Below are 72,089 nucleotides of genomic sequence, written 5' to 3'. Positions count from 1 at the left end.
GTTATTTAATTCACTTCCCGTGGAGGAGAAACACTTTTTAAGGCCTCAGAATGAGTAAATTGGCCATTTTCATTCACTTTTACCCATTTCTCAAATATTGTGTTTAGGGCCCCTGGAAGCTTGAAAATCACTTTAAACATCTAATGTTATCTCTAAAAGTGATTATCCACGTACAAATGTGAATTGTCGTTCAAAGACGCAACATTTGAAAATGGACCATTTTTTCCGTTTCTGAAGCATGTCGTAAGGGGGGTGGTTATCTCTTTCACCAAAAAACAGGCGTTTTTGATTGAACAATAAATGCCTCCAAATGTTATTTTTTTCACTTCCCATTGAGGAGAAACACTTTTTAAGGCCGCAGAGTGAGTAAATTGGCCATTTTCATTCACTTTTACCCATTCCTCAAATCTTGTGTTTAAGGCCCCTGGAAGCATGAAAATCACTTTAAACATCTCATTTTATGTTTAAAAGTGATTTTCCACGTACAAATGTGAATTGTAGTTCAAAGAGGCAACATTTGAAAATGGACCATTTTTTTAGTTTCTGAAGCATGTCGTAAGGGGGGTGGTTATCTCTTTCATCAAAAATCGGGCATTTTTGATTGAACAATAAAGACCTACAAATGTTATTTAATTCACTTTCTTGGGTGGAGAAAAACTTTTTAAGGCCTCGGAGTGAGTAAATTGGCCATTTTCATTCACTTTTATCCATTTCTCAAATCTTGTGTTTAAGGCCCCTGGAAGCTTGAAAATCACTTTAAACATCTAATTTTATCTCTAAAAGTGATTCTCCACGTACAAATGTGAATTGTCGTTCAAAGACGCAACATTTGAAAATGGACCATTTTTTTCGTTTCTGAAGCATGTCGTAAGAGGGGGTGGTTATCTCTTTCACCAAAAAACAGGCGTTTTTGATTGAACAATAAATGCCTCCAAATGTTATTTTTTTCACTTCCCGTGGAGGAGAAACACTTTTTAAGGCCGCAGAGTGAGTAAATTGGCCATTTTCATTCACTTTTACCCATTCCTCAAATCTTGTGTTTAAGGCCCCTGGAAGCATGAAAATCACTTTAAACATCTCATTTTATGTTTAAAAGTGAGTTTCCACGTACAAATGTGAATTGTAGTTCAATGAGGCAACATTTGAAAATGGACCATTTTTTTAGTTTCTGAAGCATGTCGTAAGGGGGGGTGCTTATCCCTTTCATCAAAAATCGGGCGTTTTTGATTGAACAATAAAGGCCTACAAATGTTATTTAATTCACTTTCTTGGGTGGAGAAAAACTTTTTAAGGCCTCAGAGTGAGTAAATTGGCCATTTTCATTCACTTTTACCCATTTCTCAAATCTTGTGTTTAGGGCCCCTGGAAGCTTGAAAATCACTTTAAACATCTAATGTTATCTCTAAAAGTGATTATCCACGTACAAATGTGAATTGTCGTTCAAAGACGCAACATTTGAAAATGGACCATTTTTTTAGTTTCTGAAGCATGTCGTAAGGGGGGGTGGTTATCTCTTTCACCACAAAACAGGCGTTTTTGATTGAACAATAAAGGCCTCCAAATGTTATTTAATTCACTTCCCGTGGAGGAGAAACACTTTTTAAGGCCTCAGAATGAGTAAATTGGCCATTTTCATTCACCTTTACCCATTCCTCAAATCTTGTGTTTAAGGACCCTGGAAGCATGAAAATCACTTTAAACATCTCATTTTATGTTTAAAAGTGATTTTCCACGTACAAATGTGAATTGTAGTTCAAAGAGGCAACATTTGAAAATGGACCATTTTTTTAGTTTCTGACGCATGTCGTAAGGGGGGGTGGTTATCTCTTTCACCAAAAAACGGCGTTTTCGGTTGAACAATAAAGGCCTCCAAATGTTATTTAATTCACTTCCCATGGAGGAGAAATACTTTTTAAGGCCTCAGAGTGAGTAAATTGGCCATTTTCATTCACTTTTACCCATTTCTCAAATCTTGTGTTTAGGGCCCCTGGAAGCTTGAAAATCACTTTAAACATCTAATGTTATCTCTAAAAGAGATTGTCCACGTACAAATGTGAATTGTCGTTCAAAGACGCAACATTTGAAAATGGACCATTTTTTTAGTTTCTGAAGCATGTCGTAAGGGGGGGTGGTTATCTCTTTCACCAAAAAAACAGGCGTTTTTGATTGAACAATAAATGCCTCCAAATGTTATTTAATTCACTTCCCGTGGAGGAGAAACACTTTTTAAGGCCGCAGAGTGAGTAAATTGGCCATTTTCATTCCCTTTTACCCATTCCTCAAATCTTGTGTTTAAGGCCCCTGGAAGCACGAAAATCACTTTCAACATCTCATTTTATGTTTAAAAGTGATTTTCCACGTACAAATGTGAATTGTAGTTCAAAGAGGCAACATTTGAAAAAGGACCATTTTTTTAGTTGCTGAAGCATGTCGTAAGGGGGGTGGTTATCTCTTTCATCAAAAATCAGGCGTTTTTGATTGAACAATAACGGCCTACAAATGTTATTTAATTCACTTTCTGGGGTGGAGAAAAACTTTTTAGGGCCTCAGAGTGAATAAATTGGCCATTTTCATTCACATTTACCCATTCCTCAAATCTTGTGTTTAGGGCCCCTGGAAGCTTGAAAATAACTTTAAACATCTAATTTTATCTCTAAAAGTGAATATCCACGTACAAATGTGAATTGTAGTTCAAAGAAGCAACATTTGAAAATGGACCTTTTTTTTCGTTTCTGAAGCATGTCGTAAGGGGTGGTGGTTATCTCTTTCACCAAAAAACGGCGTTTTTGCTTGAACAAGAAAGGCCTCCAAATGTTATTTAATTCACTACCCGTGGAGGAGAAACACTTTTTAAGGCCTCAGAATGAGTAAATTGGCCATTTTCATTCACTTTTACCCATTTCTCAAATATTGTGTTTAGGGCCCCTGGAAGCTTGAAAATCACTTTAAACATCTAATGTTATCTCTAAAAGTGATTATCCACGTACAAATGTGAATTGTCGTTCAAAGACGCAACATTTGAAAATGGACCATTTTTTCCGTTTCTGAAGCATGTCGTAAGGGGGGTGGTTATCTCTTTCACCAAAAAACAGGCGTTTTTGATTGAACAATAAATGCCTCCAAATGTTATTTTTTTCACTTCCCATGGAGGAGAAACACTTTTTAAGGCCGCAGAGTGAGTAAATTGGCCATTTTCATTCACTTTTACCCATTCCTCAAATCTTGTGTTTAAGGCCCCTGGAAGCATGAAAATCACTTTAAACATCTCATTTTATGTTTAAAAGTGATTTTCCACGTACAAATGTGAATTGTAGTTCAAAGAGGCAACATTTGAAAATGGACCATTTTTTTAGTTTCTGAAGCATGTCGTAAGGGGGGTGGTTATCTCTTTCATCAAAAATCGGGCATTTTTGATTGAACAATAAAGGCCTACAAATGTTATTTAATTCACTTTCTTGGGTGGAGAAAAACTTTTTAAGGCCTCGGAGTGAGTAAATTGGCCATTTTCATTCACTTTTACCCATTTCTCAAATCTTGTGTTTAGGGCCCCTGGAAGCTTGAAAATCACTTTAAACATCTAATTTTATCTCTAAAAGTGATTCTCCACGTACAAATGTGAATTGTCGTTCAAAGACGCAACATTTGAAAATGGACCTTTTTTTTCGTTTCTGAAGCATGTCGTAAGGGGGGGTGGTTATCTCTTTCACCAAAAAACAGGCGTTTTTGATTGAACAATAAATGCCTCCAAATGTTTTTTTTTTCACTTCCCGTGGAGGAGAAACACTTTTTAAGGCCGCAGAGTGAGTAAATTGGCCATTTTCATTCACTTTTTCCCATTCCTCAAATCTTGTGTTTAAGGCCCCTGGAAGCATGAAAATCACTTTAAACATCTCATTTTATGTTTAAAAGTGATTTTCCACGTACAAATGTGAATTGTAGTTCAAAGAGGCAACATTTGAAAATGGACCATTTTTTTAGTTTCTGAAGCATGTCGTAAGGGGGGGTGGTTATCTCTTTCACCAAAAAACAGGCGTTTTTGATTGAACAATAAATGCCTCCAAATGTTATTTAATTCACTTCCCGTGGAGGAGGAACACTATTTAAGGCCGCAGAGTGAGTAAATTGGCCATTTTCATTCCCTTTTACCCATTCCTCAAATCTTGTGTTTAAGGCCCCTGGAAGCACGAAAATCACTTTCAACATCTCATTTTATGTTTAAAAGTGATTTTCCACGTACAAATGTGAATTGTAGTTCAAAGAGGCAACATTTGAAAAAGGACCATTTTTTTAGTTTCTGAAGCATGTCGTAAGGGGGGGTGGTTATCTCTTTCATCAAAAATCAGGCGTTTTTGATTGAATAATAACGGCCTACAAATGTTATTTAATTCACTTTCTGGGGTGGAGAAAAACTTTTTAGGGCCTCAGAGTGAATAAATTGGCCATTTTCATTCACATTTACCCATTCCTCAAATCTTGTGTTTAGGGCCCCTGGAAGCTTGAAAATAACTTTAAACATCTAATTTTATCTCTGAAAGTGATTATCCACGTACAAATGTGAATTGTAGTTCAAAGAAGCAACATTTGAAAATGGACCTTTTTTTCGTTTCTGAAGCATGTCGTAAGGGGTGGTGGTTATCTCTTTCACCAAAAAACGGCGTTTTTGCTTGAACAAGAAAGGCCTCCAAATGTTATTTAATTCACTTCCCGTGGAGGAGAAACACTTTTTAAGGCCTCAGAATGAGTAAATTGGCCATTTTCATTCACTTTTACCCATTTCTCAAATCTTGTGTTTAGGGCCCCTGGAAGCTTGAAAATCACTTTAAACATCTAATGTTATCTCTAAAAGAGATTGTCCACGTACAAATGTGAATTGTCCTTCAAAGACGCAACATTTGAAAATGGACCATTTTTTTAGTTTCTGAAGCATGTCGTAAGGGGGGGTGGTTATCTCTTTCACCAAAAAACAGGCGTTTTTGATTGAACAATAAATGCCTCCAAATGTTATTTAATTCACTTCCCGTGGAGGAGAAACACTTTTTAAGGCCGCAGAGTGAGTAAATTGGCCATTTTCATTCCCTTTTACCCATTCCTCAAATCTTGTGTTTAAGGCCCCTGGAAGCACGAAAATCACTTTCAACATCTCATTTTATGTTTAAAAGTGATTTTCCATGTACAAATGTGAATTGTAGTTCAAAGAGGCAACATTTGAAAAAGGACCATTTTTTTAGTTTCTGAAGCATGTCGTAAGGGGGGTGGTTATCTCTTTCATCAAAAATCAGGCGTTTTTGATTGAACAATAACGGCCTACAAATGTTATTTAATTCACTTTCTGGGTTGGAGAAAAACTTTTTAGGGCCTCAGAGTGAATAAATTGGCCATTTTCATTCACATTTACCCATTCCTCAAATCTTGTGTTTAGGGCCCCTGGAAGCTTGAAAATAACTTTAAACATCTAATTTTATCTCTAAAAGTGAATATCCACGTACAAATGTGAATTGTAGTTCAAAGAAGCAACATTTGAAAATGGACCTTTTTTTTCGTTTCTGAAGCATGTCGTAAGGGGTGGTGGTTATCTCTTTCACCAAAAAACGGCGTTTTTGCTTGAACAAGAAAGGCCTCCAAATGTTATTTAATTCACTACCCGTGGAGGAGAAACACTTTTTAAGGCCTCAGAATGAGTAAATTGGCCATTTTCATTCACTTTTACCCATTTCTCAAATATTGTGTTTAGGGCCCCTGGAAGCTTGAAAATCACTTTAAACATCTAATGTTATCTCTAAAAGTGATTATCCACGTACAAATGTGAATTGTCGTTCAAAGACGCAACATTTGAAAATGGACCATTTTTTCCGTTTCTGAAGCATGTCGTAAGGGGGGTGGTTATCTCTTTCACCAAAAAACAGGCGTTTTTGATTGAACAATAAATGCCTCCAAATGTTATTTTTTTCACTTCCCATGGAGGAGAAACACTTTTTAAGGCCGCAGAGTGAGTAAATTGGCCATTTTCATTCACTTTTACCCATTCCTCAAATCTTGTGTTTAAGGCCCCTGGAAGCATGAAAATCACTTTAAACATCTCATTTTATGTTTAAAAGTGATTTTCCACGTACAAATGTGAATTGTAGTTCAAAGAGGCAACATTTGAAAATGGACCATTTTTTTAGTTTCTGAAGCATGTCGTAAGGGGGGTGGTTATCTCTTTCATCAAAAATCGGGCATTTTTGATTGAACAATAAAGGCCTACAAATGTTATTTAATTCACTTTCTTGGGTGGAGAAAAACTTTTTAAGGCCTCGGAGTGAGTAAATTGGCCATTTTCATTCACTTTTACCCATTTCTCAAATCTTGTGTTTAGGGCCCCTGGAAGCTTGAAAATCACTTTAAACATCTAATTTTATCTCTAAAAGTGATTCTCCACGTACAAATGTGAATTGTCGTTCAAAGACGCAACATTTGAAAATGGACCTTTTTTTCGTTTCTGAAGCATGTCGTAAGGGGGGGTGGTTATCTCTTTCACCAAAAAACAGGCGTTTTTGATTGAACAATAAATGCCTCCAAATGTTTTTTTTTTCACTTCCCGTGGAGGAGAAACACTTTTTAAGGCCGCAGAGTGAGTAAATTGGCCATTTTCATTCACTTTTTCCCATTCCTCAAATCTTGTGTTTAAGGCCCCTGGAAGCATGAAAATCACTTTAAACATCTCATTTTATGTTTAAAAGTGATTTTCCACGTACAAATGTGAATTGTAGTTCAAAGAGGCAACATTTGAAAATGGACCATTTTTTGAGTTTCTGAAGCATGTCGTAAGGGGGGGTGGTTATCTCTTTCACCAAAAAACAGGCGTTTTTGATTGAACAATAAATGCCTCCAAATGTTATTTAATTCACTTCCCGTGGAGGAGAAACACTTTTTAAGGCCGCAGAGTGAGTAAATTGGCCATTTTCATTCCCTTTTACCCATTCCTCAAATCTTGTGTTTAAGGCCCCTGGAAGCACGAAAATCACTTTCAACATCTCATTTTATGTTTAAAAGTGATTTTCCACGTACAAATGTGAATTGTAGTTCAAAGAGGCAACATTTGAAAAAGGACCATTTTTTTAGTTTCTGAAGCATGTCGTAAGGGGGGGTGGTTATCTCTTTCATCAAAAATCAGGGGTTTTTGATTGAATAATAACGGCCTACAAATGTTATTTAATTCACTTTCTGGGGTGGAGAAAAACTTTTTAGGGCCTCAGAGTGAATAAATTGGCCATTTTCATTCACATTTACCCATTCCTCAAATCTTGTGTTTAGGGCCCCTGGAAGCTTGAAAATAACTTTAAACATCTAATTTTATCTCTGAAAGTGATTATCCACGTACAAATGTGAATTGTAGTTCAAAGAAGCAACATTTGAAAATGGACCTTTTTTTCGTTTCTGAAGCATGTCGTAAGGGGTGGTGGTTATCTCTTTCACCAAAAAACGGCGTTTTTGCTTGAACAAGAAAGGCCTCCAAATGTTATTTAATTCACTTCCCGTGGAGGAGAAACACTTTTTAAGGTCTCAGAATGAGTAAATTGGCCATTTTCATTCACTTTTACCCATTTCTCAAATATTGTGTTTAGGGCCCCTGGAAGCTTGAAAATCACTTTAAACATCTAATGTTATCTCTAAAAGTGATTATCCACGTACAAATGTGAATTGTCGTTCAAAGACGCAACATTTGAAAATGGACCATTTTTTCCGTTTCTGAAGCATGTCGTAAGGGGGGTGGTTATCTCTTTCACCAAAAAACAGGCGTTTTTGATTGAACAATAAATGCCTCCAAATGTTTTTTTTTTCACTTCCCGTGGAGGAGAAACACTTTTTAAGGCCGCAGAGTGAGTAAATTGGCCATTTTCATTCACTTTTTCCCATTCCTCAAATCTTGTGTTTAAGGCCCCTGGAAGCATGAAAATCACTTTAAACATCTCATTTTATGTTTAAAAGTGATTTTCCACGTACAAATGTGAATTGTAGTTCAAAGAGGCAACATTTGAAAATGGACCATTTTTTTAGTTTCTGAAGCATGTCGTAAGGGGGGTGGTTATCTCTTTCATCAAAAATCGGGCGTTTTTGATTGAACAATAAAGGCCTACAAATGTTATTTAATTCACTTTCTGGGGAGGAGAAAAACTTTTTAAGGCCTCAGAGTGAATAAATTGGCCATTTTCATTCACATTTACCCATTCCTCAAATCTTGTGTTTAGGGCCCCTAGAAGCTTGAAAATCACTTTAAACATCTAATTTTATCTCTAAAAGTGATAATCCACGTACAAATGTGAATTGTAGTTCAAAGACGCAGCATTTGAAAATGGACCATTTTTTTAGTTTCTGAAGCATGTCGTAAGGGGGGGTGGTTATCTCTTTCACCACAAAACAGGCGTTTTTGATTGAACAATAAAGGCCTCCAAATGTTATTTAATTCACTTCCCGTGGAGGAGAAACACTTCTTAAGGCCTCAGAATGAGTAAATTGGCCATTTTCATTCACTTTTACCCATTCCTCAAATCTTGTGTTTAAGGCCCCTGGAAGCATGAAAATCACTTTAAACATCTCATTTTATATTTAAAAGTGATTTTCCACGTACAAATGTGAATTGTAGTTCAAAGAGGCAACATTTGAAAATGGACCATTTTTTTAGTTTCTGAAGCATGTCGTAAGGGGGGGGTGTTTATCTCTTTCACCAAAAAACGGCGTTTTCAGTTGAACAATAAAGGCCTCCAAATGTTATTTATTCACTTCCCATGGAGGAGAAATACTTTTTAAGGCCTCAGAGTGAGTAAATTGGCCATTTTCATTCACTTTTACCCATTCCTCAAATCTTGTGTTTAAGGCCCCTGGAAGCATGAAAATCACTTTAAACATCTAATTTTATCTCTAAAAGTGATTATCCACGTATAAATGTGAATTGTCGTTCAAAACGCAACATTTAAAAATGGATCATTTTTTTCGTTTCTGAAGCATGTCGTAAGAGGGGGTGGTTATCTCTTTCGCCAAAAAACAGGCGTTTTTGATTGAACAATAAATGCCTCCAAATGTTATTTTTTTCACTTCCCGTGGAGGAGAAACACTTTTTAAGGCCGCAGAGTGAGTACATTGGCCATTTTCATTCACTTTTACCCATTCCTCAAATCTTGTGTTTAAGGCCCCTGGAAGCTTGAAAATCACTTTAAACATCTAATTTTATCTCTAAAAGTGATTCTCCACGTACAAATGTGAATTGTCGTTCAAAGACGCAACATTTGAAAATGGACCATTTTTTTCGTTTCTGAAGCATGTCGTAAGGGGGGGGTGGTTATCTCTTTCACCAAAAAACAGGCGTTTTTGATTGAACAATAAATGCCTCCAATTGTTATTTTTTTCACTTCCTGTGGAGGAGAAACACTTTTTAAGGCCGCAGAGTGAGTAAATTGGCCATTTTCATTCACTTTTACCCATTCCTCAAATCTTGTGTTTAAGGCCCCTGGAAGCATGAAAATCACTTTAAACATCTCATTTTATGTTTAAAAGTGATTTTCCACGTACAAATGTGAATTGTAGTTCAAAGAGGCAACATTTGAAAATGGACCATTTTTTTAGTTTCTGAAGCATGTCGTAAGGGGGGGTGGTTATCTCTTTCACCAAAAAACAGGCGTTTTTGATTGAACAATAAATGCCTCCAAATGTTATTTAATTCACTTCCCGTGGAGGAGAAACACTTTTTAAGGCCGCAGAGTGAGTAAATTGGCCATTTTCATTCCCTTTTACCCATTCCTCAAATCTTGTGTTTAAGGCCCCTGGAAGCACGAAAATCACTTTCAACATCTCATTTTATGTTTAAAAGTGATTTTCCACGTACAAATGTGAATTGTAGTTCAAAGAGGCAACATTTGAAAAAGGACCATTTTTTTAGTTTCTACAGCATGTCGTAAGGGGGGGTGGTTATCTCTTTCATCAAAAATCAGGCGTTTTTGATTGAATAATAACGGCCTACAAATGTTATTTAATTCACTTTCTGGGGTGGAGAAAAACTTTTTAGGGCCTCAGAGTGAATAAATTGGCCATTTTCATTCACATTTACCCATTCCTCAAATCTTGTGTTTAGGGCCCCTGGAAGCTTGAAAATCACTTTAAACATCTAATGTTATCTCTAAAAGTGATTATCCACGTACAAATGTGAATTGTCGTTCAAAGACGCAACATTTGAAAATGGACAATTTTTTCCGTTTCTGAAGCATGTCGTAAGGGGGGTGGTTATCTCTTTCACCAAAAAACAGGCGTTTTTGATTGAACAATAAATGCCTCCAAATGTTATTTTTTTCACTTCCCATGGAGGAGAAACACTTTTTAAGGCCGCAGAGTGAGTAAATTGGCCATTTTCATTCACTTTTACCCATTCCTCAAATCTTGTGTTTAAGGCCCCTGGAAGCATGAAAATCACTTTAAACATCTCATTTTATGTTTAAAAGTGATTTTCCACGTACAAATGTGAATTGTAGTTAAAAGAGGCAACATTTGAAAATGGACCATTTTTTTAGTTTCTGAAGCATGTCGTAAGGGGGGTGGTTATCTCTTTCATCAAAAATCGGGCATTTTGGATTGAACAATAAAGGCCTACAAATGTTATTTAATTCACTTTCTTGGGTGGAGAAAAACTTTTTAAGGCCTCGGAGTGAGTAAATTGGCCATTTTCATTCACTTTTACCCATTTCTCAAATCTTGTGTTTAGGGCCCCTGGAAGCTTGAAAATCACTTTAAACATCTAATTTTATCTCTAAAAGTGATTCTCCACGTACAAATGTGAATTGTCGTTCAAAGACGCAACATTTGAAAATGGACCTTTTTTTTCGTTTCTGAAGCATGTCGTAAGGGGGGGTGGTTATCTCTTTCACCAAAAAACAGGCGTTTTTGATTGAACAATAAATGCCTCCAAATGTTTTTTTTTTCACTTCCCGTGGAGGAGAAACACTTTTTAAGGCCGCAGAGTGAGTAAATTGGCCATTTTCATTCACTTTTTCCCATTCCTCAAATCTTGTGTTTAAGGCCCCTGGAAGCATGAAAATCACTTTAAACATCTCATTTTATGTTTAAAAGTGATTTTCCACGTACAAATGTGAATTGTAGTTCAAAGAGGCAACATTTGAAAATGGACCATTTTTTTAGTTTCTGAAGCATGTCGTAAGGGGGGTGGTTATCTCTTTCATCAAAAATCGGGCGTTTTTGATTGAACAATAAAGGCCTACAAATGTTATTTAATTCACTTTCTGGGGAGGAGAAAAACTTTTTAAGGCCTCAGAGTGAATAAATTGGCCATTTTCATTCACATTTACCCATTCCTCAAATCTTGTGTTTAGGGCCCCTAGAAGCTTGAAAATCACTTTAAACATCTAATTTTATCTCTAAAAGTGATAATCCACGTACAAATGTGAATTGTAGTTCAAAGACGCAGCATTTGAAAATGGACCATTTTTTTAGTTTCTGAAGCATGTCGTAAGGGGGGGTGGTTATCTCTTTCACCACAAAACAGGCGTTTTTGATTGAACAATAAAGGCCTCCAAATGTTATTTAATTCACTTCCCGTGGAGGAGAAACACTTCTTAAGGCCTCAGAATGAGTAAATTGGCCATTTTCATTCACTTTTACCCATTCCTCAAATCTTGTGTTTAAGGCCCCTGGAAGCATGAAAATCACTTTAAACATCTCATTTTATATTTAAAAGTGATTTTCCACGTACAAATGTGAATTGTAGTTCAAAGAGGCAACATTTGAAAATGGACCATTTTTTTAGTTTCTGAAGCATGTCGTAAGGGGGGGGGTGTTTATCTCTGTCACCAAAAAACGGCGTTTTCAGTTGAACAATAAAGGCCTCCAAATGGTATTTAATTCACTTCCCATGGAGGAGAAATACTTTTTAAGGCCTCAGAGTGAGTACATTGGCCATTTTCATTCACTTTTACCCATTCCTCAAATCTTGTGTTTAAGGCCCCTGGAAGCATGAAAATCACTTTAAACATCTAATTTTATCTCTAAAAGTGATTATCCACGTATAAATGTGAATTGTCGTTCAAAACGCAACATTTAAAAATGGATCATTTTTTTCGTTTCTGAAGCATGTCGTAAGAGGGGGTGGTTATCTCTTTCGCCAAAAAACAGGCGTTTTTGATTGAACAATAAATGCCTCCAAATGTTATTTTTTTCACTTCCCGTGGAGGAGAAACACTTTTTAAGGCCGCAGAGTGAGTACATTGGCCATTTTCATTCACTTTTACCCATTCCTCAAATCTTGTGTTTAAGGCCCCTGGAAGCTTGAAAATCACTTTAAACATCTAATGTTATCTCTAAAAGTGATTATCCACGTACAAATGTGAATTGTAGTTCAAAGACGCAACATATTTGAAAATGGACCTTTTTTTTCGTTTCTGAAGCATGTCGTAATGGGGGGTGGTTATCTCTTTCACCAAAAAACAGGCGTTTTTGATTGAACAATAAATGCCTCCAAATGTTATTTTTTTCACTTCCCATGGAGGAGAAACACTTTTTAAGGCCGCAGAGTGAGTAAATTGGCCATTTTCATTCACTTTTACCCATTCCTCAAATCTTGTGTTTAAGGCCCCTGGAAGCATGAAAATCACTTTAAACATCTCATTTTATGTTTAAAAGTGATTTTCAACGTACAAATGTGAATTGTAGTTCAAAGAGGCAACATTTGAAAATGGACCATTTTTTTAGTTTCTGAAGCATGTCGTAAGGGGGGATGGTTATCTCTTTCATCAAAAATCGGGCGTTTTTGATTGAACAATAAAGGCCTACAAATGTTATTTAATTCACTTTCTGGGGTGGAGAAAAACTTTTTAAGGCTTCAGAGTGAATAAATTGGCCATTTTCATTCACATTTATCCATTCCTCAAATCTTGTGTTTAGGGCCCCTGGAAGCTTGAAAATCACTTTAAACATCTAATGTTATCTCTAAAAGTGATTATCCACGTACAAATGTGAATTGTCGTTCAAAGACGCAACATTTGAAAATGGACCATTTTTTTCGTTTCTGAAGCATGTCGTAAGGGCGGGTGGTTATCTCTTTCACCACAAAACAGGCGTTTTTGATTGAACAATAAAGGCCTCCAAATGTTATTTAATTCACTTCCCGTGGAGGAGAAACACTTTTTAAGGCCTCAGAATGAGTAAATTGGCCATTTTCATTCACTTTTACCCATTCCTCAAATCTTGTGTTTAAGGCCCCTGGAAGCATGAAAATCACTTTAACCCCTTCCCTGCTCATGACGGAACCGTTCCGTCATGAGCCACGGTTGCCGTGTGCTCATGACGGAACGGTTCCGTCATGGCAATCCTGTCGGCGGCCGCTCCGCCTGCGCGGCGCTGTTTCCCCGCCTGTGCGGGGCGACAACGCAAATGGGCGGAGTCATGACGGAACCGTTCCGTCATGAGCACAGCTCAACTGTGGCTCATGACGGAGCGGCTCCGTCATGAGCACAGGCCCGCCGCGCTGCCCCCCCGCACCCCCCCGCGCCGCGGCGGAATTCCCGCCGCGGCGAAGGGGTTAAACATCTCATTTTATGTTTAAAAGTGATTTTCCACGTACAAATGTGAATTGTAGTTCAAAGAGGCAACATTTGAAAATGGACCATTTTTTTAGTTTCTGAAGCATGTCGTAAGGGGGGTGGTTATCTCTTTCATCAAAAATCGGGCGTTTTTGATTGAACAATAAAGGCCTACAAATGTTATTTAATTCACTTTCTGGGGAGGAGAAAAACTTTTTAAGGCCTCAGAGTGAATAAATTGGCCATTTTCATTCACATTTACCCATTCCTCAAATCTTGTGTTTAGGGCCCCTAGAAGCTTGAAAATCACTTTAAACATCTAATTTTATCTCTAAAAGTGATAATCCACGTACAAATGTGAATTGTAGTTCAAAGACGCAGCATTTGAAAATGGACCATTTTTTTAGTTTCTGAAGCATGTCGTAAGGGGGGGTGGTTATCTCTTTCACCACAAAACAGGCGTTTTTGATTGAACAATAAAGGCCTCCAAATGTTATTTAATTCACTTCCTGTGGAGGAGAAACACTTCTTAAGGCCTCAGAATGAGTAAATTGGCCATTTTCATTCACTTTTACCCATTCCTCAAATCTTGTGTTTAAGGCCCCTGGAAGCATGAAAATCACTTTAAACATCTCATTTTATATTTAAAAGTGATTTTCCACGTACAAATGTGAATTGTAGTTCAAAGAGGCAACATTTGAAAATGGACCATTTTTTTAGTTTCTGAAGCATGTCGTAAGGGGGGGGTGTTTATCTCTTTCACCAAAAAACGGCGTTTTCAGTTGAACAATAAAGGCCTCCAAATGTTATTTAATTCACTTCCCATGGAGGAGAAATACTTTTTAAGGCCTCAGAGTGAGTAAATTGGCCATTTTCATTCACTTTTACCCATTCCTCAAATCTTGTGTTTAAGGCCCCTGGAAGCATGAAAATCACTTTAAACATCTAATTTTATCTCTAAAAGTGATTATCCACGTATAAATGTGAATTGTCGTTCAAAACGCAACATTTAAAAATGGATCATTTTTTTCGTTTCTGAAGCATGTCGTAAGAGGGGGTGGTTATCTCTTTCGCCAAAAAACAGGCGTTTTTGATTGAACAATAAATGCCTCCAAATGTTATTTTTTTCACTTCCCGTGGAGGAGAAACACTTTTTAAGGCCGCAGAGTGAGTACATTGGCCATTTTCATTCACTTTTACCCATTCCTCAAATCTTGTGTTTAAGGCCCCTGGAAGCTTGAAAATCACTTTAAACATCTAATGTTATCTCTAAAAGTGATTATCCACGTACAAATGTGAATTGTAGTTCAAAGACGCAACATATTTGAAAATGGACCTTTTTTTTCGTTTCTGAAGCATGTCGTAATGGGGGGTGGTTATCTCTTTCACCAAAAAACAGGCGTTTTTGATTGAACAATAAATGCCTCCAAATGTTATTTTTTTCACTTCCCATGGAGGAGAAACACTTTTTAAGGCCGCAGAGTGAGTAAATTGGCCATTTTCATTCACTTTTACCCATTCCTCAAATCTTGTGTTTAAGGCCCCTGGAAGCATGAAAATCACTTTAAACATCTCATTTTATGTTTAAAAGTGATTTTCAACGTACAAATGTGAATTGTAGTTCAAAGAGGCAACATTTGAAAATGGACCATTTTTTTAGTTTCTGAAGCATGTCGTAAGGGGGGATGGTTATCTCTTTCATCAAAAATCGGGCGTTTTTGATTGAACAATAAAGGCCTACAAATGTTATTTAATTCACTTTCTGGGGTGGAGAAAAACTTTTTAAGGCTTCAGAGTGAATAAATTGGCCATTTTCATTCACATTTATCCATTCCTCAAATCTTGTGTTTAGGGCCCCTGGAAGCTTGAAAATCACTTTAAACATCTAATGTTATCTCTAAAAGTGATTATCCACGTACAAATGTGAATTGTCGTTCAAAGACGCAACATTTGAAAATGGACCATTTTTTTCGTTTCTGAAGCATGTCGTAAGGGCGGGTGGTTATCTCTTTCACCACAAAACAGGCGTTTTTGATTGAACAATAAAGGCCTCCAAATGTTATTTAATTCACTTCCCGTGGAGGAGAAACACTTTTTAAGGCCTCAGAATGAGTAAATTGGCCATTTTCATTCACTTTTACCCATTCCTCAAATCTTGTGTTTAAGGCCCCTGGAAGCATGAAAATCACTTTAAACATCTCATTTTATGTTTAAAAGTGATTTTCCACGTACAAATGTGAATTGTAGTTCAAAGAGGCAACATTTGAAAATGGACCATTTTTTTAGTTTCTGAAGCATGTCGTAAGGGGGGTGGTTATCACTTTCATCAAAAATCGGGCATTTTTGATTGAACAATAAATGCCTCCAAATGTTATTTTTTTCACTTCCCATGGAGGAGAAACACTTTTTAAGGCCGCAGCGTGAGTAAATTGGCCATTTTCATTCACTTTTACCCATTCCTCAAATCTTGTGTTTAAGGCCCCTGGAAGCATGAAAATCACTTTAAACATCTCATTTTATGTTTAAAAGTGATTTTCAACGTACAAATGTGAATTGTAGTTCAAAGAGGCAACATTTGAAAATGGACCATTTTTTTAGTTTCTGAAGCATGTCGTAAGGGGGGATGGTTATCTCTTTCATCAAAAATCGGGCGTTTTTGATTGAACAATAAAGGCCTACAAATGTTATTTAATTCACTTTCTGGGGTGGAGAAAAACTTTTTAAGGCTTCAGAGTGAATAAATTGGCCATTTTCATTCACATTTATCCATTCCTCAAATCTTGTGTTTAGGGCCCCTGGAAGCTTGAAAATCACTTTAAACATCTAATGTTATCTCTAAAAGTGATTATCCACGTACAAATGTGAATTGTCGTTCAAAGACGCAACATTTGAAAATGGACCTTTTTTTTCGTTTCTGAAGCATGTCGTAAGGGGGGGTGGTTATCTCTTTCACCACAAAACAGGCGTTTTTGATTGAACAATAAAGGCCTCCAAATGTTATTTAATTCACTTCCCGTGGAGGAGAAACACTTTTTAAGGCCTCAGAATGAGTAAATTGGCCATTTTCATTCACTTTTACCCATTCCTCAAATCTTGTGTTTAAGGCCCCTGGAAGCATGAAAATCACTTTAAACATTTCATTTTATGTTTAAAAGTGATTTTCCACGTACAAATGTGAATTGTAGTTCAAAGAGGCAACATTTGAAAATGGACCATTTTTTTAGTTTCTGAAGCATGTCGTAAGGGGGGGTGGTTATCTCTTTCACCAAAAAACAGGCGTTTTTGATTGAACAATAAATGCCTCCAAATGTTATTTTTTTCACTTCCCGTGGAGGAGAAACACTTTTTAAGGCCGCAGAGTGAGTAAATTGGCCATTTTCATTCACTTTTACCCATTCCTCAAATCGTTTAAGGCCCCTGGAAGCATGAAAATCACTTTAAACATCTCATTTTATGTTTAAAAGTGATTTTCCACGTACAAATGTGAATTGTAGTTCAAAGAGGCAACATTTGAAAATGGACCATTTTTTTAGTTTCTGAAGCATGTCGTAAGGGGGGTGGTTATCACTTTCATGAAAAATCGGGCATTTTTGATTGAACAATAAAGGCCTACAAATGTTATTTAATTCACTTTCTTGGGTAGAGAAAAACTTTTTAGGCCTCGGAGTGAGTAAATTGGCCATTTTCATTCACTTTTACCCATTTCTCAAATCTTGTGTTTAGGGCCCCTGGGAGCTTGAAAATCACTTTAAACATCTAATTTTATCTCTAAAAGTGATTCTCCACGTACAAATGTGAATTGTCGTTCAAAGACGCAACATTTGAAAATGGACCATTTTTTTCGTTTCTGAAGCATGTCGTAAGGGGGGGTGGTTATCTCTTTCACCAAAAAACAGGCGTTTTTGATTGAACAATAAATGCCTCCAAATGTTATTTTTTTCACCTCCCGTGGAGGAGAAACACTTTTTAAGGCCGCAGAGTGAGTAAATTGGCCATTTTCATTCACTTTTACCCATTCCTCAAATCTTGTGTTTAAGTCCCCTGGAAGCATGAAAATCACTTTAAACATCTCATTTTATGTTTAAAAGTGATTTTCCACGTACAAATGTGAATTGTAGTTCAAAGAGGCAACATTTGAAAATGGACCATTTTTTTAGTTTCTGAAGCATGTCGTAAGGGGGGTGGTTATCACTTTCATCAAAAATCGGGCATTTTTGATTGAACAATAAAGGCCTACAAATGTTATTTAATTCACTTTCTTGGGTGGAGAAAAACTTTTTAGGCTTCGGAGTGAGTAAATTGGCCATTTTCATTCACTTTTACCCATTTCTCAAATCTGGTGTTTAGGGCCCCTGGAAGCTTGAAAATCACTTTAAACATCTAATTTTATCTCTAAAAGTGATTCTCCACGTACAAATGTGAATTGTCGTTCAAAGACGCAACATTTGAAAATGGACCATTTTTTTCGTTTCTGAAGCATGTCGTAAGGGGGGGTGGTTATCTCTTTCACCAAAAAACAGGTGTTTTTGATTGAACAATAAATGCCTCCAAATGTTATTTTTTTCACTTCCCGTGGAGGAGAAACACTTTTTAAGGCCGCAGAGTGAGTAAATTGGCCATTTTCATTCACTTTTACCCATTCCTCAAATCTTGTGTTTAAGGCCTCTGGAAGCATGATAATCACTTTAAACATCTAATGTCATCTCTAAAAGTGATTATCCACGTACAAATGTGAATTGTAGTTCAAAGACGCAACATTTGAAAATGGACCTTTTTTTTCGTTTCTGAAGCATGTCGTAAGGGGGGGTGGTTATCTCTTTCACCAAAAAACAGGCGTTTTTGATTGAACAATAAATTTCTCCAAATGTTATTTTTTTCACTTCCCATGGAGGAGAAACACTTTTTAAGGCCACAGAGTGAGTAAATTGGCCATTTTCATTCACTTTTACCCATTCCTCAAATCTCGTGTTTAAGGCCCCTGGAAGCTTGAAAATCACTTTAAACATCTAATGTTATCTCTAAAAGTGATTATCCACGTACAAATGTGAATTGTAGTTCAAAGACGCAACATTTGAAAATGGACCTTTTTTTCGTTTCTGAAGCATGTCGTAAGGGGGGGTGGTTATCTCTTTCACCAAAAAACAGGCGTTTTTGATTGAACAATAAATGCATCCAAATGTTATTTTTTTCACTTCCCATGGAGGAGAAACACTTTTTAAGGCCGCAGAGTGAGTAAATTGGCCATTTTCATTCACTTTTACCCATTCCTCAAATCTTGTGTTTAAGGCCCCTGGAAGCATGAAAATCACTTTAAACATCTCATTTTATGTTTAAAAGTGATTTTCAACGTACAAATGTGAATTGTAGTTCAAAGAGGCAACATTTGAAAATGGACCATTTTTTTAGTTTCTGAAGCATGTCGTAAGGGGGGATGGTTATCTCTTTCATCAAAAATCGGGCGTTTTTGATTGAACAATAAAGGCCTACAAATGTTATTTAATTCACTTTCTGGGGTGGAGAAAAACTTTTTAAGGCTTCAGAGTGAATATATTGGCCATTTTCATTCACATTTATCCATTCCTCAAATCTTGTGTTTAGGGCCCCTGGAAGCTTGAAAATCACTTTAAACATCTAATGTTATCTCTAAAAGTGATTATCCACGTACAAATGTGAATTGTCGTTCAAAGACGCAACATTTGAAAATGGACCATTTTTTTCGTTTCTGAAGCATGTCGTAAGGGGGGGTGGTTATCTCTTTCACCACAAAACAGGCGTTTTTGATTGAACAATAAAGGCCTCCAAATGTTATTTTTTTCACTTCCCGTGGAGAAGAAACACTTTTTAAGGCCGCAGAGTGAGTAAATTGGCCATTTTCATTCACTTTTACCCATTCCTCAAATCTTGTGTTTAAGGCCCCTGGAAGCATGAAAATCACTTTAAACATCTCATTTTATGTTTAAAAGTGATTTTCCACGTACAAATGTGAATTGTAGTTCAAAGAGGCAACATTTGAAAATGGACCATTTTTTTAGTTTCTGAAGCATGTCGTAAGGGGGGTGGTTATCACTTTCATGAAAAATCGGGCATTTCTGATTGAACAATAAAGGCCTACAAATGTTATTTAATTCACTTTCTTGGGTGGAGAAAAACTTTTTAGGCCTCGGAGTGAGTAAATTGGCCATTTTCATTCACTTTTACCCATTTCTCAAATCTTGTGTTTAGGGCCCCTGGAAGCTTGAAAATCACTTTAAACATCTAATTTTATCTCTAAAAGTGATAATCCACGTACAAATGTGAATTGTAGTTCAAAGACGCAGCATTTGAAAATGGACCATTTTTTTAGTTTCTGAAGCATGTCGTAAGGGGGGGTGGTTATCTCTTTCACCACAAAACAGGCGTTTTTGATTGAACAATAAAGGCCTCCAAATGTTATTTAATTCACTTCCCGTGGAGGAGAAACACTTCTTAAGGCCTCAGAATGAGTAAATTGGCCATTTTCATTCACTTTTACCCATTCCTCAAATCTTGTGTTTAAGGCCCCTGGAAGCATGAAAATCACTTTAAACATCTCATTTTATATTTAAAAGTGATTTTCCACGTACAAATGTGAATTGTAGTTCAAAGAGGCAACATTTGAAAATGGACCATTTTTTTAGTTTCTGAAGCATGTCGTAAGGGGGGGGTGTTTATCTCTTTCACCAAAAAACGGCGTTTTCAGTTGAACAATAAAGGCCTCCAAATGTTATTTAATTCAGTTCCCATGGAGGAGAAATACTTTTTAAGGCCTCAGAGTGAGTAAATTGGCCATTTTCATTCACTTTTACCCATTCCTCAAATCTTGTGTTTAAGGCCCCTGGAAGCATGAAAATCACTTTAAACATCTAATTTTATCTCTAAAAGTGATTATCCACGTATAAATGTGAATTGTCGTTCAAAACGCAACATTTAAAAATGGATCATTTTTTTCGTTTCTGAAGCATGTCGTAAGAGGGGGTGGTTATCTCTTTCGCCAAAAAACAGGCGTTTTTGATTGAACAATAAATGCCTCCAAATGTTATTTTTTTCACTTCCCGTGGAGGAGAAACACTTTTTAAGGCCGCAGAGTGAGTACATTGGCCATTTTCATTCACTTTTACCCATTCCTCAAATCTTGTGTTTAAGGCCCCTGGAAGCTTGAAAATCACTTTAAACATCTAATGTTATCTCTAAAAGTGATTATCCACGTACAAATGTGAATTGTAGTTCAAAGACGCAACATATTTGAAAATGGACCTTTTTTTTCGTTTCTGAAGCATGTCGTAATGGGGGGTGGTTATCTCTTTCACCAAAAAACAGGCGTTTTTGATTGAACAATAAATGCCTCCAAATGTTATTTTTTTCACTTCCCATGGAGGAGAAACACTTTTTAAGGCCGCAGAGTGAGTAAATTGGCCATTTTCATTCACTTTTACCCATTCCTCAAATCTTGTGTTTAAGGCCCCTGGAAGCATGAAAATCACTTTAAACATCTCATTTTATGTTTAAAAGTGATTTTCAACGTACAAATGTGAATTGTAGTTCAAAGAGGCAACATTTGAAAATGGACCATTTTTTTAGTTTCTGAAGCATGTCGTAAGGGGGGATGGTTATCTCTTTCATCAAAAATCGGGCGTTTTTGATTGAACAATAAAGGCCTACAAATGTTATTTAATTCACTTTCTGGGGTGGAGAAAAACTTTTTAAGGCTTCAGAGTGAATAAATTGGCCATTTTCATTCACATTTATCCATTCCTCAAATCTTGTGTTTAGGGCCCCTGGAAGCTTGAAAATCACTTTAAACATCTAATGTTATCTCTAAAAGTGATTATCCACGTACAAATGTGAATTGTCGTTCAAAGACGCAACATTTGAAAATGGACCATTTTTTTCGTTTCTGAAGCATGTCGTAAGGGCGGGTGGTTATCTCTTTCACCACAAAACAGGCGTTTTTGATTGAACAATAAAGGCCTCCAAATGTTATTTAATTCACTTCCCGTGGAGGAGAAACACTTTTTAAGGCCTCAGAATGAGTAAATTGGCCATTTTCATTCACTTTTACCCATTCCTCAAATCTTGTGTTTAAGGCCCCTGGAAGCATGAAAATCACTTTAAACATCTCATTTTATGTTTAAAAGTGATTTTCCACGTACAAATGTGAATTGTAGTTCAAAGAGGCAACATTTGAAAATGGACCATTTTTTTAGTTTCTGAAGCATGTCGTAAGGGGGGTGGTTATCACTTTCATCAAAAATCGGGCATTTTTGATTGAACAATAAATGCCTCCAAATGTTATTTTTTTCACTTCCCATGGAGGAGAAACACTTTTTAAGGCCGCAGCGTGAGTAAATTGGCCATTTTCATTCACTTTTACCCATTCCTCAAATCTTGTGTTTAAGGCCCCTGGAAGCATGAAAATCACTTTAAACATCTCATTTTATGTTTAAAAGTGATTTTCAACGTACAAATGTGAATTGTAGTTCAAAGAGGCAACATTTGAAAATGGACCATTTTTTTAGTTTCTGAAGCATGTCGTAAGGGGGGATGGTTATCTCTTTCATCAAAAATCGGGCGTTTTTGATTGAACAATAAAGGCCTACAAATGTTATTTAATTCACTTTCTGGGGTGGAGAAAAACTTTTTAAGGCTTCAGAGTGAATAAATTGGCCATTTTCATTCACATTTATCCATTCCTCAAATCTTGTGTTTAGGGCCCCTGGAAGCTTGAAAATCACTTTAAACATCTAATGTTATCTCTAAAAGTGATTATCCACGTACAAATGTGAATTGTCGTTCAAAGACGCAACATTTGAAAATGGACCTTTTTTTTCGTTTCTGAAGCATGTCGTAAGGGGGGGTGGTTATCTCTTTCACCACAAAACAGGCGTTTTTGATTGAACAATAAAGGCCTCCAAATGTTATTTAATTCACTTCCCGTGGAGGAGAAACACTTTTTAAGGCCTCAGAATGAGTAAATTGGCCATTTTCATTCACTTTTACCCATTCCTCAAATCTTGTGTTTAAGGCCCCTGGAAGCATGAAAATCACTTTAAACATTTCATTTTATGTTTAAAAGTGATTTTCCACGTACAAATGTGAATTGTAGTTCAAAGAGGCAACATTTGAAAATGGACCATTTTTTTAGTTTCTGAAGCATGTCGTAAGGGGGGGTGGTTATCTCTTTCACCAAAAAACAGGCGTTTTTGATTGAACAATAAATGCCTCCAAATGTTATTTTTTTCACTTCCCGTGGAGGAGAAACACTTTTTAAGGCCGCAGAGTGAGTAAATTGGCCATTTTCATTCACTTTTACCCATTCCTCAAATCGTTTAAGGCCCCTGGAAGCATGAAAATCACTTTAAACATCTCATTTTATGTTTAAAAGTGATTTTCCACGTACAAATGTGAATTGTAGTTCAAAGAGGCAACATTTGAAAATGGACCATTTTTTTAGTTTCTGAAGCATGTCGTAAGGGGGGTGGTTATCACTTTCATGAAAAATCGGGCATTTTTGATTGAACAATAAAGGCCTACAAATGTTATTTAATTCACTTTCTTGGGTAGAGAAAAACTTTTTAGGCCTCGGAGTGAGTAAATTGGCCATTTTCATTCACTTTTACCCATTTCTCAAATCTTGTGTTTAGGGCCCCTGGGAGCTTGAAAATCACTTTAAACATCTAATTTTATCTCTAAAAGTGATTCTCCACGTACAAATGTGAATTGTCGTTCAAAGACGCAACATTTGAAAATGGACCATTTTTTTCGTTTCTGAAGCATGTCGTAAGGGGGGGTGGTTATCTCTTTCACCAAAAAACAGGCGTTTTTGATTGAACAATAAATGCCTCCAAATGTTATTTTTTTCACCTCCCGTGGAGGAGAAACACTTTTTAAGGCCGCAGAGTGAGTAAATTGGCCATTTTCATTCACTTTTACCCATTCCTCAAATCTTGTGTTTAAGTCCCCTGGAAGCATGAAAATCACTTTAAACATCTCATTTTATGTTTAAAAGTGATTTTCCACGTACAAATGTGAATTGTAGTTCAAAGAGGCAACATTTGAAAATGGACCATTTTTTTAGTTTCTGAAGCATGTCGTAAGGGGGGTGGTTATCACTTTCATCAAAAATCGGGCATTTTTGATTGAACAATAAAGGCCTACAAATGTTATTTAATTCACTTTCTTGGGTGGAGAAAAACTTTTTAGGCTTCGGAGTGAGTAAATTGGCCATTTTCATTCACTTTTACCCATTTCTCAAATCTGGTGTTTAGGGCCCCTGGAAGCTTGAAAATCACTTTAAACATCTAATTTTATCTCTAAAAGTGATTCTCCACGTACAAATGTGAATTGTCGTTCAAAGACGCAATATTTGAAAATGGACCATTTTTTTCGTTTCTGAAGCATGTCGTAAGGGGGGGTGGTTATCTCTTTCACCAAAAAACAGGTGTTTTTGATTGAACAATAAATGCCTCCAAATGTTATTTTTTTCACTTCCCGTGGAGGAGAAACACTTTTTAAGGCCGCAGAGTGAGTAAATTGGCCATTTTCATTCACTTTTACCCATTCCTCAAATCTTGTGTTTAAGGCCTCTGGAAGCATGATAATCACTTTAAACATCTAATGTCATCTCTAAAAGTGATTATCCACGTACAAATGTGAATTGTAGTTCAAAGACGCAACATTTGAAAATGGACCTTTTTTTTCGTTTCTGAAGCATGTCGTAAGGGGGGGTGGTTATCTCTTTCACCAAAAAACAGGCGTTTTTGATTGAACAATAAATGCCTCCAAATGTTATTTTTTTCACTTCCCATGGAGGAGAAACACTTTTTAAGGCCACAGAGTGAGTAAATTGGCCATTTTCATTCACTTTTACCCATTCCTCAAATCTCGTGTTTAAGGCCCCTGGAAGCTTGAAAATCACTTTAAACATCTAATGTTATCTCTAAAAGTGATTATCCACGTACAAATGTGAATTGTAGTTCAAAGACGCAACATTTGAAAATGGACCTTTTTTTCGTTTCTGAAGCATGTCGTAAGGGGGGGTGGTTATCTCTTTCACCAAAAAACAGGCGTTTTTGATTGAACAATAAATGCATCCAAATGTTATTTTTTTCACTTCCCATGGAGGAGAAACACTTTTTAAGGCCGCAGAGTGAGTAAATTGGCCATTTTCATTCACTTTTACCCATTCCTCAAATCTTGTGTTTAAGGCCCCTGGAAGCATGAAAATCACTTTAAACATCTCATTTTATGTTTAAAAGTGATTTTCAACGTACAAATGTGAATTGTAGTTCAAAGAGGCAACATTTGAAAATGGACCATTTTTTTAGTTTCTGAAGCATGTCGTAAGGGGGGATGGTTATCTCTTTCATCAAAAATCGGGCGTTTTTGATTGAACAATAAAGGCCTACAAATGTTATTTAATTCACTTTCTGGGGTGGAGAAAAAATTTTTAAGGCTTCAGAGTGAATAAATTGGCCATTTTCATTCACATTTATCCATTCCTCAAATCTTGTGTTTAGGGCCCCTGGAAGCTTGAAAATCACTTTAAACATCTAATGTTATCTCTAAAAGTGATTATCCACGTACAAATGTGAATTGTCGTTCAAAGACGCAACATTTGAAAATGGACCATTTTTTTCGTTTCTGAAGCATGTCGTAAGGGGGGGTGGTTATCTCTTTCACCACAAAACAGGCGTTTTTGATTGAACAATAAAGGCCTCCAAATGTTATTTTTTTCACTTCCCGTGGAGAAGAAACACTTTTTAAGGCCGCAGAGTGAGTAAATTGGCCATTTTCATTCACTTTTACCCATTCCTCAAATCTTGTGTTTAAGGCCCCTGGAAGCATGAAAATCACTTTAAACATCTCATTTTATGTTTAAAAGTGATTTTCCACGTACAAATGTGAATTGTAGTTCAAAGAGGCAACATTTGAAAATGGACCATTTTTTTAGTTTCTGAAGCATGTCGTAAGGGGGGTGGTTATCACTTTCATGAAAAATCGGGCATTTCTGATTGAACAATAAAGGCCTACAAATGTTATTTAATTCACTTTCTTGGGTGGAGAAAAACTTTTTAGGCCTCGGAGTGAGTAAATTGGCCATTTTCATTCACTTTTACCCATTTCTCAAATCTTGTGTTTAGGGCCCCTGGAAGCTTGAAAATCACTTTAAACATCTAATTTTATCTCTAAAAGTGATTCTCCACGTACAAATGTGAATTGTCGTTCAAAGACGCAACATTTCAAAATGGACCATTTTTTTCGTTTCTGAAGCATGTCGTAAGGGGGGGTGGTTATCTCTTTCACCAAAAAACAGGCGCTTTTGATTGAACAATAAATGCCTCCAAATGTTATTTTTTTCACTTCCCGTGGAGGAGAAACACTTTTTAAGGCCGCAGAGAGAGTAAATTGGCCATTTTCATTCACTTTTACCCATTCCTCAAATCTTGTGTTTAAGGCCCCTGGAAGCATGAAAATCACTTTAAACATCTCATTTTATGTTTAAAAGTGATTTTCCACGTACAAATGTGAATTGTAGTTCAAAGAGGCAACATTTGAAAATGGACCATTTTTTTAGTTTCTGAAGCATGTCGTAAGGGGGGTGGTTATCACTTTCATGAAAAATCTGGCATTTTTGATTGAACAATAAAGGCCTACAAATGTTATTTAATTCACTTTCTTGGGTGGAGAAACACTTTTTAAGGCCGCAGAGTGAGTAAATTGGCCATTTTCATTCACTTTTACCCATTCCTCAAATCTTGTGTTTAAGGCCCCTGGAAGCATGAAAATCACTTTAAACATCTCATTTTATGTTTAAAAGTGATTTTCCACGTACAAATGTGAATTGTAGTTCAAAGAGGCAACATTTGAAAATGGACCATTTTTTTAGTTTCTGAAGCATGTCGTAAGGGGGGTGGTTATCTCTTTCACCAAAAAACAGGTGTTTTTGATTGAACAATAAATGCCTCCAAATGTTATTTTTTTCACTTCCCGTGGAGGAGAAACACTTTTTAAGGCCGCAGAGTGAGTAAATTGGCCATTTTCATTCACTTTTACCCATTCCTCAAATCTTGTGTTTAAGGCCCCTGGAAGCATGAAAATCACTTTAAACATCTAATGTCATCTCTAAAAGTGATTATCCACGTACAAATGTGAATTGTAGTTCAAAGACGCAACATTTGAAAATGGACCTTTTTTTTCGTTTCTGAAGCATGTCGTAAGGGGGGGTTGTTATCTCTTTCACCAAAAAACAGGCGTTTTTGATTGAACAATAAATGCCTCCAAATGTTATTTTTTTCACTTCCCATGGAGGAGAAACACTTTTTAAGGCCACAGAGTGAGTAAATTGGCCATTTTCATTCACTTTTACCCATTCCTCAAATCTCGTGTTTAAGGCCCCTGGAAGCTTGAAAATCACTTTAAACATCTAATGTTATCTCTAAAAGTGATTATCCACGTACAAATGTGAATTGTAGTTCAAAGACGCAACATTTGAAAATGGACCTTTTTTTTCGTTTCTGAAGCATGTCGTAAGGGGGGGTGGTTATCTCTTTCACCAAAAAACAGGCGTTTTTGATTGAACAATAAATGCCTCCAAATGTTATTTTTTTCACTTCCCATGGAGGAGAAACACTTTTTAAGGCCGCAGAGTGAGTAAATTGGCCATTTTCATTCACTTTTACCCATTCCTCAAATCTTGTGTTTAAGGCCCCTGGAAGCCTGAAAATCACTTTAAACATCTCATTTTATGTTTAAAAGTGATTTTCAACGTACAAATGTGAATTGTAGTTCAAAGAGGCAACATTTGAAAATGGACCATTTTTTTAGTTTCTGAAGCATGTCGTAAGGGGGGATGGTTATCTCTTTCATCAAAAATCTGGCGTTTTTGATTGAACAATAAAGGCCTACAAATGTTATTTAATTCACTTTCTGGGGTGGAGAAAAACTTTTTAAGGCTTCAGAGTGAATAAATTGGCCATTTTCATTCACATTTATCCATTCCTCAAATCTTGTGTTTAGGGCCCCTGGAAGCTTGAAAATCACTTTAAACATCTAATGTTATCTCTAAAAGTGATTATCCACGTACAAATGTGAATTGTCGTTCAAAGACGCAACATTTGAAAATGGACCATTTTTTTCGTTTCTGAAGCATGTCGTAAGGGGGGGTGGTTATCTCTTTCACCACAAAACAGGCGTTTTTGATTGAACAATAAAGGCCTCCAAATGTTATTTGTTTCACTTCCCGTGGAGGAGAAACACTTTTTAAGGCCGCAGAGTGAGTAAATTGGCCATTTTCATTCACTTTTACCCATTCCTCAAATCTTGTGTTTAAGGCCCCTGGAAGCATGAAAATCACTTTAAACATCTCATTTTATGTTTAAAAGTGATTTTCCACGTACAAATGTGAATTGTAGTTCAAAGAGGCAACATTTGAAAATGGACCATTTTTTTAGTTTCTGAAGCATGTCGTAAGGGGGGTGGTTATCACTTTCATGAAAAATCTGGCATTTTTGATTGAACAATAAAGGCCTACAAATGTTATTTAATTCACTTTCTTGGGTGGAGAAACACTTTTTAAGGCCGCAGAGTGAGTAAATTGGCCATTTTCATTCACTTTTACCCATTCCTCAAATCTTGTGTTTAAGGCCCCTGGAAGCATGAAAATCACTTTAAACATCTCATTTTATGTTTAAAAGTGATTTTCCACGTACAAATGTGAATTGTAGTTCAAAGAGGCAACATTTGAAAATGGACCATTTTTTTAGTTTCTGAAGCATGTCGTAAGGGGGGTGGTTATCTCTTTCACCAAAAAACAGGTGTTTTTGATTGAACAATAAATGCCTCCAAATGTTATTTTTTTCACTTCCCGTGGAGGAGAAACACTTTTTAAGGCCGCAGAGTGAGTAAATTGGCCATTTTCATTCACTTTTACCCATTCCTCAAATCTTGTGTTTAAGGCCCCTGGAAGCTTGAAAATCACTTTAAACATCTAATGTTATCTCTAAAAGTGATTATCCACGTACAAATGTGAATTGTCGTTCAAAGACGCAACATTTGAAAATGGACCATTTTTTTCGTTTCTGAAGCATGTCGTAAGGGGGGGTGGTTATCTCTTTCACCACAAAACAGGCGTTTTTGATTGAACAATAAAGGCCTCCAAATGTTATTTTTTTCACTTCCCGTGGAGGAGAAACACTTTTTAAGGCCGCAGAGTGAGTAAATTGGCCATTTTCATTCACTTTTACCCATTCCTCAAATCTTGTGTTTAAGGCCCCTGGAAGCATGAAAATCACTTTAAACATCTCATTTTATGTTTAAAAGTGATTTTCCATGTACAAATGTGAATTGTAGTTCAAAGAGGCAACATTTGAAAATGGACCATTTTTTTAGTTTCTGAAGCATGTCGTAAGGGGGGTGGTTATCACTTTCATGAAAAATCTGGCATTTTTGATTGAACAATAAAGGCCTACAAATGTTATTTAATTCACTTTCTTGGGTGGAGAAACACTTTTTAAGGCCGCAGAGTGAGTAAATTGGCCATTTTCATTCACTTTTACCCATTCCTCAAATCTTGTGTTTAAGGCCCCTGGAAGCATGAAAATCACTTTAAACATCTCATTTTATGTTTAAAAGTGATTTTCCACGTACAAATGTGAATTGTAGTTCAAAGAGGCAACATTTGAAAATGGACCATTTTTTTAGTTTCTGAAGCATGTCGTAAGGGGGGTGGTTATCTCTTTCACCAAAAAACAGGTGTTTTTGATTGAACAATAAATGCCTCCAAATGTTATTTTTTTCACTTCCCGTGGAGGAGAAACACTTTTTAAGGCCGCAGAGTGAGTAAATTGGCCATTTTCATTCACTTTTACCCATTCCTCAAATCTTGTGTTTAAGGCCCCTGGAAGCATGAAAATCACTTTAAACATCTAATGTCATCTCTAAAAGTGATTATCCACGTACAAATGTGAATTGTAGTTCAAAGACGCAACATTTGAAAATGGACCATTTTTTTCGTTTCTGAAGCATGTCGTAAGGGGGGGTGGTTATCTCTTTCACCACAAAACAGGCGTTTTTGATTGAACAATAAAGGCCTCCAAATGTTATTTGTTTCACTTCCCGTGGAGGAGAAACACTTTTTAAGGCCGCAGAGTGAGTAAATTGGCCATTTTCATTCACTTTTACCCATTCCTCAAATCTTGTGTTTAAGGCCCCTGGAAGCATGAAAATCACTTTAAACATCTCATTTTATGTTTAAAAGTGATTTTCCACGTACAAATGTGAATTGTAGTTCAAAGAGGCAACATTTGAAAATGGACCATTTTTTTAGTTTCTGAAGCATGTCGTAAGGGGGGTGGTTATCACTTTCATGAAAAATCTGGCATTTTTGATTGAACAATAAAGGCCTACAAATGTTATTTAATTCACTTTCTTGGGTGGAGAAACACTTTTTAAGGCCGCAGAGTGAGTAAATTGGCCATTTTCATTCACTTTTACCCATTCCTCAAATCTTGTGTTTAAGGCCCCTGGAAGCATGAAAATCACTTTAAACATCTCATTTTATGTTTAAAAGTGATTTTCCACGTACAAATGTGAATTGTAGTTCAAAGAGGCAACATTTGAAAATGGACCATTTTTTTAGTTTCTGAAGCATGTCGTAAGGGGGGTGGTTATCTCTTTCACCAAAAAACAGGTGTTTTTGATTGAACAATAAATGCGTCCAAATGTTATTTTTTTCACTTCCCGTGGAGGAGAAACACTTTTTAAGGCCGCAGAGTGAGTAAATTGGCCATTTTCATTCACTTTTACCCATTCCTCAAATCTTGTGTTTAAGGCCCCTGGAAGCTTGAAAATCACTTTAAACATCTAATGTTATCTCTAAAAGTGATTATCCACGTACAAATGTGAATTGTCGTTCAAAGACGCAACATTTGAAAATGGACCATTTTTTTCGTTTCTGAAGCATGTCGTAAGGGGGGGTGGTTATCTCTTTCACCACAAAACAGGCGTTTTTGATTGAACAATAAAGGCCTCCAAATGTTATTTTTTTCACTTCCCGTGGAGGAGAAACACTTTTTAAGGCCGCAGAGTGAGTAAATTGGCCATTTTCATTCACTTTTACCCATTCCTCAAATCTTGTGTTTAAGGCCCCTGGAAGCATGAAAATCACTTTAAACATCTCATTTTATGTTTAAAAGTGATTTTCCATGTACAAATGTGAATTGTAGTTCAAAGAGGCAACATTTGAAAATGGACCATTTTTTTAGTTTCTGAAGCATGTCGTAAGGGGGGTGGTTATCACTTTCATGAAAAATCTGGCATTTTTGATTGAACAATAAAGGCCTACAAATGTTATTTAATTCACTTTCTTGGGTGGAGAAACACTTTTTAAGGCCGCAGAGTGAGTAAATTGGCCATTTTCATTCACTTTTACCCATTCCTCAAATCTTGTGTTTAAGGCCCCTGGAAGCATGAAAATCACTTTAAACATCTCATTTTATGTTTAAAAGTGATTTTCCACGTACAAATGTGAATTGTAGTTCAAAGAGGCAACATTTGAAAATGGACCATTTTTTTAGTTTCTGAAGCATGTCGTAAGGGGGGTGGTTATCTCTTTCACCAAAAAACAGGTGTTTTTGATTGAACAATAAATGCCTCCAAATGTTATTTTTTTCACTTCCCGTGGAGGAGAAACACTTTTTAAGGCCGCAGAGTGAGTAAATTGGCCATTTTCATTCACTTTTACCCATTCCTCAAATCTTGTGTTTAAGGCCCCTGGAAGCATGAAAATCACTTTAAACATCTAATGTCATCTCTAAAAGTGATTATCCACGTACAAATGTGAATTGTAGTTCAAAGACGCAACATTTGAAAATGGACCTTTTTTTTCGTTTCTGAAGCATGTCGTAAGGGGGGGTTGTTATCTCTTTCACCAAAAAACAGGCGTTTTTGATTGAACAATAAATGCCTCCAAATGTTATTTTTTTCACTTCCCATGGAGGAGAAACACTTTTTAAGGCCACAGAGTGAGTAAATTGGCCATTTTCATTCACTTTTACCCATTCCTCAAATCTCGTGTTTAAGGCCCCTGGAAGCTTGAAAATCACTTTAAACATCTAATGTTATCTCTAAAAGTGATTATCCACGTACAAATGTGAATTGTAGTTCAAAGACGCAACATTTGAAAATGGACCTTTTTTTTCGTTTCTGAAGCATGTCGTAAGGGGGGGTGGTTATCTCTTTCACCAAAAAACAGGCGTTTTTGATTGAACAATAAATGCCTCCAAATGTTATTTTTTTCACTTCCCATGGAGGAGAAACACTTTTTAAGGCCGCAGAGTGAGTAAATTGGCCATTTTCATTCACTTTTACCCATTCCTCAAATCTTGTGTTTAAGGCCCCTGGAAGCCTGAAAATCACTTTAAACATCTCATTTTATGTTTAAAAGTGATTTTCAACGTACAAATGTGAATTGTAGTTCAAAGAGGCAACATTTGAAAATGGACCATTTTTTTAGTTTCTGAAGCATGTCGTAAGGGGGGATGGTTATCTCTTTCATCAAAAATCGGGCGTTTTTGATTGAACAATAAAGGCCTACAAATGTTATTTAATTCACTTTCCGGGGTGGAGAAAAACTTTTTAAGGCTTCAGAGTGAATAAATTGGCCATTTTCATTCACATTTATCCATTCCTCAAATCTTGTGTTTAGGGCCCCTGGAAGCTTGAAAATCACTTTAAACATCTAATGTTATCTCTAAAAGTGATTATCCACGTACAAATGTGAATTGTCGTTCAAAGACGCAACATTTGAAAATGGACCATTTTTTTCGTTTCTGAAGCATGTCGTAAGGGGGGGTGGTTATCTCTTTCACCACAAAACAGGCGTTTTTGATTGAACAATAAAGGCCTCCAAATGTTATTTTTTTCACTTCCCGTGGAGGAGAAACACTTTTTAAGGCCGCAGAGTGAGTAAATTGGCCATTTTCATTCACTTTTACCCATTCCTCAAATCTTGTGTTTAAGGCCCCTGGAAGCATGAAAATCACTTTAAACATCTCATTTTATGTTTAAAAGTGATTTTCCACGTACAAATGTGAATTGTAGTTCAAAGAGGCAACATTTGAAAATGGACCATTTTTTTAGTTTCTGAAGCATGTCGTAAGGGGGGATGGTTATCTCTTTCATCAAAAATCGGGCGTTTTTGATTGAACAATAAAGGCCTACAAATGTTATTGAATTCACTTTCTGGGGTGGAGAAAAACTTTTTAAGGCTTCAGAGTGAATAAATTGGCCATTTTCATTCACATTTATCCATTCCTCAAATCTTGTGTTTAGGGCCCCTGGAAGCTTGAAAATCACTTTAAACATCTAATGTTATCTCTAAAAGTGATTATCCACGTACAAATGTGAATTGTCGTTCAAAGACGCAACATTTGAAAATGGACCATTTTTTTCGTTTCTGAAGCATGTCGTAAGGGCGGGTGGTTATCTCTTTCACCACAAAACAGGCGTTTTTGATTGAACAATAAAGGCCTCCAAATGTTATTTAATTCACTTCCCGTGGAGGAGAAACACTTTTTAAGGCCTCAGAATGAGTAAATTGGCCATTTTCATTCACTTTTACCCATTCCTCAAATCTTGTGTTTAAGGCCCCTGGAAGCATGAAAATCACTTTAAACATCTCATTTTATGTTTAAAAGTGATTTTCCACGTACAAATGTGAATTGTAGTTCAAAGAGGCAACATTTGAAAATGGACCATTTTTTTAGTTTCTGAAGCATGTCGTAAGGGGGTTGGTTATCTCTTTCATCAAAAATCGGGCATTTTTGATTGAACAATAAAGGCCTACAAATGTTATTTAATTCACTTTCTTGGGTGGAGAAAAACTTTTTAAGGCCTCGGAGTAAGTAAATTGGCCATTTTCATTCACTTTTACCCATTTCTCAAATCTTGTGTTTAGGGCCCCTGGAAGCTTGAAAATCACTTTAAACATCTAATTTTATCTCTAAAAGTGATTCTACACGTACAAATGTGAATTGTCGTTCAAAGACGCAACATTTGAAAATGGACCTTTTTTTTCGTTTCTGAAGCATGTCGTAAGGGGGGATGGTTATCTCTTTCATCAAAAATCGGGCGTTTTTGATTGAACAATAAAGGCCTACAAATGTTATTTAATTCACTTTCTGGGGTGGAGAAAAACTTTTTAAGGCTTCAGAGTGAATAAATTGGCCCTTTTCATTCACATTTATCCATTCCTCAAATCTTGTGTTTAGGGCCCCTGGAAGCTTGAAAATCACTTTAAACATCTAATGTTATCTCTAAAAGTGATTATCCACGTACAAATGTGAATTGTCGTTCAAAGACGCAATATTTGAAAATGGACCTTTTTTTTTGTTTCTGAAGCATGTCGTAAGGGGGGGTGGTTATCTCTTTCACCACAAAACAGGCGTTTTTGATTGAACAATAAAGGCCTCCAAATGTTATTTAATTCACTTCCCGTGGAGGAGAAACACTTTTTAAGGCCTCAGAATGAGTAAATTGGCCATTTTCATTCACTTTTACCCATTCCTCAAATCTTGTGTTTAAGGCCCCTGGAAGCATGAAAATCACTTTAAACATCTCATTTTATGTTTAAAAGTGATTTTCCACGTACAAATGTGAATTGTAGTTCAAAGAGGCAACATTTGAAAATGGACCATTTTTTTAGTTTCTGAAGCATGTCATAAGGGGGGGTGGTTATCTCTTTCACCAAAAAACGGCGTTTTCGGTTGAACAATAAAGGCCTCCAAATGTTATTTAATTCACTTCCCATGGAGGAGAAATACTTTTTAAGGCCTCAGAGGGAGTAAATTGGCCATTTTCATTCACTTTTACCCATTTCTCAAATCTTGTGTTTAGGGCCCCTGGAAGCTTGAAAATAGCTTTAAACATCTAATGTTATCTCTAAAAGTGATTATCCACGTACAAATGTGAATTGTCGTTCAAAGACGCAACATTTGAAAATGGACAATGTTTTTCGTTTCTGAAGCATGTTGTAAGGGGGGGTGGTTATCTCTTTCACCAAAAAACAGGCGTTTTTGATTGAACAATAAATGCCTCCAAATGTTATTTTTTTCACTTCCCGTGGAGGAGAAACACTTTTTAAGGCCGCAGAGTGAGTAAATTGGCCATTTTCATTCACTTTTACCCATTCCTCAAATCTTGTGTTTAAGGCCCCTGGAAGCATGAAAATCACTTTAAACATCTCATTTTATGTTTAAAAGTGATTTTCCACGTACAAATGTGAATTGTAGTTCAAAGAGGCAACATTTGAAAATGGACCATTTTTTTAGTTTCTGAAGCATGTCGTAAGGGGGGTGGTTATCACTTTCATCAAAAAACAGGCGTTTTTGATTGAACAATAAATGCCTCCAAATGTTATTTTTTTCACTTCCCATGGAGGAGAAACACTTTTTAAGGCCACAGAGTGAGTAAATTGGCCATTTTCATTCACTTTTACCCATTCCTCAAATCTCGTGTTTAAGGCCCCTGGAAGCTTGAAAATCACTTTAAACATCTAATGTTATCTCTAAAAGTGATTATCCACGTACAAATGTGAATTGTAGTTCAAAGACGCAACATTTGAAAATGGACCTTTTTTTTCGTTTCTGAAGCATGTCGTAAGGGGGGGTGGTTATCTCTTTCACCAAAAAACAGGCGTTTTTGATTGAACAATAAATGCCTCCAAATGTTATTTTTTTCACTTCCCATGGAGGAGAAACACTTTTTAAGGCCGCAGAGTGAGTAAATTGGCCATTTTCATTCACTTTTACCCATTCCTCAAATCTTGTGTTTAAGGCCCCTGGAAGCCTGAAAATCACTTTAAACATCTCATTTTATGTTTAAAAGTGATTTTCAACGTACAAATGTGAATTGTAGTTCAAAGAGGCAACATTTGAAAATGGACCATTTTTTTAGTTTCTGAAGCATGTCGTAAGGGGGGATGGTTATCTCTTTCATCAAAAATCTGGCATTTTTGATTGAACAATAAAGGCCTACAAATGTTATTTAATTCACTTTCTGGGGTGGAGAAAAACTTTTTAAGGCTTCAGAGTGAATAAATTGGCCATTTTCATTCACATTTATCCATTCCTCAAATCTTGTGTTTAGGGCCCCTGGAAGCTTGAAAATCACTTTAAACATCTAATGTTATCTCTAAAAGTGATTATCCACGTACAAATGTGAATTGTCGTTCAAAGACGCAACATTTGAAAATGGACCATTTTTTTCGTTTCTGAAGCATGTCGTAAGGGGGGGTGGTTATCTCTTTCACCAAAAAACAGGCGTTTTTGATTGAACAATAAATGCCTCCAAATGTTATTTTTTTCACTTCCCGTGGAGGAGAAACACTTTTTAAGGCCGCAGAGTGAGTAAATTGGCCATTTTCATTCACTTTTACCCATTCCTCAAATCGTTTAAGGCCCCTGGAAGCATGAAAATCACTTTAAACATCTCATTTTATGTTTAAAAGTGATTTTCCACGTACAAATGTGAATTGTAGTTCAAAGAGGCAACATTTGAAAATGGACCATTTTTTTAGTTTCTGAAGCATGTCGTAAGGGGGGTGGTTATCACTTTCATGAAAAATCTGGCATTTTTGATTGAACAATAAAGGCCTACAAATGTTATTTAATTCACTTTCTTGGGTGGAGAAACACTTTTTAAGGCCGCAGAGTGAGTAAATTGGCCATTTTCATTCACTTTTACCCATTCCTCAAATCTTGTGTTTAAGGCCCCTGGAAGCATGAAAATCACTTTAAACATCTCATTTTATGTTTAAAAGTGATTTTCCACGTACAAATGTGAATTGTAGTTCAAAGAGGCAACATTTGAAAATGGACCATTTTTTTAGTTTCTGAAGCATGTCGTAAGGGGGGTGGTTATCTCTTTCACCAAAAAACAGGTGTTTTTGATTGAACAATAAATGCCTCCAAATGTTATTTTTTTCACTTCCCGTGGAGGAGAAACACTTTTTAAGGCCGCAGAGTGAGTAAATTGGCCATTTTCATTCACTTTTACCCATTCCTCAAATCTTGTGTTTAAGGCCCCTGGAAGCTTGAAAATCACTTTAAACATCTAATGTTATCTCTAAAAGTGATTATCCACGTACAAATGTGAATTGTCGTTCAAAGACGCAACATTTGAAAATGGACCATTTTTTTCGTTTCTGAAGCATGTCGTAAGGGGGGGTGGTTATCTCTTTCACCACAAAACAGGCGTTTTTGATTGAACAATAAAGGCCTCCAAATGTTATTTTTTTCACTTCCCGTGGAGGAGAAACACTTTTTAAGGCCGCAGAGTGAGTAAATTGGCCATTTTCATTCACTTTTACCCATTCCTCAAATCTTGTGTTTAAGGCCCCTGGAAGCATGAAAATCACTTTAAACATCTCATTTTATGTTTAAAAGTGATTTTCCATGTACAAATGTGAATTGTAGTTCAAAGAGGCAACATTTGAAAATGGACCATTTTTTTAGTTTCTGAAGCATGTCGTAAGGGGGGTGGTTATCACTTTCATGAAAAATCTGGCATTTTTGATTGAACAATAAAGGCCTACAAATGTTATTTAATTCACTTTCTTGGGTGGAGAAACACTTTTTAAGGCCGCAGAGTGAGTAAATTGGCCATTTTCATTCACTTTTACCCATTCCTCAAATCTTGTGTTTAAGGCCCCTGGAAGCATGAAAATCACTTTAAACATCTCATTTTATGTTTAAAAGTGATTTTCCACGTACAAATGTGAATTGTAGTTCAAAGAGGCAACATTTGAAAATGGACCATTTTTTTAGTTTCTGAAGCATGTCGTAAGGGGGGTGGTTATCTCTTTCACCAAAAAACAGGTGTTTTTGATTGAACAATAAATGCCTCCAAATGTTATTTTTTTCACTTCCCGTGGAGGAGAAACACTTTTTAAGGCCGCAGAGTGAGTAAATTGGCCATTTTCATTCACTTTTACCCATTCCTCAAATCTTGTGTTTAAGGCCCCTGGAAGCATGAAAATCACTTTAAACATCTAATGTCATCTCTAAAAGTGATTATCCACGTACAAATGTGAATTGTAGTTCAAAGACGCAACATTTGAAAATGGACCTTTTTTTTCGTTTCTGAAGCATGTCGTAAGGGGGGGTTGTTATCTCTTTCACCAAAAAACAGGCGTTTTTGATTGAACAATAAATGCCTCCAAATGTTATTTTTTTCACTTCCCATGGAGGAGAAACACTTTTTAAGGCCACAGAGTGAGTAAATTGGCCATTTTCATTCACTTTTACCCATTCCTCAAATCTCGTGTTTAAGGCCCCTGGAAGCTTGAAAATCACTTTAAACATCTAATGTTATCTCTAAAAGTGATTATCCACGTACAAATGTGAATTGTAGTTCAAAGACGCAACATTTGAAAATGGACCTTTTTTTTCGTTTCTGAAGCATGTCGTAAGGGGGGGTGGTTATCTCTTTCACCAAAAAACAGGCGTTTTTGATTGAACAATAAATGCCTCCAAATGTTATTTTTTTCACTTCCCATGGAGGAGAAACACTTTTTAAGGCCGCAGAGTGAGTAAATTGGCCATTTTCATTCACTTTTACCCATTCCTCAAATCTTGTGTTTAAGGCCCCTGGAAGCCTGAAAATCACTTTAAACATCTCATTTTATGTTTAAAAGTGATTTTCAACGTACAAATGTGAATTGTAGTTCAAAGAGGCAACATTTGAAAATGGACCATTTTTTTAGTTTCTGAAGCATGTCGTAAGGGGGGATGGTTATCTCTTTCATCAAAAATCGGGCGTTTTTGATTGAACAATAAAGGCCTACAAATGTTATTTAATTCACTTTCCGGGGTGGAGAAAAACTTTTTAAGGCTTCAGAGTGAATAAATTGGCCATTTTCATTCACATTTATCCATTCCTCAAATCTTGTGTTTAGGGCCCCTGGAAGCTTGAAAATCACTTTAAACATCTAATGTTATCTCTAAAAGTGATTATCCACGTACAAATGTGAATTGTCGTTCAAAGACGCAACATTTGAAAATGGACCATTTTTTTCGTTTCTGAAGCATGTCGTAAGGGGGGGTGGTTATCTCTTTCACCACAAAACAGGCGTTTTTGATTGAACAATAAAGGCCTCCAAATGTTATTTTTTTCACTTCCCGTGGAGGAGAAACACTTTTTAAGGCCGCAGAGTGAGTAAATTGGCCATTTTCATTCACTTTTACCCATTCCTCAAATCTTGTGTTTAAGGCCCCTGGAAGCATGAAAATCACTTTAAACATCTCATTTTATGTTTAAAAGTGATTTTCCACGTACAAATGTGAATTGTAGTTCAAAGAGGCAACATTTGAAAATGGACCATTTTTTTAGTTTCTGAAGCATGTCGTAAGGGGGGTGGTTATCACTTTCATGAAAAATCGGGCATTTCTGATTGAACAATAAAGGCCTACAAATGTTATTTAATTCACTTTCTTGGGTGGAGAAAAACTTTTTAGGCCTCGGAGTGAGTAAATTGGCCATTTTCATTCACTTTTACCCATTTCTCAAATCTTGTGTTTAGGGCCCCTGGAAGCTTGAAAGTCACTTTAAACATCTAATTTTATCTCTAAAAGTGATTCTCCACGTACAAATGTGAATTGTCGTTCAAAGACGCAACATTTGAAAATGGACCATTTTTTTCGTTTCTGAAGCATGTCGTAAGGGGGGGTGGTTATCTCTTTCACCAAAAAACAGGCGTTTTTGATTGAACAATAAATGCCTCCAAATGTTATTTTTTTCACTTCCCGTGGAGGAGAAACACTTTTTAAGGCCGCAGAGTGAGTAAATTGGCCATTTTCATTCACTTTTACCCATTCCTCAAATCTTGTGTTTAAGGCCCCTGGAAGCATGAAAATCACTTTAAACATCTAATGTTATCTCTAAAAGTGATTATCCACGTACAAATGTGAATTGTAGTTCAAAGACGCAACATTTGAAAATGGACCTTTTTTTTAGTTTCTGAAGCATGTCGTAAGGGGGGATGGTTATCTCTTTCATCAAAAATCGGGCGTTTTTGATTGAACAATAAAGGCCTACAAATGTTATTGAATTCACTTTCTGGGGTGGAGAAAAACTTTTTAAGGCTTCAGAGTGAATAAATTGGCCATTTTCATTCACATTTATCCATTCCTCAAATCTTGTGTTTAGGGCCCCTGGAAGCTTGAAAATCACTTTAAACATCTAATGTTATCTCTAAAAGTGATTATCCACGTACAAATGTGAATTGTCGTTCAAAGACGCAACATTTGAAAATGGACCATTTTTTTCGTTTCTGAAGCATGTCGTAAGGGCGGGTGGTTATCTCTTTCACCACAAAACAGGCGTTTTTGATTGAACAATAAAGGCCTCCAAATGTTATTTAATTCACTTCCCGTGGAGGAGAAACACTTTTTAAGGCCTCAGAATGAGTAAATTGGCCATTTTCATTCACTTTTACCCATTCCTCAAATCTTGTGTTTAAGGCCCCTGGAAGCATGAAAATCACTTTAAACATCTCATTTTATGTTTAAAAGTGATTTTCCACGTACAAATGTGAATTGTAGTTCAAAGAGGCAACATTTGAAAATGGACCATTTTTTTAGTTTCTGAAGCATGTCGTAAGGGGGTTGGTTATCTCTTTCATCAAAAATCGGGCATTTTTGATTGAACAATAAAGGCCTACAAATGTTATTTAATTCACTTTCTTGGGTGGAGAAAAACTTTTTAAGGCCTCGGAGTAAGTAAATTGGCCATTTTCATTCACTTTTACCCATTTCTCAAATCTTGTGTTTAGGGCCCCTGGAAGCTTGAAAATCACTTTAAACATCTAATTTTATCTCTAAAAGTGATTCTACACGTACAAATGTGAATTGTCGTTCAAAGACGCAACATTTGAAAATGGACCTTTTTTTTCGTTTCTGAAGCATGTCGTAAGGGGGGATGGTTATCTCTTTCATCAAAAATCGGGCGTTTTTGATTGAACAATAAAGGCCTACAAATGTTATTTAATTCACTTTCTGGGGTGGAGAAAAACTTTTTAAGGCTTCAGAGTGAATAAATTGGCCCTTTTCATTCACATTTATCCATTCCTCAAATCTTGTGTTTAGGGCCCCTGGAAGCTTGAAAATCACTTTAAACATCTAATGTTATCTCTAAAAGTGATTATCCACGTACAAATGTGAATTGTCGTTCAAAGACGCAATATTTGAAAATGGACCTTTTTTTTCGTTTCTGAAGCATGTCGTAAGGGGGGGTGGTTATCTCTTTCACCACAAAACAGGCGTTTTTGATTGAACAATAAAGGCCTCCAAATGTTATTTAATTCACTTCCCGTGGAGGAGAAACACTTTTTAAGGCCTCAGAATGAGTAAATTGGCCATTTTCATTCACTTTTACCCATTCCTCAAATCTTGTGTTTAAGGCCCCTGGAAGCATGAAAATCACTTTAAACATCTCATTTTATGTTTAAAAGTGATTTTCCACGTACAAATGTGAATTGTAGTTCAAAGAGGCAACATTTGAAAATGGACCATTTTTTTAGTTTCTGAAGCATGTCATAAGGGGGGGTGGTTATCTCTTTCACCAAAAAACGGCGTTTTCGGTTGAACAATAAAGGCCTCCAAATGTTATTTAATTCACTTCCCATGGAGGAGAAATACTTTTTAAGGCCTCAGAGGGAGTAAATTGGCCATTTTCATTCACTTTTACCCATTTCTCAAATCTTGTGTTTAGGGCCCCTGGAAGCTTGAAAATAGCTTTAAACATCTAATGTTATCTCTAAAAGTGATTATCCACGTACAAATGTGAATTGTCGTTCAAAGACGCAACATTTGAAAATGGACAATGTTTTTCGTTTCTGAAGCATGTTGTAAGGGGGGGTGGTTATCTCTTTCACCAAAAAACAGGCGTTTTTGATTGAACAATAAATGCCTCCAAATGTTATTTTTTTCACTTCCCGTGGAGGAGAAACACTTTTTAAGGCCGCAGAGTGAGTAAATTGGCCATTTTCATTCACTTTTACCCATTCCTCAAATCTTGTGTTTAAGGCCCGTGGAAGCATGAAAATCACTTTAAACATCTCATTTTATGTTTAAAAGTGATTTTCAACGTACAAATGTGAATTGTAGTTCAAAGAGGCAACATTTGAAAATGGACCATTTTTTTAGTTTCTGAAGCATGTCGTAAGGGGGGTGGTTATCACTTTCATCAAAAATCGGGCATTTTTGATTGAACAATAAATGCCTCCAAATGTTATTTTTTTCACTTCCCATGGAGGAGAAACACTTTTTAAGGCCGCAGAGTGAGTAAATTGGCCATTTTCATTCACTTTTACCCATTCCTCAAATCTTGTGTTTAAGGCCCCTGGAAGCATGAAAATCACTTTAAACATCTCATTTTATGTTTAAAAGTGATTTTCAACGTACAAATGTGAATTGTAGTTCAAAGAGGCAACATTTGAAAATGGACCATTTTTTTAGTTTCTGAAGCATGTCATAAGGGGGGATGGTTATCTCTTTCATCAAAAATCGGGCGTTTTTGATTGAACAATAAAGGCCTACAAATGTTATTTAATTCACTTTCTTGGGTGGAGAAAAACTTTTTAAGGCCTCGGAGTGAGTAAATTGGCCATTTTCATTCACTTTTACCCATTTCTCAAATCTTGTGTTTAGGGCCCCTAGAAGCTTGAAAATCACTTTAAACATCTAATTTTATCTCTAAAAGTGATAATCCACGTACAAATGTGAATTGTAGTTCAAAGACGCAACATTTGAAAATGGACCATTTTTTTCGTTTCTGAAGCATGTCGTAAGGGGGGGTGGTTATCTCTTTCATCAAAAATCGAGCGTTTTTGATTGAACAATAAAGGCCTACAAATGTTATTTAATTCACTTTCTTGGGTGGAGAAAAACTTTTTAAGGCCTCAGAGTGAGTAAATTGGCCATTTTCATTCACTTTTACCCATGCCTCAAATCTTGTGTTTAAGGCCCCTGGAAGCATGAAAATCACTTTAAACATCTAATGTTATCTCTAAAAGTGATTATCCACGTACAAATGTGAATTGTCGTTCAAAGACGCAACATTTGAAAATGGACCATTTTTTTCGTTTCTGAAGCATGTCGTAAGGGGGGGTGGTTATCTCTTTCACCACAAAACAGGCGTTTTTGATTGAACAATAAAGGCCTCCAAATGTTATTTTTTTCACTTCCCGTGGAGGAGAAACACTTTTTAAGGCTGCAGAGTGAGTAAATTGGCCATTTTCATTCACTTTTACCCATTCCTCAAATCTTGTGTTTAAGGCCCCTGGAAGCATGAAAATCACTTTAAACATCTCATTTTATGTTTAAAAGTGATTTTCCACGTACAAATGTGAATTGTAGTTCAAAGAGGCAACATTTGAAAATGGACCATTTTTTTAGTTTCTGAAGCATGTCGTAAGGGGGGTGGTTATCACTTTCATGAAAAATCGGGCATTTCTGATTGAACAATAAAGGCCTACAAATGTTATTTAATTCACTTTCTTGGGTGGAGAAAAACTTTTTAGGCCTCGGAGTGAGTAAATTGGCCATTTTCATTCACTTTTACCCATTTCTCAAATCTTGTGTTTAGGGCCCCTGGAAGCTTGAAAATCACTTTAAACATCTAATTTTATCTCTAAAAGTGATTCTCCACGTACAAATGTGAATTGTCGTTCAAAGACGCAACATTTCAAAATGGACCATTTTTTTCGTTTCTGAAGCATGTCGTAAGGGGGGGTGGTTATCTCTTTCACCAAAAAACAGGCGCTTTTGATTGAACAATAAATGCCTCCAAATGTTATTTTTTTCACTTCCCGTGGAGGAGAAACACTTTTTAAGGCCGCAGAGTGAGTAAATTGGCCATTTTCATTCACTTTTACCCATTCCTAAAATCTTGTGTTTAAGGCCCCTGGAAGCATGAAAATCACTTTAAACATCTCATTTTATGTTTAAAAGTGATTTTCCATGTACAAATGTGAATTGTAGTTCAAAGAGGCAACATTTGAAAATGGACCATTTTTTTAGTTTCTGAAGCATGTCGTAAGGGGGGTGGTTATCACTTTCATGAAAAATCGGGCATTTTTGATTGAACAATAAAGGCCTACAAATGTTATTTAATTCCCTTTCTTGGGTGGAGAAAAACTTTTTAGGCCTCGGAGTGAGTAAATTGGCCATTTTCATTCACTTTTACCCATTTCTCAAATCTTGTGTTTAGGGCCCCTGGAAGCTTGAAAATCACTTTAAACATCTAATTTTATATCTAAAAGTGATTCTCCACGTACAAATGTGAATTGTCGTTCAAAGACGCAACATTTCAAAATGGACCATTTTTTTCGTTTCTGAAGCATGTCGTAAGGGGGGGTGGTTATCTCTTTCACCAAAAAACAGGCGTTTTTGATTGAACAATAAATGCCTCCAAATGTTATTTTTTTCACTTCCCGTGGAGGAGAAACACTTTTTAAGGCCGCAGAGTGAGTAAATTGGCCATTTTCATTCACTTTTACCCATTCCTCAAATCTTGTGTTTAAGGCCCCTGGAAGCATGAAAATCACTTTAAACATCTCATTTTATGTTTAAAAGTGATTTTCAACGTACAAATGTGAATTGTAGTTCAAAGAGGCAACATTTGAAAATGGACCATTTTTTTAGTTTCTGAAGCATGTCGTAAGGGGGGATGGTTATCTCTTTCATCAAAAATCGGGCGTTTTTGATTGAACAATAAAGGCCTACAAATGTTATTTAATTCACTTTCTGGGGTGGAGAAAAACTTTTTAAGGCTTCAGAGTGAATAAATTGGCCATTTTCATTCACATTTATCCATTCCTCAAATCTTGTGTTTAGGGCCCCTGGAAGCTTGAAAATCACTTTAAACATCTAATGTTATCTCTAAAAGTGATTATCCACGTACAAATGTGAATTGTCGTTCAAAGACGCAACATTTGAAAATGGACCTTTTTTTTCGTTTCTGAAGCATGTCGTAAGGGGGGGTGGTTATCTCTTTCACCACAAAACAGGCGTTTTTGATTGAACAATAAAGGCCTCCAAATGTTATTTAATTCACTTCCCGTGGAGGAAAAACACTTTTTAAGGCCTCAGAATGAGTAAATTGGCCATTTTCATTCACTTTTACCCATTCCTCAAATCTTGTGTTTAAGGCCCCTGGAAGCATGAAAATCACTTTAAACATCTCATTTTATGTTTAAAAGTGATTTTCCACGAACAAATGTGAATTGTAGTTCAAAGAGGCAACATTTGAAAATGGACCATTTTTTTAGTTTCTGAAGCATGTCGTAAGGGGGGGTGGTTATCTCTTTCACCAAAAAACGGCGTTTTCGGTTGAACAATAAAGGCCTCCAAATGTTATTTAATTCACTTCCCATGGAGGAGAAATACTTTTTAAGGCCTCAGAGGGAGTAAATTGGCCATTTTCATTCACTTTTACCCATTTCTCAAATCTTGTGTTTAGGGCCCCTGGAAGCTTGAAAATAGCTTTAAACATCTAATGTTATCTCTAAAAGTGATTATCCACGTACAAATGTGAATTGTCGTTCAAAGACGCAACATTTGAAAATGGACAATGTTTTTCGTTTCTGAAGCATGTTGTAAGGGGGGGTGGTTATCTCTTTCACCAAAAAACAGGCGTTTTTGATTGAACAATAAATGCCTCCAAATGTTATTTTTTTCACTTCCCGTGGAGGAGAAACACTTTTTAAGGCCGCAGAGTGAGTAAATTGGCCATTTTCATTCACTTTTACCCATTCCTCAAATCTTGTGTTTAAGGCCCGTGGAAGCATGAAAATCACTTTAAACATCTCATTTTATGTTTAAAAGTGATTTTCAACGTACAAATGTGAATTGTAGTTCAAAGAGGCAACATTTGAAAATGGACCATTTTTTTAGTTTCTGAAGCATGTCGTAAGGGGGGTGGTTATCACTTTCATCAAAAATCGGGCATTTTTGATTGAACAATAAATGCCTCCAAATGTTATTTTTTTCACTTCCCATGGAGGAGAAACACTTTTTAAGGCCGCAGAGTGAGTAAATTGGCCATTTTCATTCACTTTTACCCATTCCTCAAATCTTGTGTTTAAGGCCCCTGGAAGCATGAAAATCACTTTAAACATCTCATTTTATGTTTAAAAGTGATTTTCAACGTACAAATGTGAATTGTAGTTCAAAGAGGCAACATTTGAAAATGGACCATTTTTTTAGTTTCTGAAGCATGTCGTAAGGGGGGATGGTTATCTCTTTCATCAAAAATCGGGCGTTTTTGATTGAACAATAAAGGCCTACAAATGTTATTTTATTCACTTTCTGGGGTGGAGAAAAACTTTTTAAGGCTTCAGAGTGAATAAATTGGCCATTTTCATTCACATTTATCCATTCCTCAAATCTTGTGTTTAGGGCCCCTGGAAGCTTGAAAATCACTTTAAACATCTAATGTTATCTCTAAAAGTGATTATCCACGTACAAATGTGAATTGTCGTTCAAAGACGCAACATTTGAAAATGGACCTTTTTTTTCGTTTCTGAAGCATGTCGTAAGGGGGGGTGGTTATCTCTTTCACCACAAAACAGGCGTTTTTGATTGAACAATAAAGGCCTCCAAATGTTATTTAATTCACTTACTGTGGAGGAGAAACACTTTTTAAGGCCTCAGAATGAGTAAATTGGCCATTTTCATTCACTTTTACCCATTCCTCAAATCTTGTGTTTAAGGCCCCTGGAAGCATGAAAATCACTTTAAACATCTCATTTTATGTTTAAAAGTGATTTTCCACGTACAAATGTGAATTGTAGTTCAAAGAGGCAACATTTGAAAATGGACCATTTTTTTAGTTTCTGAAGCATGTCGTAAGGGGGGGTGGTTATCTCTTTCACCAAAAAACGGCGTTTTCGGTTGAACAATAAAGGCCTCCAAATGTTATTTAATTCACTTCCCATGGAGGAGAAATACTTTTTAAGGCCTCAGAGGGAGTAAATTGGCCATTTTCATTCACTTTTACCCATTTCTCAAATCTTGTGTTTAGGGCCCCTGGAAGCTTGAAAATAGCTTTAAACATCTAATGTTATCTCTAAAAGTGATTATCGACGTACAAATGTGAATTGTCGTTCAAAGACGCAACATTTGAAAATGGACAATGTTTTTCGTTTCTGAAGCATGTTGTAAGGGGGGGTGGTTATCTCTTTCACCAAAAAACAGGCGTTTTTGATTGAACAATAAATGCCTCCAAATGTTATTTTTTTCACTTCCCGTGGAGGAGAAACACTTTTTAAGGCCGCAGAGTGAGTAAATTGGCCATTTTCATTCACTTTTACCCATTCCTCAAATCTTGTGTTTAAGGCCCGTGGAAGCATGAAAATCACTTTAAACATCTCATTTTATGTTTAAAAGTGATTTTCCACGTACAAATGTGAATTGTAGTTCAAAGAGGCAACATTTGAAAATGGACCATTTTTTTAGTTTCTGAAGCATGTCGTAAGGGGGTTGGTTATCTCTTTCATCAAAAATCGGGCATTTTTGATTGAACAATAAAGGCCTACAAATGTTATTTAATTCACTTTCTTGGGTGGAGAAAAACTTTTTAAGGCCTCGGAGTAAGTAAATTGGCCATTTTCATTCACTTTTACCCATTTCTCAAATCTTGTGTTTAGGGCCCCTGGAAGCTTGAAAATCACTTTAAACATCTAATTTTATCTCTAAAAGTGATTCTACACGTACAAATGTGAATTGTCGTTCAAAGACGCAACATTTGAAAATGGACCTTTTTTTTCGTTTCTGAAGCATGTCGTAAGGGGGGGTGGTTATCTCTTTCACCAAAAAACAGGCGTTTTTGATTGAACAATAAATGCCTCCAAATGTTATTTTTTTCACTTCCCGTGGAGGAGAAACACTTTTTAAGGCCGCAGAGTGAGTAAATTGGCCATTTTCATTCACTTTTACCCATTCCTCAAATCGTTTAAGGCCCCTGGAAGCATGAAAATCACTTTAAACATCTCATTTTATGTTTAAAAGTGATTTTCCACGTACAAATGTGAATTGTAGTTCAAAGAGGCAACATTTGAAAATGGACCATTTTTTTAGTTTCTGAAGCATGTCGTAAGGGGGGTGGTTATCACTTTCATGAAAAATCGGGCATTTTTGATTGAACAATAAAGGCCTACAAATGTTATTTAATTCACTTTCTTGGGTGGAGAAAAACTTTTTAGGCCTTGGAGTGAGTAAATTGGCCATTTTCATTCACTTTTACCCATTTCTCAAATCTTGTGTTTAGGGCCCCTGGAAGCTTGAAAATCACTTTAAACATCTAATGTTATCTCTAAAAGTGATTCTCCACATACAAATGTGAATTGTCGTTCAAAGACGCAACATTTGAAAATGGACCATTTTTTTCGTTTCTGAAGCATGTCGTAAGGGGGGGTGGTTATCTCTTTCACCAAAAAACAGGCGTTTTTGATTGAACAATAAATGCCTCCAAATGTTATTTTTTTCACTTCCCGTGGAGGAGAAACACTTTTTAAGGCCGCAGAGTGAGTAAATTGGCCATTTTCATTCACTTTTACCCATTCCTCAAATCTTGTGTTTAAGGCCCCTGGAAGCATGAAAATCACTTTAAACATCTCATTTTATGTTTAAAAGTGATTTTCCACGTACAAATGTGAATTGTAGTTCAAAGAGGCAACATTTGAAAATGGACCATTTTTTTAGTTTCTGAAGCATGTCGTAAGGGGGGTGGTTATCACTTTCATCAAAAATCGGGCATTTTTGATTGAACAATAAAGGCCTACAAATGTTATTTAATTCACTTTCTTGGGTGGAGAAAAACTTTTTAGGCTTCGGAGTGAGTAAATTGGCCATTTTCATTCACTTTTACCCATTTCTCAAATCTGGTGTTTAGGGCCCCTGGAAGCTTGAAAATCACTTTAAACATCTAATTTTATCTCTAAAAGTGATTCTCCACGTACAAATGTGAATTGTCGTTCAAAGACGCAACATTTGAAAATGGACCATTTTTTTCGTTTCTGAAGCATGTCGTAAGGGGGGGTGGTTATCTCTTTCACCAAAAAACAGGTGTTTTTGATTGAACAATAAATGCCTCCAAATGTTATTTTTTTCACTTCCCGTGGAGGAGAAACACTTTTTAAGGCCGCAGAGTGAGTAAATTGGCCATTTTCATTCACTTTTACCCATTCCTCAAATCTTGTGTTTAAGGCCCCTGGAAGCATGAAAATCACTTTAAACATCTAATGTCATCTCTGAAAGTGATTATCCACGTACAAATGTGAATTGTAGTTCAAAGACGCAACATTTGAAAATGGACCTTTTTTTTCGTTTCTGAAGCATGTCGTAAGGGGGGGTGGTTATCTCTTTCACCAAAAAACAGGCGTTTTTGATTGAACAATAAATGCCTCCAAATGTTATTTTTTTCACTTCCCATGGAGGAGAAACACTTTTTAAGGCCGCAGAGTGAGTAAATTGGCCATTTTCATTCACTTTTACCCATTCCTCAAATCTTGTGTTTAAGGCCCCTGGAAGCATGAAAATCACTTTAAACATCTCATTTTATGTTTAAAAGTGATTTTCAACGTACAAATGTGAATTGTAGTTCAAAGAGGCAACATTTGAAAATGGACCATTTTTTTAGTTTCTGAAGCATGTCGTAAGGGGGGATGGTTATCTCTTTCATCAAAAATCGGGCGTTTTTGATTGAACAATAAAGGCCTACAAATGTTATTTAATTCACTTTCTGGGGTGGAGAAAAACTTTTTAAGGCTTCAGAGTGAATAAATTGGCCATTTTCATTCACATTTATCCATTCCTCAAATCTTGTGTTTAGGGCCCCTGGAAGCTTGAAAATCACTTTAAACATCTAATGTTATCTCTAAAAGTGATTATCCACGTACAAATGTGAATTGTCGTTCAAAGACGCAACATTTGAAAATGGACCATTTTTTTCGTTTCTGAAGCATGTCGTAAGGGGGGGTGGTTATCTCTTTCACCACAAAACAGGCGTTTTTGATTGAACAATAAAGGCCTCCAAATGTTATTTTTTTCACTTCCCGTGGAGGAGAAACACTTTTTAAGGCCGCAGAGTGAGTAAATTGGCCATTTTCATTCACTTTTACCCATTCTTCAAATCTTGTGTTTAAGGCCCCTGGAAGCATGAAAATCACTTTAAACATCTCATTTTATGTTTAAAAGTGATTTTCCACGTACAAATGTGAATTGTAGTTCAAAGAGGCAACATTTGAAAATGGACCATTTTTTTAGTTTCTGAAGCATGTCGTAAGGGGGGTGGTTATCACTTTCATGAAAAATCGGGCATTTCTGATTGAACAATAAAGGCCTACAAATGTTATTTAATTCACTTTCTTGGGTGGAGAAAAACTTTTTAGGCCTCGGAGTGAGTAAATTGGCCATTTTCATTCACTTTTACCCATTTCTCAAATCTTGTGTTTAGGGCCCCTGGAAGCTTGAAAATCACTTTAAACATCTAATTTTATCTCTAAAAGTGATTCTCCACGTACAAATGTGAATTGTCGTTCAAAGACGCAACATTTCAAAATGGACCATTTTTTTCGTTTCTGAAGCATGTCGTAAGGGGGGGTGGTTATCTCTTTCACCAAAAAACAGGCGTTTTTGATTGAACAATAAATGCCTCCAAATGTTATTTTTTTCACTTCCCGTGGAGGAGAAACACTTTTTAAGGCCGCAGAGTGAGTAAATTGGCCATTTTCATTCACTTTTACCCATTCCTCAAATCTTGTGTTTAAGGCCCCTGGAAGCATGAAAATCACTTTAAACATCTCATTTTATGTTTAAAAGTGATTTTCAACGTACAAATGTGAATTGTAGTTCAAAGAGGCAACATTTGAAAATGGACCATTTTTTTAGTTTCTGAAGCATGTCGTAAGGGGGGATGGTTATCTCTTTCATCAAAAATCGGGTGTTTTTGATTGAACAATAAAGGCCTACAAATGTTATTTAATTCACTTTCTGGGGTGGAGAAAAACTTTTTAAGGCTTCAGAGTGAATAAATTGGCCATTTTCATTCACATTTATCCATTCCTCAAATCTTGTGTTTAGGGCCCCTGGAAGCTTGAAAATCACTTTAAACATCTAATGTTATCTCTAAAAGTGATTATCCACGTACAAATGTGAATTGTCGTTCAAAGACGCAACATTTGAAAATGGACCATTTTTTTCGTTTCTGAAGCATGTCGTAAGGGGGGGTGGTTATCTCTTTCACCAAAAAACAGGCGTTTTTGATTGAACAATAAATGCCTCCAAATGTTATTTTTTTCACTTCCCGTGGAGGAGAAACACTTTTTAAGGCAGCAGAGTGAGTAAATTGGCCATTTTCATTCACTTTTACCCATTCCTCAAATCTTGTGTTTAAGGCCCCTGGAAGCATGAAAATCACTTTAAACATCTCATTTTATGTTTAAAAGTGATTTTCCACGTACAAATGTGAATTGTAGTTCAAAGAGGCAACATTTGAAAATGGACCATTTTTTTAGTTTCTGAAGCATGTCGTAAGGGGGGTGGTTATCACTTTCATCAAAAATCGGGCATTTTTGATTGAACAATAAAGGCCTACAAATGTTATTTAATTCACTTTCTTGGGTGGAGAAAAACTTTTTAGGCTTCGGAGTGAGTAAATTGGCCATTTTCATTCACTTTTACCCATATCTCAAATCTGGTGTTTAGGGCCCCTGGAAGCTTGAAAATCACTTTAAACATCTAATTTTATCTCTAAAAGTGATTCTCCACGTACAAATGTGAATTGTCGTTCAAAGACGCAACATTTGAAAATGGACCATTTTTTTCGTTTCTGAAGCATGTCGTAAGGGGGGGTGGTTATCTCTTTCACCAAAAAACAGGTGTTTTTGATTGAACAATAAATGCCTCCAAATGTTATTTTTTTCACTTCCCGTGGAGGAGAAACACTTTTTAAGGCCGCAGAGTGAGTAAATTGGCCATTTTCATTCACTTTTACCCATTCCTCAAATCTTGTGTTTAAGGCCCCTGGAAGCATGAAAATCACTTTAAACATCTAATGTCATCTCTGAAAGTGATTATCCACGTACAAATGTGAATTGTAGTTCAAAGACGCAACATTTGAAAATGGACCTTTTTTTTCGTTTCTGAAGCATGTCGTAAGGGGGGGTGGTTATCTCTTTCACCAAAAAACAGGCGTTTTTGATTGAACAATAAATGCCTCCAAATGTTATTTTTTTCACTTCCCATGGAGGAGAAACACTTTTTAAGGCCACAGAGTGAGTAAATTGGCCATTTTCATTCACTTTTACCCATTCCTCAAATCTCGTGTTTAAGGCCCCTGGAAGCTTGAAAATCACTTTAAACATCTAATGTTATCTCTAAAAGTGATTATCCACGTACAAATGTGAATTGTAGTTCAAAGACGCAACATTTGAAAATGGACCTTTTTTTTCGTTTCTGAAGCATGTCGTAAGGGGGGGTGGTTATCTCTTTCACCAAAAAACAGGCGTTTTTGATTGAACAATAAATGCCTCCAAATGTTATTTTTTTCACTTCCCATGGAGGAGAAACACTTTTTAAGGCCGCAGAGTGAGTAAATTGGCCATTTTCATTCACTTTTACCCATTCCTCAAATCTTGTGTTTAAGGCCCCTGGAAGCATGAAAATCACTTTAAACATCTCATTTTATGTTTAAAAGTGATTTTCAACGTACAAATGTGAATTGTAGTTCAAAGAGGCAACATTTGAAAATGGACCATTTTTTTAGTTTCTGAAGCATGTCGTAAGGGGGGATGGTTATCTCTTTCATCAAAAATCGGGCGTTTTTGATTGAACAATAAAGGCCTACAAATGTTATTTAATTCACTTTCTGGGGTGGAGAAAAACTTTTTAAGGCTTCAGAGTGAATAAATTGGCCATTTTCATTCACATTTATCCATTCCTCAAATCTTGTGTTTAGGGCCCCTGGAAGCTTGAAAATCACTTTAAACATCTAATGTTATCTCTAAAAGTGATTATCCACGTACAAATGTGAATTGTCGTTCAAAGACGCAACATTTGAAAATGGACCATTTTTTTCGTTTCTGAAGCATGTCGTAAGGGGGGGTGGTTATCTCTTTCACCACAAAACAGGCGTTTTTGATTGAACAATAAAGGCCTCCAAATGTTATTTTTTTCACTTCCCGTGGAGGAGAAACACTTTTTAAGGCCGCAGAGTGAGTAAATTGGCCATTTTCATTCACTTTTACCCATTCTTCAAATCTTGTGTTTAAGGCCCCTGGAAGCATGAAAATCACTTTAAACATCTCATTTTATGTTTAAAAGTGATTTTCCACGTACAAATGTGAATTGTAGTTCAAAGAGGCAACATTTGAAAATGGACCATTTTTTTAGTTTCTGAAGCATGTCGTAAGGGGGGTGGTTATCACTTTCATGAAAAATCGGGCATTTCTGATTGAACAATAAAGGCCTACAAATGTTATTTAATTCACTTTCTTGGGTGGAGAAAAACTTTTTAGGCCTCGGAGTGAGTAAATTGGCCATTTTCATTCACTTTTACCCATTTCTCAAATCTTGTGTTTAGGGCCCCTGGAAGCTTGAAAATCACTTTAAACATCTAATTTTATCTCTAAAAGTGATTCTCCACGTACAAATGTGAATTGTCGTTCAAAGACGCAACATTTCAAAATGGACCATTTTTTTCGTTTCTGAAGCATGTCGTAAGAGGGGGTGGTTATCTCTTTCACCAAAAAACAGGCGTTTTTGATTGAACAATAAATGCCTCCAAATGTTATTTTTTTCACTTCCCGTGGAGGAGAAACACTTTTTAAGGCCGCAGAGTGAGTAAATTGGCCATTTTCATTCACTTTTACCCATACCTCAAATCTTGTGTTTAAGGCCCCTGGAAGCATGAAAATCACTTTAAACATCTCATTTTATGTTTAAAAGTGATTTTCAACGTACAAATGTGAATTGTAGTTCAAAGAGGCAACATTTGAAAATGGACCATTTTTTTAGTTTCTGAAGCATGTCGTAAGGGGGGATGGTTATCTCTTTCATCAAAAATCGGGTGTTTTTGATTGAACAATAAAGGCCTACAAATGTTATTTAATTCACTTTCTGGGGTGGAGAAAAACTTTTTAAGGCTTCAGAGTGAATAAATTGGCCATTTTCATTCACATTTATCCATTCCTCAAATCTTGTGTTTAGGGCCCCTGGAAGCTTGAAAATCACTTTAAACATCTAATGTTATCTCTAAAAGTGATTATCCACGTACAAATGTGAATTGTCGTTCAAAGACGCAACATTTGAAAATGGACCATTTTTTTCGTTTCTGAAGCATGTCGTAAGGGCGGGTGGTTATCTCTTTCACCACAAAACAGGCGTTTTTGATTGAACAATAAAGGCCTCCAAATGTTATTTAATTCACTTCCCGTGGAGGAGAAACACTTTTTAAGGCCTCAGAATGAGTAAATTGGCCATTTTCATTCACTTTTACCCATTCCTCAAATCTTGTGTTTAAGGCCCCTGGAAGCATGAAAATCACTTTAAACATCTCATTTTATGTTTAAAAGTGATTTTCCACGTACAAATGTGAATTGTAGTTCAAAGAGGCAACATTTGAAAATGGACCATTTTTTTAGTTTCTGAAGCATGTCGTAAGGGGGGTGGTTATCACTTTCATCAAAAATCGGGCATTTTTGATTGAACAATAAATGCCTCCAAATGTTATTTTTTTCACTTCCCATGGAGGAGAAACACTTTTTAAGGCCGCAGAGTGAGTAAATTGGCCATTTTCATTCACTTTTACCCATTCCTCAAATCTTGTGTTTAAGGCCCCTGGAAGCATGAAAATCACTTTAAACATCTCATTTTATGTTTAAAAGTGATTTTCAACGTACAAATGTGAATTGTAGTTCAAAGAGGCAACATTTGAAAATGGACCATTTTTTTAGTTTCTGAAGCATGTCGTAAGGGGGCATGGTTATCTCTTTCATCAAAAATCGGGCGTTTTTGATTGAACAATAAAGGCCTACAAATGTTATTTAATTCACTTTCTGGGGTGGAGAAAAACTTTTTAAGGCTTCAGAGTGAATAAATTGGCCATTTTCATTCACATTTATCCATTCCTCAAATCTTGTGTTTAGGGCCCCTGGAAGCTTGAAAATCACTTTAAACATCTAATGTTATCTCTAAAAGTGATTATCCACGTACAAATGTGAATTGTCGTTCAAAGACGCAACATTTGAAAATGGACCTTTTTTTTCGTTTCTGAAGCATGTCGTAAGGGGGGGTGGTTATCTCTTTCACCACAAAACAGGCGTTTTTGATTGAACAATAAAGGCCTCCAAATGTTATTTAATTCACTTCACGTGGAGGAGAAACACTTTTTAAGGCCTCAGAATGAGTAAATTGGCCATTTTCATTCACTTTTACCCATTCCTCAAATCTTGTGTTTAAGGCCCCTGGAAGCATGAAAATCACTTTAAACATCTCATTTTATGTTTAAAAGTGATTTTCCACGTACAAATGTGAATTGTAGTTCAAAGAGGCAACATTTGAAAATGGACCATTTTTTTAGTTTCTGAAGCATGTCGTAAGGGGGGTGGTTATCACTTTCATGAAAAATCGGGCATTTCTGATTGAACAATAAAGGCCTACAAATGTTATTTAATTCACTTTCTTGGGTGGAGAAAAACTTTTTAGGCCTCGGAGTGAGTAAATTGGCCATTTTCATTCACTTTTACCCATTTCTCAAATCTTGTGTTTAGGGCCCCTGGAAGCTTGAAAATCACTTTAAACATCTAATTTTATCTCTAAAAGTGATTCTCCACGTACAAATGTGAATTGTCGTTCAAAGACGCAACATTTCAAAATGGACCATTTTTTTCGTTTCTGAAGCATGTCGTAAGGGGGGGTGGTTATCTCTTTCACCAAAAAACAGGCGCTTTTGATTGAACAATAAATGCCTCCAAATGTTATTTTTTTCACTTCCCGTGGAGGAGAAACACTTTTTAAGGCCGCAGAGTGAGTAAATTGGCCATTTTCATTCACTTTTACCCATTCCTCAAATCTTGTGTTTAAGGCCCCTGGAAGTATGAAAATCACTTTAAACATCTCATTTTATGTTTAAAAGTGATTTTCCACGTACAAATGTGAATTGTAGTTCAAAGAGGCAACATTTGAAAATGGACCATTTTTTTAGTTTCTGAAGCATGTCGTAAGGGGGGTGGTTATCACTTTCATGAAAAATCGGGCATTTTTGATTGAACAATAAAGGCCTACAAATGTTATTTAATTCACTTTCTTGGGTGGAGAAAAACTTTTTAGGCCTCGGAGTGAGTAAATTGGCCATTTTCATTCACTTTTACCCATTTCTCAAATCTTGTGTTTAGGGCCCCTGGAAGCTTGAAAATCACTTTAAACATCTAATTTTATCTCTAAAAGTGATTCTCCACGTACAAATGTGAATTGTCGTTCAAAGACGCAACATTTGAAAATGGACCATTTTTTTCGTTTCTGAAGCATGTCGTAAGGGGGGGTGGTTATCTCTTTCACCAAAAAACAGGCGTTTTTGATTGAACAATAAATGCCTCCAAATGTTATTTTTTTCACTTCCCGTGGAGGAGAAACACTTTTTAAGGCCGCAGAGTGAGTAAATTGGCCATTTTCATTCACTTTTACCCATTCCTCAAATCTTGTGTTTAAGGCCCCTGGAAGCATGAAAATCACTTTAAACATCTCATTTTATGTTTAAAAGTGATTTTCCACGTACAAATGTGAATTGTAGTTCAAAGAGGCAACATTTGAAAATGGACCATTTTTTTAGTTTCTGAAGCATGTCGTAAGGGGGGTGGTTATCTCTTTCACCAAAAAACAGGTGTTTTTGATTGAACAATAAATGCCTCCAAATGTTATTTTTTTCACTTCCCGTGGAGGAGAAACACTTTTTAAGGCCGCAGAGTGAGTAAATTGGCCATTTTCATTCACTTTTACCCATTCCTCAAATCTTGTGTTTAAGGCCCCTGGAAGCATGAAAATCACTTTAAACATCTAATGTCATCTCTAAAAGTGATTATCCACGTACAAATGTGAATTGTAGTTCAAAGACGCAACATTTGAAAATGGACCTTTTTTTTCGTTTCTGAAGCATGTCGTAAGGGGGGGTGGTTATCTCTTTCACCAAAAAACAGGCGTTTTTGATTGAACAATAAATGCCTCCAAATGTTATTTTTTTCACTTCCCATGGAGGAGAAACACTTTTTAAGGCCACAGAGTGAGTAAATTGGCCATTTTCATTCACTTTTACCCATTCCTCAAATCTCGTGTTTAAGGCCCCTGGAAGCTTGAAAATCACTTTAAACATCTAATGTTATCTCTAAAAGTGATTATCCACGTACAAATGTGAATTGTAGTTCAAAGACGCAACATTTGAAAATGGACCTTTTTTTTCGTTTCTGAAGCATGTCGTAAGGGGGGGTGGTTATCTCTTTCACCAAAAAACAGGCGTTTTTGATTGAACAATAAATGCCTCCAAATGTTATTTTTTTCACTTCCCATGGAGGAGAAACACTTTTTAAGGCCGCAGAGTGAGTAAATTGGCCATTTTCATTCACTTTTACCCATTCCTCAAATCTTGTGTTTAAGGCCCCTGGAAGCATGAAAATCACTTTAAACATCTCCTTTTATGTTTAAAAGTGATTTTCAACGTACAAATGTGAATTGTAGTTCAAAGAGGCAACATTTGAAAATGGACCATTTTTTTAGTTTCTGAAGCATGTCGTAAGGGGGGATGGTTATCTCTTTCATCAAAAATCGGGCGTTTTTGATTGAACAATAAAGGCCTACAAATGTTATTTAATTCACTTTCTTGGGTGGAGAAAAACTTTTTAGGCCTCGGAGTGAGTAAATTGGCCATTTTCATTCACTTTTACCCATTTCTCAAATCTTGTGTTTAGGGCCCCTGGAAGCTTGAAAATCACTTTAAACATCTAATTTTATCTCTAAAAGTGATTCTCCACGTACAAATGTGAATTGTCGTTCAAAGACGCAACATTTCAAAATGGACCATTTTTTTCGTTTCTGAAGCATGTCGTAAGGGGGGGTGGTTATCTCTTTCACCAAAAAACAGGCGCTTTTGATTGAACAATAAATGCCTCCAAATGTTATTTTTTTCACTTCCCGTGGAGGAGAAACACTTTTTAAGGCCGCAGAGTGAGTAAATTGGCCATTTTCATTCACTTTTACCCATTCCTAAAATCTTGTGTTTAAGGCCCCTGGAAGCATGAAAATCACTTTAAACATCTCATTTTATGTTTAAAAGTGATTTTCCATGTACAAATGTGAATTGTAGTTCAAAGAGGCAACATTTGAAAATGGACCATTTTTTTAGTTTCTGAAGCATGTCGTAAGGGGGGTGGTTATCACTTTCATGAAAAATCGGGCATTTTTGATTGAACAATAAAGGCCTACAAATGTTATTTAATTCACTTTCTTGGGTGGAGAAAAACTTTTTAGGCCTCGGAGTGAGTAAATTGGCCATTTTCATTCACTTTTACCCATTTCTCAAATCTTGTGTTTAGGGCCCCTGGAAGCTTGAAAATCACTTTAAACATCTAATTTTATCTCTAAAAGTGATTCTCCACGTACAAATGTGAATTGTCGTTCAAAGACGCAACATTTGAAAATGGACCATTTTTTTCGTTTCTGAAGCATGTCGTAAGGGGGGGTGGTTATCTCTTTCACCAAAAAACAGGTGTTTTTGATTGAACAATAAATGCCTCCAAATGTTATTTTTTTCACTTCCCGTGGAGGAGAAACACTTTTTAAGGCCGCAGAGTGAGTAAATTGGCCATTTTCATTCACTTTTACCCATTCTTCAAATCTTGTGTTTAAGGCCCCTGGAAGCATGAAAATCACTTTAAACATCTAATGTCATCTCTAAAAGTGATTATCCACGTACAAATGTGAATTGTAGTTCAAAGACGCAACATTTGAAAATGGACCTTTTTTTTCGTTTCTGAAGCATGTCGTAAGGGGGGGTGGTTATCTCTTTCACCAAAAAACAGGCGTTTTTGATTGAACAATAAATGCCTCCAAATGTTATTTTTTTCACTTCCCATGGAGGAGAAACACTTTTTAAGGCCACAGAGTGAGTAAATTGGCCATTTTCATTCACTTTTACCCATTCCTCAAATCTCGTGTTTAAGGCCCCTGGAAGCTTGAAAATCACTTTAAACATCTAATGTTATCTCTAAAAGTGATTATCCACGTACAAATGTGAATTGTAGTTCAAAGACGCAACATTTGAAAATGGACCTTTTTTTTCGTTTCTGAAGCATGTCGTAAGGGGGGGTGGTTATCTCTTTCACCAAAAAACAGGCGTTTTTGATTGAACAATAAATGCCTCCAAATGTTATTTTTTTCACTTCCCATGGAGGAGAAACACTTTTTAAGGCCGCAGAGTGAGTAAATTGGCCATTTTCATTCACTTTTACCCATTCCTCAAATCTTGTGTTTAAGGCCCCTGGAAGCATGAAAATCACTTTAAACATCTCATTTTATGTTTAAAAGGGATTTTCAACGTACAAATGTGAATTGTAGTTCAAAGAGGCAACATTTGAAAATGGACCATTTTTTTAGTTTCTGAAGCATGTCGTAAGGGGGGATGGTTATCTCTTTCATCAAAAATCGGGCGTTTTTGATTGAACAATAAAGGCCTACAAATGTTATTTAATTCACTTTCTGGGGTGGAGAAAAACTTTTTAAGGCTTCAGAGTGAATAAATTGGCCATTTTCATTCACATTTATCCATTCCTCAAATCTTGTGTTTAGGGCCCCTGGAAGCTTGAAAATCACTTTAAACATCTAATGTTATCTCTAAAAGTGATTATCCACGTACAAATGTGAATTGTCGTTCAAAGACGCAACATTTGAAAATGGACCATTTTTTTCGTTTCTGAAGCATGTCGTAAGGGGGGGTGGTTATCTCTTTCACCACAAAACAGGCGTTTTTGATTGAACAATAAAGGCCTCCAAATGTTATTTTTTTCACTTCCCGTGGAGGAGAAACACTTTTTAAGGCCGCAGAGTGAGTAAATTGGCCATTTTCATTCACTTTTACCCATTCTTCAAATCTTGTGTTTAAGGCCCCTGGAAGCATGAAAATCACTTTAAACATCTCATTTTATGTTTAAAAGTGATTTTCCACGTACAAATGTGAATTGTAGTTCAAAGAGGCAACATTTGAAAATGGACCATTTTTTTAGTTTCTGAAGCATGTCGTAAGGGGGGTGGTTATCACTTTCATGAAAAATCGGGCATTTCTGATTGAACAATAAAGGCCTACAAATGTTATTTAATTCACTTTCTTGGGTGGAGAAAAACTTTTTAGGCCTCGGAGTGAGTAAATTGGCCATTTTCATTCACTTTTACCCATTTCTCAAATCTTGTGTTTAGGGCCCCTGGAAGCTTGAAAATCACTTTAAACATCTAATTTTATCTCTAAAAGTGATTCTCCACGTACAAATGTGAATTGTCGTTCAAAGACGCAACATTTCAAAATGGACCATTTTTTTCGTTTCTGAAGCATGTCGTAAGGGGGGGTGGTTATCTCTTTCACCAAAAAACAGGCGCTTTTGATTGAACAATAAATGCCTCCAAATGTTATTTTTTTCACTTCCCGTGGAGGAGAAACACTTTTTAAGGCCGCAGAGTGAGTAAATTGGCCATTTTCATTCACTTTTACCCATTCCTCAAATCTTGTGTTTAAGGCCCCTGGAAGTATGAAAATCACTTTAAACATCTCATTTTATGTTTAAAAGTGATTTTCCACGTACAAATGTGAATTGTAGTTCAAAGAGGCAACATTTGAAAATGGACCATTTTTTTAGTTTCTGAAGCATGTCGTAAGGGGGGTGGTTATCACTTTCATGAAAAATCGGGCATTTTTGATTGAACAATAAAGGCCTACAAATGTTATTTAATTCACTTTCTTGGGTGGAGAAAAACTTTTTAGGCCTCGGAGTGAGTAAATTGGCCATTTTCATTCACTTTTACCCATTTCTCAAATCTTGTGTTTAGGGCCCCTGGAAGCTTGAAAATCACTTTAAACATCTAATTTTATCTCTAAAAGTGATTCTCCACGTACAAATGTGAATTGTCGTTCAAAGACGCAACATTTGAAAATGGACCATTTTTTTCGTTTCTGAAGCATGTCGTAAGGGGGGGTGGTTATCTCTTTCACCAAAAAACAGGCGTTTTTGATTGAACAATAAATGCCTCCAAATGTTATTTTTTTCACTTCCCGTGGAGGAGAAACACTTTTTAAGGCCGCAGAGTGAGTAAATTGGCCATTTTCATTCACTTTTACCCATTCCTCAAATCTTGTGTTTAAGGCCCCTGGAAGCATGAAAATCACTTTAAACATCTCATTTTATGTTTAAAAGTGATTTTCCACGTACAAATGTGAATTGTAGTTCAAAGAGGCAACATTTGAAAATGGACCATTTTTTTAGTTTCTGAAGCATGTCGTAAGGGGGGTGTTATCTCTTTCACCAAAAAACAGGTGTTTTTGATTGAACAATAAATGCCTCCAAATGTTATTTTTTTCACTTCCCGTGGAGGAGAAACACTTTTTAAGGCCGCAGAGTGAGTAAATTGGCCATTTTCATTCACTTTTACCCATTCCTCAAATCTTGTGTTTAAGGCCCCTGGAAGCATGAAAATCACTTTAAACATCTAATGTCATCTCTAAAAGTGATTATCCACGTACAAATGTGAATTGTAGTTCAAAGACGCAACATTTGAAAATGGACCTTTTTTTTCGTTTCTGAAGCATGTCGTAAGGGGGGGTGGTTATCTCTTTCACCAAAAAACAGGCGTTTTTGATTGAACAATAAATGCCTCCAAATGTTATTTTTTTCACTTCCCATGGAGGAGAAACACTTTTTAAGGCCACAGAGTGAGTAAATTGGCCATTTTCATTCACTTTTACCCATTCCTCAAATCTCGTGTTTAAGGCCCCTGGAAGCTTGAAAATCACTTTAAACATCTAATGTTATCTCTAAAAGTGATTATCCACGTACAAATGTGAATTGTAGTTCAAAGACGCAACATTTGAAAATGGACCTTTTTTTTCGTTTCTGAAGCATGTCGTAAGGGGGGGTGGTTATCTCTTTCACCAAAAAACAGGCGTTTTTGATTGAACAATAAATGCCTCCAAATGTTATTTTTTTCACTTCCCATGGAGGAGAAACACTTTTTAAGGCCGCAGAGTGAGTAAATTGGCCATTTTCATTCACTTTTACCCATTCCTCAAATCTTGTGTTTAAGGCCCCTGGAAGCATGAAAATCACTTTAAACATCTCATTTTATGTTTAAAAGTGATTTTCCATGTACAAATGTGAATTGTAGTTCAAAGAGGCAACATTTGAAAATGGACCATTTTTTTAGTTTCTGAAGCATGTCGTAAGGGGGGATGGTTATCTCTTTCATCAAAAATCGGGCGTTTTTGATTGAACAATAAAGGCCTACAAATGTTATTTAATTCACTTTCTTGGGTGGAGAAAAACTTTTTAGGCCTCGGAGTGAGTAAATTGGCCATTTTCATTCACTTTTACCCATTTCTCAAATCTTGTGTTTAGGGCCCCTGGAAGCTTGAAAATCACTTTAAACATCTAATTTTATCTCTAAAAGTGATTCTCCACGTACAAATGTGAATTGTCGTTCAAAGACGCAACATTTCAAAATGGACAATTTTTTTCGTTTCTGAAGCATGTCGTAAGGGGGGGTGGTTATCTCTTTCACCAAAAAACAGGCGCTTTTGATTGAACAATAAATGCCTCCAAATGTTATTTTTTTCACTTCCCGTGGAGGAGAAACACTTTTTAAGGCCGCAGAGTGAGTAAATTGGCCATTTTCATTCACTTTTACCCATTCCTAAAATCTTGTGTTTAAGGCCCCTGGAAGCATGAAAATCACTTTAAACATCTCATTTTATGTTTAAAAGTGATTTTCCATGTACAAATGTGAATTGTAGTTCAAAGAGGCAACATTTGAAAATGGACCATTTTTTTAGTTTCTGAAGCATGTCGTAAGGGGGGTGGTTATCACTTTCATGAAAAATCGGGCATTTTTGAGTGAACAATAAAGGCCTACAAATGTTATTTAATTCACTTTCTTGGGTGGAGAAAAACTTTTTAGGCCTCGGAGTGAGTAAATTGGCCATTTTCATTCACTTTTACCCATTTCTCAAATCTTGTGTTTAGGGCCCCTGGAAGCTTGAAAATCACTTTAGACATCTAATTTTATCTCTAAAAGTGATTCTCCACGTACAAATGTGAATTGTCGTTCAAAGACGCAACATTTGAAAATGGACCATTTTTTTCGTTTCTGAAGCATGTCGTAAGGGGGGGTGGTTATCTCTTTCACCAAAAAACAGGCGTTTTTGATTGAACAATAAATGCCTCCAAATGTTATTTTTTTCACTTCCCGTGGAGGAGAAACACTTTTTAAGGCCGCAGAGTGAGTAAATTGGCCATTTTCATTCACTTTTACCCATTCCTCAAATCTTGTGTTTAAGGCCCCTGGAAGCATGAAAATCACTTTAAACATCTCATTTTATGTTTAAAAGTGATTTTCAACGTACAAATGTGAATTGTAGTTCAAAGAGGCAACATTTGAAAATGGACCATTTTTTTAGTTTCTGAAGCATGTCGTAAGGGGGGATGGTTATCTCTTTCATCAAAAATCGGGCGTTTTTGATTGAACAATAAAGGCCTACAAATGTTATTTAATTCACTTTCTGGGGTGGAGAAAAACTTTTTAAGGCTTCAGAGTGAATAAATTGGCCATTTTCATTCACATTTATCCATTCCTCAAATCTTGTGTTTAGGGCCCCTGGAAGCTTGAAAATCACTTTAAACATCTAATGTTATCTCTAAAAGTGATTATCCACGTACAAATGTGAATTGTCGTTCAAAGACGCAACATTTGAAAATGGACCATTTTTTTCGTTTCTGAAGCATGTCGTAAGGGCGGGTGGTTATCTCTTTCACCACAAAACAGGCGTTTTTGATTGAACAATAAAGGCCTCCAAATGTTATTTAATTCACTTCCCGTGGAGGAGAAACACTTTTTAAGGCCTCAGAATGAGTAAATTGGCCATTTTCATTCACTTTTACCCATTCCTCAAATCTTGTGTTTAAGGCCCCTGGAAGCATGAAAATCACTTTAAACATCTAATTTTATCTCTAAAAGTGATTCTACACGTACAAATGTGAATTGTCGTTCAAAGACGCAACATTTGAAAATGGACCTTTTTTTTCGTTTCTGAAGCATGTCGTAAGGGGGGATGGTTATCTCTTTCATCAAAAATCGGGCGTTTTTGATTGAACAATAAAGGCCTACAAATGTTATTTAATTCACTTTCTGGGGTGGAGAAAAACTTTTTAAGGCTTCAGAGTGAATAAATTGGCCATTTTCATTCACATTTATCCATTCCTCAAATCTTGTGTTTAGGGCCCCTGGAAGCTTGAAAATCACTTTAAACATCTAATGTTATCTCTAAAAGTGATTATCCACGTACAAATGTGAATTGTCGTTCAAAGACGCAACATTTGAAAATGGACATTTTTTTTCGTTTCTGAAGCATGTCGTAAGGGGGGGTGGTTATCTCTTTCACCAAAAAACAGGCGTTTTTGATTGAACAATAAATGCCTCCAAATGTTATTTAATTCACTTCCCGTGGAGGAGAAACACTTTTTAAGGCCTCAGAATGAGTAAATTGGCCATTTTCATTCACTTTTACCCATTCCTCAAATCTTGTGTTTAAGGCCCCTGGAAGCATGAAAATCACTTTAAACATCTCATTTTATGTTTAAAAGTGATTTTCCACGTACAAATGTGAATTGTAGTTCAAAGAGGCAACATTTGAAAATGGACCATTTTTTTAGTTTCTGAAGCATGTCGTAAGGGGGGGTGGTTATCTCTTTCACCAAAAAACGGCGTTTTCGGTTGAACAATAAAGGCCTCCAAATGTTATTTAATTCACTTCCCATGGAGGAGAAATTCTTTTTAAGGCCTCAGAGGGAGTAAATTGGCCATTTTCATTCACTTTTACCCATTTCTCAAATCTTGTGTTTAGGGCCCCTGGAAGCTTGAAAATAGCTTTAAACATCTAATGTTATCTCTAAAAGTGATTATCCACGTACAAATGTGAATTGTCGTTCAAAGACGCAACATTTGAAAATGGACAATGTTTTTCGTTTCTGAAGCATGTTGTAAGGGGGGGTGGTTATCTCTTTCACCAAAAAACAGGCGTTTTTGATTGAACAATAAATGCCTCCAAATGTTATTTTTTTCACTTCCCGTGGAGGAGAAACACTTTTTAAGGCCGCAGAGTGAGTAAATTGGCCATTTTCATTCACTTTTACCCATTCCTCAAATCTTGTGTTTAAGGCCCGTGGAAGCATGAAAATCACTTTAAACATCTCATTTTATGTTTAAAAGTGATTTTCCACGTACAAATGTGAATTGTAGTTCAAAGAGGCAACATTTGAAAATGGACCATTTTTTTAGTTTCTGAAGCATGTCGTAAGGGGGTTGGTTATCTCTTTCATCAAAAATCGGGCATTTTTGATTGAACAATAAAGGCCTACAAATGTTATTTAATTCACTTTCTTGGGTGGAGAAAAACTTTTTAAGGCCTCGGAGTAAGTAAATTGGCCATTTTCATTCACTTTTACCCATTTCTCAAATCTTGTGTTTAGGGCCCCTGGAAGCTTGAAAATCACTTTAAACATCTAATTTTATCTCTAAAAGTGATTCTACACGTACAAATGTGAATTGTCGTTCAAAGACGCAACATTTGAAAATGAACCTTTTTTTTCGTTTCTGAAGCATGTCGTAAGGGGGGGTGGTTATCTCTTTCACCAAAAAACAGGCGTTTTTGATTGAACAATAAATGCCTCCAAATGTTATTTTTTTCACTTCCCGTGGAGGAGAAACACTTTTTAAGGCCGCAGAGTGAGTAAATTGGCCATTTTCATTCACTTTTACCCATTCCTCAAATCGTTTAAGGCCCCTGGAAGCATGAAAATCACTTTAAACATCTCATTTTATGTTTAAAAGTGATTTTCCACGTACAAATGTGAATTGTAGTTCAAAGAGGCAACATTTGAAAATGGACCATTTTTTTAGTTTCTGAAGCATGTCGTAAGGGGGGTGGTTATCACTTTCATGAAAAATCGGGCATTTTTGATTGAACAATAAAGGCCTACAAATGTTATTTAATTCACTTTCTTGGGTGGAGAAAAACTTTTTAGGCCTCGGAGTGAGTAAATTGGCCATTTTCATTCACTTTTACCCATTCCTCAAATCTTGTGTTTAAGGCCCCTGGAAGCATGAAAATCACTTTAAACATCTCATTTTATGTTTAAAAGTGATTTTCCACGTACAAATGTGAATTGTAGTTCAAAGAGGCAACATTTGAAAATGGACCATTTTTTTAGTTTCTGAAGCATGTCGTAAGGGGGGGTGGTTATCTCTTTCACCAAAAAACGGCGTTTTCGGTTGAACAATAAAGGCCTCCAAATGTTATTTAATTCACTTCCCATGGAGGAGAAATACTTTTTAAGGCCTCAGAGGGAGTAAATTGGCCATTTTCATTCACTTTTACCCATTTCTCAAATCTTGTGTTTAGGGCCCCTGGAAGCTTGAAAATAGCTTTAAACATCTAATGTTATCTCTAAAAGTGATTATCCACGTACAAATGTGAATTGTCGTTCAAAGACGCAACATTTGAAAATGGACAATGTTTTTCGTTTCTGAAGCATGTTGTAAGGGGGGGTGGTTATCTCTTTCACCAAAAAACAGGCGTTTTTGATTGAACAATAAATGCCTCCAAATGTTATTTTTTTCACTTCCCGTGGAGGAGAAACACTTTTTAAGGCCGCAGAGTGAGTAAATTGGCCATTTTCATTCACTTTTACCCATTCCTCAAATCTTGTGTTTAAGGCCCGTGGAAGCATGAAAATCACTTTAAACATCTCATTTTATGTTTAAAAGTGATTTTCAACGTACAAATGTGAATTGTAGTTCAAAGAGGCAACATTTGAAAATGGACCATTTTTTTAGTTTCTGAAGCATGTCGTAAGGGGGGTGGTTATCACTTTCATCAAAAATCGGGCATTTTTGATTGAACAATAAAGGCCTACAAATGTTATTTAATTCACTTTCTGGGGTGGAGAAAAACTTTTTAAGGCTTCAGAGTGAATAAATTGGCCATTTTCATTCACATTTATCCATTCCTCAAATCTTGTGTTTAGGGCCCCTGGAAGCTTGAAAATCACTTTAAACATCTAATGTTATCTCTAAAAGTGATTATCCACGTACAAATGTGAATTGTCGTTCAAAGACGCAACATTTGAAAATGGACATTTTTTTTCGTTTCTGAAGCATGTCGTAAGGGGGGGTGGTTATCTCTTTCACCAAAAAACAGGCGTTTTTGATTGAACAATAAATGCCTCCAAATGTTATTTAATTCACTTCCCGTGGAGGAGAAACACTTTTTAAGGCCTCAGAATGAGTAAATTGGCCATTTTCATTCACTTTTACCCATTCCTCAAATCTTGTGTTTAAGGCCCCTGGAAGCATGAAAATCACTTTAAACATCTCATTTTATGTTTAAAAGTGATTTTCCACGTACAAATGTGAATTGTAGTTCAAAGAGGCAACATTTGAAAATGGACCATTTTTTTAGTTTCTGAAGCATGTCGTAAGGGGGGGTGGTTATCTCTTTCACCAAAAAACGGCGTTTTCGGTTGAACAATAAAGGCCTCCAAATGTTATTTAATTCACTTCCCATGGAGGAGAAATACTTTTTAAGGCCTCAGAGGGAGTAAATTGGCCATTTTCATTCACTTTTACCCATTTCTCAAATCTTGTGTTTAGGGCCCCTGGAAGCTTGAAAATAGCTTTAAACATCTAATGTTATCTCTAAAAGTGATTATCCACGTACAAATGTGAATTGTCGTTCAAAGACGCAACATTTGAAAATGGACAATGTTTTTCGTTTCTGAAGCATGTTGTAAGGGGGGGTGGTTATCTCTTTCACCAAAAAACAGGCGTTTTTGATTGAACAATAAATGCCTCCAAATGTTATTTTTTTCACTTCCCGTGGAGGAGAAACACTTTTTAAGGCCGCAGAGTGAGTAAATTGGCCATTTTCATTCACTTTTACCCATTCCTCAAATCTTGTGTTTAAGGCCCGTGGAAGCATGAAAATCACTTTAAACATCTCATTTTATGTTTAAAAGTGATTTTCCACGTACAAATGTGAATTGTAGTTCAAAGAGGCAACATTTGAAAATGGACCATTTTTTTAGTTTCTGAAGCATGTCGTAAGGGGGTTGGTTATCTCTTTCATCAAAAATCGGGCATTTTTGATTGAACAATAAAGGCCTACAAATGTTATTTAATTCACTTTCTTGGGTGGAGAAAAACTTTTTAAGGCCTCGGAGTAAGTAAATTGGCCATTTTCATTCACTTTTACCCATTTCTCAAATCTTGTGTTTAGGGCCCCTGGAAGCTTGAAAATCACTTTAAACATCTAATTTTATCTCTAAAAGTGATTCTACACGTACAAATGTGAATTGTCGTTCAAAGACGCAACATTTGAAAATGAACCTTTTTTTTCGTTTCTGAAGCATGTCGTAAGGGGGGGTGGTTATCTCTTTCACCAAAAAACAGGCGTTTTTGATTGAACAATAAATGCCTCCAAATGTTATTTTTTTCACTTCCCGTGGAGGAGAAACACTTTTTAAGGCCGCAGAGTGAGTAAATTGGCCATTTTCATTCACTTTTACCCATTCCTCAAATCGTTTAAGGCCCCTGGAAGCATGAAAATCACTTTAAACATCTCATTTTATGTTTAAAAGTGATTTTCCACGTACAAATGTGAATTGTAGTTCAAAGAGGCAACATTTGAAAATGGACCATTTTTTTAGTTTCTGAAGCATGTCGTAAGGGGGGTGGTTATCACTTTCATGAAAAATCGGGCATTTTTGATTGAACAATAAAGGCCTACAAATGTTATTTAATTCACTTTCTTGGGTGGAGAAAAACTTTTTAGGCCTCGGAGTGAGTAAATTGGCCATTTTCATTCACTTTTACCCATTTCTCAAATCTTGTGTTTAGGGCCCCTGGAAGCTTGAAAATCACTTTAAACATCTAATTTTATCTCTAAAAGTGATTCTCCACGTACAAATGTGAATTGTCGTTCAAAGACGCAACATTTGAAAATGGACCATTTTTTTCGTTTCTGAAGCATGTCGTAAGGGGGGGTGGTTATCTCTTTCACCAAAAAACAGGCGTTTTTGATTGAACAATAAATGCCTCCAAATGTTATTTTTTTCACTTCCCGTGGAGGAGAAACACTTTTTAAGGCCGCAGAGTGAGTAAATTGGCCATTTTCATTCACTTTTACCCATTCCTCAAATCTTGTGTTTAAGGCCCCTGGAAGCATGAAAATCACTTTAAACATCTCATTTTATGTTTAAAAGTGATTTTCCACGTACAAATGTGAATTGTAGTTCAAAGAGGCAACATTTGAAAATGGACCATTTTTTTAGTTTCTGAAGCATGTCGTAAGGGGGGTGGTTATCACTTTCATCAAAAATCGGGCATTTTTGATTGAACAATAAAGGCCTACAAATGTTATTTAATTCACTTTCTTGGGTGGAGAAAAACTTTTTAGGCTTCGGAGTGAGTAAATTGGCCATTTTCATTCACTTTTACCCATTTCTCAAATCTGGTGTTTAGGGCCCCTGGAAGCTTGAAAATCACTTTAAACATCTAATTTTATCTCTAAAAGTGATTCTCCACGTACAAATGTGAATTGTCGTTCAAAGACGCAACATTTGAAAATGGACCATTTTTTTCGTTTCTGAAGCATGTCGTAAGGGGGGGTGGTTATCTCTTTCACCAAAAAACAGGTGTTTTTGATTGAACAATAAATGCCTCCAAATGTTATTTTTTTCACTTCCCGTGGAGGAGAAACACTTTTTAAGGCCGCAGAGTGAGTAAATTGGCCATTTTCATTCACTTTTACCCATTCCTCAAATCTTGTGTTTAAGGCCCCTGGAAGCATGAAAATCACTTTAAACATCTAATGTCATCTCTAAAAGTGATTATCCACGTACAAATGTGAATTGTAGTTCAAAGACGCAACATTTGAAAATGGACCTTTTTTTTCGTTTCTGAAGCATGTCGTAAGGGGGGGTGGTTATCTCTTTCACCAAAAAACAGGCGTTTTTGATTGAACAATAAATGCCTCCAAATGTTATTTTTTTCACTTCCCATGGAGGAGAAACACTTTTTAAGGCCACAGAGTGAGTAAATTGGCCATTTTCATTCACTTTTACCCATTCCTCAAATCTCATGTTTAAGGCCCCTGGAAGCTTGAAAATCACTTTAAACATCTAATGTTATCTCTAAAAGTGATTATCCACGTACAAATGTGAATTGTAGTTCAAAGACGCAACATTTGAAAATGGACCTTTTTTTTCGTTTCTGAAGCATGTCGTAAGGGGGGGTGGTTATCTCTTTCACCAAAAAACAGGCGTTTTTGATTGAACAATAAATGCCTCCAAATGTTATTTTTTTCACTTCCCATGGAGGAGAAACACTTTTTAAGGCCGCAGAGTGAGTAAATTGGCCATTTTCATTCACTTTTACCCATTCCTCAAATCTTGTGTTTAAGGCCCCTGGAAGCATGAAAATCACTTTAAACATCTCATTTTATGTTTAAAAGTGATTTTCAACGTACAAATGTGAATTGTAGTTCAAAGAGGCAACATTTGAAAATGGACCATTTTTTTAGTTTCTTAAGCATGTCGTAAGGGGGGATGGTTATCTCTTTCATCAAAAATCGGGCGTTTTTGATTGAACAATAAAGGCCTACAAATGTTATTTAATTCACTTTCTGGGGTGGAGAAAAACTTTTTAAGGCTTCAGAGTGAATAAATTGGCCATTTTCATTCACATTTATCCATTCCTCAAATCTTGTGTTTAGGGCCCCTGGAAGCTTGAAAATCACTTTAAACATCTAATGTTATCTCTAAAAGTGATTATCCACGTACAAATGTGAATTGTCGTTCAAAGACGCAACATTTGAAAATGGACCATTTTTTTCGTTTCTGAAGCATGTCGTAAGGGCGGGTGGTTATCTCTTTCACCACAAAACAGGCGTTTTTGATTGAACAATAAAGGCCTCCAAATGTTATTTAATTCACTTCCCGTGGAGGAGAAACACTTTTTAAGGCCTCAGAATGAGTAAATTGGCCATTTTCATTCACTTTTACCCATTCCTCAAATCTTGTGTTTAAGGCCCCTGGAAGCATGAAAATCACTTTAAACATCTCATTTTATGTTTAAAAGTGATTTTCCACGTACAAATGTGAATTGTAGTTCAAAGAGGCAACATTTGAAAATGGACCATTTTTTTAGTTTCTGAAGCATGTCGTAAGGGGGGTGGTTATCACTTTCATGAAAAATCGGGCATTTTTGATTGAACAATAAATGCCTCCAAATGTTGTTTTTTTCACTTCCCATGGAGGAGAAACACTTTTTAAGGCCGCAGAGTGAGTAAATTGGCCATTTTCATTCACTTTTACCCATTCCTCAAATCTTGTGTTTAAGGCCCCTGGAAGCATGAAAATCACTTTAAACATCTCATTTTATGTTTAAAAGTGATTTTCAACGTACAAATGTGAATTGTAGTTCAAAGAGGCAACATTTGAAAATGGACCATTTTTTTAGTTTCTGAAGCATGTCGTAAGGGGGGATGGTTATCTCTTTCATCAAAAATCGGGCGTTTTTGATTGAACAATAAAGGCCTACAAATGTTATTTAATTCACTTTCTGGGGTGGAGAAAAACTTTTTAAGGCTTCAGAGTGAATAAATTGGCCATTTTCATTCACATTTATCCATTCCTCAAATCTTGTGTTTAGGGCCCCTGGAAGCTTGAAAATCACTTTAAACATCTAATGTTATCTCTGAAAGTGATTATCCACGTACAAATGTGAATTGTCGTTCAAAGACGCAACATTTGAAAATGGACCTTTTTTTTCGTTTCTGAAGCATGTCGTAAGGGGGGGTGGTTATCTCTTTCACCACAAAACAGGCGTTTTTGATTGAACAATAAAGGCCTCCAAATGTTATTTAATTCACTTCACGTGGAGGAGAAACACTTTTTAAGGCCTCAGAATGAGTAAATTGGCCATTTTCATTCACTTTTACCCATTCCTCAAATCTTGTGTTTAAGGCCCCTGGAAGCATGAAAATCACTTTAAACATCTCATTTTATGTTTAAAAGTGATTTTCCACGTACAAATGTGAATTGTAGTTCAAAGAGGCAACATTTGAAAATGGACCATTTTTTTAGTTTCTGAAGCATGT

Source organism: Triturus cristatus, chromosome 6, assembly GCF_964204655.1.
Source record: "Triturus cristatus chromosome 6, aTriCri1.1, whole genome shotgun sequence".
NCBI classification, from domain to species: domain Eukaryota; kingdom Metazoa; phylum Chordata; class Amphibia; order Caudata; family Salamandridae; genus Triturus; species Triturus cristatus.
The sequence above is the reverse complement of the archived record's forward strand: the minus strand, read 5'-3'. Positions refer to the sequence as shown.